At 35.8% G+C, this 72089-nt stretch overlaps 1 protein-coding gene across 1 annotated transcript; it reads right to left on the bottom strand.

The window, feature by feature from the left end:
• Positions 1-37869: 37869 nt before the first annotated feature.
• On the bottom strand, positions 37870-65299 carry LUM (lumican). Its single transcript, XM_053716907.1, has 3 exons — positions 65121-65299; positions 60328-61248; positions 37870-39766 (listed from the first exon to the last, which is right to left on the bottom strand). Exons 2-3 carry the CDS (start codon positions 61226-61228, stop codon positions 39612-39614), a joined length of 1056 nt encoding a protein of 351 aa, XP_053572882.1. The 5' UTR covers positions 61229-61248; positions 65121-65299; the 3' UTR covers positions 37870-39611.
• Positions 65300-72089: the final 6790 nt, after the last annotated feature.

Genomic DNA, 72089 nt, shown 5'->3' with positions numbered 1-72089 from the left:
TCTACCTTAATTCCGATTGGCTGATCTATCAGCCAATTGGAAATGAAGGGACACCATCTTGGATGACGTCCCTTAAAGGAACCTTCATTCGTTGTTAGTCCGTGGGGGAAGGAGGATGTTCCGCGTCGGCGGGATGAAGATGGATCCGGAAGATGCCGCTTGGAAGAAGACATCGCCCGGATGGAAGACCTCTTCTTTGCCAGTTGGATCAAGACTTCGTCTGGATGGAGGACATCTTCTTGCTCCGCTTGGATGAAAAATTTGGCTTGGCTGGGTGAAGATGACTCAAGGTAGGGAGATCTTCAGGGGGTTAGTGATAGGTTTTTTTAAGGGGGGTTTGGGTGGGTTAGAGTAGGGGTATGTGGGTGGTGGGTTATAATGTTGGGGGGATATTGTTGTTTTTTTTTAAGGCAAAAGAGCTGATTACTTTGGGGCAAGGCCCCCGCAAAAAGCCCTTTTAAGGGCTGGTAAAAGAGCTGATTACTTTTGTATTTTAGAATAAGGTAGGGAATTTTTTATTTTGGGGGGCTTTTTTATTTTATTAGGGGGCTTAGATTAGGTGTAATTAGTTTAAACTGCCTGTAATTTAGTGTTTGTTTTTTTTGTATTATAGAATAGTTTATTTTATTGTATTTTATTTTAGGTAATTGTAGGTAATTTATTTAATTAATTTAATGATAGTGTAGTGTTAGGTTTAATTATAACTTAGGTTAGGATTTATTTTACATGTAATTTTGCATTTATTTTAACTAGGTAGCTATTACATAGTTATTAACTATTTAATTGCTATTGTACCTAGTTAAAATAAATAAAAAGTTGCCTGTAAAATAAATATAAATCCTAAAATAGCTACAATGTAATTATTAATTATATTGTAGCTATATTAGGGTTTATTTTATAGGTAAGTATTTAGTTTTAAATAGGAATAATTTAGTTAATTTTAGGAATATTATTTTGTTTAATATAAATTATATTTATGTTAGGGGGATGTTAGGGTTAGAGTTAGGTTTAGGGGTTAATAATTTTATTATAGTAGCGGCAACGTTGCGGGCGGGATATTAGGGGTTAATAATTGTAGGTAGGTGACGGCAATGTTAGGGAGGGCAGATTAGGGGTTAATACTATTTATTCTAGTGTTTGCAAGGCGGGAGTGCGGCGGTTTAGGGGTTAATACATTTATTATAGTGGCGGCGAGGTCCGGTCGGCAGATTAGGGGTTAATAAGTGTAGGTAAGGTAGCGGCGACGTTGGGGGGGCAGATTAGGGGTTAATAAATATAATGTAGGTTGCGGCGGTGTCCGGAGCGGCAGATTAGGGGTTAATATTATAATGTAGGTGTCAGCGATAGCGGGGGCGGCAGATTAGGGGTTAATAAGTGTAAGGTTAGGGGTGTTTAGACTCAGGGTACATGTTAGGGTGTTAGGTGCAGACTTAGAGAGCGTTTCCCCATAGGAAACAATGGGGCTGCGTTAGGAGCTGAACGCTGCTTTTTTGCAGGTGTTAGGTTTTTTAAGCCCAAAATGCCCCATTGTTTCCTATGGGGATATCGTGCACGAGCACGTTTTCCCAGCTTACCGCTACCGTAAGCAATGCTGGTATTGAGGGTTGAAGTGGAGCTAAATTAGGCTCAACGCTCCCTTTTTTGAGCCTAACACAGCCCCTCAGACAACTCTAAATACCAGCGTTATTGGAAGGGTGGGTTGGGAAAAAAGCAGCGTTAGCTACATGGCTTTTTACCGACAAAACTCTAAATCTAGCGGTTAGTTTTTTAATTTGACAGGTAAGTTTAAATTAGTCTATTGCAATGTGGGTGGCTTTCGATTTAGGGGTTAATAGTTTAATTTATTATATTTCGCTGTGGGGGCTTTCGGTTTAGGGGTTAATAGGTTTATTATAGTGGCGGCGGTGTAGGGCTTAATAACTTTAGTATAGTGGGGGTGATGTGGGCGGATGGCAGATTAGGGATTAATAATATTTAAATAGTGTTTGCTATGTGGGAGGGTGGTGGTTTAGGGGTTAATAACTTTAGTATAGTGATGACGATGTCGGGGAGCAGCAGAATAGGGGTTAATACACTTTCTTAGTGGTGGGGATGTTGGGAGCGGCAGATTAGAGGTTAATAAATGAATTATAGTATTTGCAATGTGGGAGGGACTCAGTTTAGGGGTAATAGGTAGTTTATGGGTGTTTAGTGTACTTTTTTGCAGTTTAGTTATGAGTTTTATGTTACAGATTTGTAACGTAAAACTCATAACTACTGACTCTAGATGGCGTTACGGATCTTGTCGTTTTAGAGTGTAACGCTCGCTTTTTAGCCTCACTGCAAAACTCATAATACCAGCGCTATGGGAATCTTATGAAAAAACGTAATTTTTACGAGTGCGGTACTGACGTTGTGTTACAGGCTAAAAGGCTTGCTGTACACCTATACCGACAAGACTCATAATGGCTGCGGTGCTGTTTTAACTCTGAAAATACCATATATTCAGCATTAAAAGACAAACGCACAAACTTGTAATCTAGCTGTATGTGCGCTAAACACAACAATATTTATATTTTGTATGCTAGGTATATATATATTAAAAAATATTAAAAATTAGTAAACTTATCAAAAATATAATTAAATATTATAATGATTTATTATACATTTTTAGAACCTCTATAATAATGATGTATTTGTATTAATAATCTTTTTTATACATTTTATTAAAAAACAAAACATAATGCACACTTAACCTAACACCAGTTCTATTAGGGTGCATTATGTATTTATTTTATATAAAATATTGAAAAACATTATTGATACAAATAAATAATTATTATAACGGTGCTTAAAAATTATAATAAATCAATATAATATTTTATTATATTTTATAATAATTATAATAATTATCAATAATTAGAATAATATTTTTTCAATATTTTATATAAAATAAATACATTATGCACCTTAATATAACTCTTGTCAGGTTTAGCAAACAGGATTAAAAATATTCTTTATGTGTGCTAAAGACAATATTATATATTCTCCATTCCCTAGTTTTGCATAACCCACACTGTTATATTAATACACTTTTTACCTCTATGATTACCTTCTAATCTAATCTAAACTTTGCAGACTGCCCCCTTATCTAAATTCTTGTGACAGACTTGCATTTTAGCCAATCAGTGCTGACCTCTAAATAACTCCATGGGAGAGAGCACAATGTTATCTTTATGGCCCACATGGACTAAGACTGTCTAACTGTGAAAAACTGTCAAAATGCACTGAGATAAGAGGCGGTCATTCAATGGCTTAGAAATCAGTTTATGAGCCTATCTAGGTTTAGCTTTCAACAAAGAATACTAAGAGAACAAAGCAAATTTGATGATAAACGTAAAATAGAAAGTTGTTGAAAATTGCCTACCCTATTTGGATCATGAAAGTTTAATTTTGAGTTGACTGTCCCTTTAAGTGTAAGCTGCTGTATAGGTGCTCATCTGCTGCACAGAGGATGTTCCAATATAAAATAGCAGACAGATGGATTTTTGTTAAGAAACTCATTTCAAATGAGATGATGATTTCAAATTAGATGATGATGTATTATCAACATTTACAAAAATATTAAAGGGACACTGAACTCAAATTTTTTCTTTCGTGAATCAGATAGACCATGACATTTTAGGCAACTTTCTACTTTACTCCTATTATCAAATTTTCTTTATTCTCTTGGTGTCTTTATTTGAAATGCAAGAATGTAAGTTTAGATGCCGGCCCATTTTTGGTGAACAACCAAGGTTGTCCTTGCTGATTGGTGGATAAATTCATCCACCAATCAAAAACTGCTGTCCAGAGTTCTGAAACATGAAAAACGCTTAGATGCCTTTATTTTCAAATAAAGATAGCAAGAGAACGAAAAAAACATTGAAAATAGGAGTAAATAAGAAAGTTGCTTAAAATTGCATGCTCTATCTGAATAACGAAAGAAAAAAATGTGGTTCAGTGTCCCTTTAACTGTATGTACTGTGTAGTTGTTAATAAGCAAATAGCTTTATAGTATTTAAAAAAAAAACAACATTTTAGAAGTTACATTAAAATGAACAACATTTTCCTGATGCTCTGTTCAAAATCAAGATTCTAAGCCAAACAAATGTAAAATAAAGTTATCATAAATGAGAAAAAAAGATATTCATCTACTTCTCAGACACATCTTTGGAATTTACAAAAATCCATGCAGCTGGTTCTTTTAAAGTATTTTGGAGTGCTTAACAGAATATTTTTCCCCAAATACAGTAAAATCACTATAAAAAGTGTAAGCAATTTTGGTTTAATTTATTTAACAATAATATAACTGGGAGTCTTATGATTTAAGTAAAATTATAAAACTAGAAAAATGATAAGCTTTCATTTTATTTCTACATGAAATACTCTTCATACAGTAAATGTGATTGTTTCAACTTAGTTTGAACCTGGAGTTCTTGGAAATGTATGCGTTAGCTCTAACATTGGATCTTTTCTCTGTATAAAGTTTGTAAGATTACAGATACATTTGAATCATTACTTCTGTAATTTCATTGATAAACAACCACACTAACGATCACTAACTTATCATTTTTGTTTGGTATTCTACTTTACTCCTTGGAGATATGAAGTAGATTCCAGTAATTTTGTTAATTCCCTGAGATATCAACAAACAGTTTCTGCATTCATTTATTTTCCCTCCAGCAAAAATTCTGTGAACATCCACAGTGGTTTTGAATATTTTGAATGTTTTCTGGCAACTTTCCTTTCTTATATTCATGGTATTTTACATCAAAATCTGAACATTTTTAAAGAGAGTTGGTGGTGATGTGTATGGGCCTGTGAAGACTTTGTGTCATAGAAGCCGTATGCCACTAAAAAACTGTAATCATTTTTACTATGAGCATTTATGTTAATGGAAGTATATGGCGGAAATGCTTCTATTTAAAAATGTAATGCACCTATTCAGATTTCAGATTTTGATATTTTTATCCCTTTAAATTACTACAAGGAACTTTCATTTTTCATTAAAAACTTTTCAATTAAAATAATTAAAGAAACATTAAAGTCAAAATGAAGCATTAATGATTCAGATAGAGAATGCAATTTTAAGCAATTTTAAGCAATTTTCCACTTTTATACACAGAGAGAAGCACTCTACCAGGAATGAACATCAGCTAGTTCTAAGGGGATTTACTGCCAAGGAGCAGCCTTTTTTAGACCAGTGTGTTTTTACAGCAGAAGACTTTCCTGAAGTATATCAGTCTGATCCCACCAAGTAAGGTCAGTCTAGCCCCGAAATACCAGGCAATTCTCCTCTGAACAAGGAATATGACAACCCCAGATGATATTTTCAGCATTCTATGCGCCTCATCAGTGAGGTGCAGCCACATTCCTTTAAGCACATTGGGCAAGGAGTCCACGTCGGGTTTCGCCCATCACCCTTAGTGAGACCTCCCCAGGGTCATAATAAAAATGTATACACAGAGAGAAGCACTCTACCAGGAATGAACAACAGCTCATCAGCATGTTATATGGCAATTTACCACCTTCTTTCTGTGAAAAGCACAAATGGGCAGAAAGAAGCTACTCTCGGGTGGCATCTGGGCTTTAGAACAAGCTATTGAGAGTCTGTTTGTTCCTGGCAGACTATTTTTTTCTGTTTTTCATATCTAATATTACCCTGGGGATAGTCTCCCTAAAAGTGATGGGGGAAACCAGATGTGGACTCCTTGCCTAATGTGCTTACAGCGATATGGCTGCAGAAGAGAATTGCCTGGTATTTCGGGGCTGGAAGGACCATGTCAGAGGGATCAGACTGATATACTACAGGAAAGTTTTCCTCTGTGAAAAGCACAATTGGGCAGAAAGAAGCTACTCCCAGGTGGAAACCGGGCCATAAAACAAGCTATTGAGCAACTGTTCATTCCTGGCAGACTGCTTCTCTTTCTGTTTTGCATAAGTAATATGACCCTGGGGATAGTCTCCCAAAGGGTGATGGGTAGGGATGGGCGAATGTTTCTAACAATTCGAAATTTAAAACAAGTTTTGATACATTGTTTGTTCGAATCGAATTTCGAATGTTTATATAATATTCTAACATTCTATTTTCTAATTTTCATTTTCTACTTTTTCCATAAAATTTGAAAATATTCGTTCGAACAATAGAATGTTTCGCTATGTATTCATTTAATTTCCAAAATGTAATATTCTAATTTGAATGTAAGATTAAAATTTGAAATACTATTTCTAGTCTACAACTGTCTTTAATAAATGTAATATTTGAATTTGAATGCTACATTCGAATTTGAATGTCACATTCAAATTCAAAATACTATTTCTAGTCTAATACTGTGTTTTTTAAATGTAATATTCGAATTTGAATGTCACATTCGAATTCGAAATAGTATTTCTAGTCTAATACTGTGTTTTTAAATGTAATATTTGAATTTGAATGTCACATTCGAATTTGAAATAGTATATCTAGTTTACAGCTGTGTTTAATAAATGTAATATTCGAATTTGAATGCTACATTCAAATTCGAATGCTACCTTCGAATTCGAATGTAACATTTAAATTCAAAATAGTATTTCTAGTCTAATACTGTGTTTTATAAATGTAATATTCAAATTCGCATGGGACATTTGAATTCGAAAAATTGTATTTCTAGTCTAATACTGTGTTTTATAAATGTAATATTCAAATTTGAATGTGACATTCAAATTCAAATGTGATATTCAAATTCAATATAGTATTTCTAGTCTACAATTGTGTTCTATAAATGTAATATTTTAATTCAAATGTGACATTCGAATTCGAATGTGACAGTCAAATTCGAAAGTGACATTAGAAAACTGTAAATAACATTCAATAATTTTTAAGAATATTCATTCTTATCAACATTCTATTATGTAAATCGAATTTCTCAATAACATTTGTTCTAACATTCAAATTTGAATATAAACACATTCAGCCATCCCTAGTGATTGGGGAAACCAGACGTGGACTCCTTGCCCAATGTGCTTAGAGTGATATGGCTGCACCTTACTGACGAGACCCAGAGTAGGCTGAAATGATAATCTGGGGTTGCCGTTTTCTTTGTTCAGAGGATAATTGGCTGGTATTTTGGGGATGGACTGACCATGTCGACGGGATCAGACTGATGTACTACAGGATAGTTTTCCTCTGTGAAAAGCACAATTGGGCAGAAAGAAGCTACTGCCTGTTGACTGTGCCATAGAAGAAGCTATTGAGCTGCTGTTAGTTCCAGGCAGACTTCTTCTCTTTCTGTTATGCAATTTTCCACTTTACTTCTATTATCAAATTTGATGTGCATATACCTCTTGTCAGTGTCTAACTCATGGCCCGATGATCTAAATCTCTAAGAAGTCTCTATAGTATTATGAGATTCCTGAAATAATTTTACAAAGGCAAATCATAGCTGGTGAACTATTTATCTAGCTATACAGAGTTCTGAATGTGAAGGAGAGACATCTACATTCAGGGCCAGACTTTATAATAAGTCAGAGTAGGCATGTGCCTACAGACACCCTCCATATTGTAAATAACAGTCAGCCCACAATCTTAACTAAGATATTTGCAGAGATGGGGATTTTGTTGTTGTAAGTTGTGCAGTGCACATCCTACATCTTGTTGTGAGAGCCTCTCTCCCAAGCAATGGCGAAAATAGGATAGCTAACATCATAGAGCTGTGTTGTCAAAGATGCCACTGAAGACCTAAGTCAAAATAGGTAGCACCAATCTTTTATCATCTGATCAGCATAATGGACAGCACCCTTGATGGTAGTGAAGATCTATCTGTTGGCAGGCCCTATGCTGAGGTAGCCTCTTTAATGAAGAAGCTGAAGGGGAATTTAGGAAAACGATTGTGTGATTTGCTTGACATACCACATTACATGCTAGCTACCCTGTGCGATCTAAGGCTGAAAGGTACATTAGCAAACTGTAATAAGCTTGTGCAAATGTTACAAGAGCTTTTAAGAAAAAGAAGTATGTTGATAGAGGGAGAAGATGAGAAGCATGAGGTAGTTCCTTCTGGCAGCAGCAGTAACAGTGGTACACAACTTTCTTCATCCTCATTGTCCGTTGCTAATCCTCACATACATGTTGAGTCCCGACAGCCCAGAATAGCAACAAAATGTTGTGCCTGAGTCCTGGATAATCTGGTCAGGTGAGATGGTGAAAGCATACCTCAATGAACCTCCATTAACTTCTACTTCTTATCCATTAATATACTGGGATCAAACATCTACGGTCTTGAATACCATCTGTAGTTACCCAGAAGCTGCTTTCATGTCCACCGAGCTGAGTCCAAAGTGAGAGAATATTCTTTATAACCGGTGTTCTGTAATATTTTCCTACCTTGTTACGTTTTCCTACCTACATAACGCGTACGGCCACGCCTACAATAAACTTGCAAATACCCTTTTCATGCATGCGCTCACTGCCGCAGTCAGCAAATATTACAGAAAACCGGTACATTCACAATTTTGGGACTAGCTGGGGACATAAAAATACCATTCCTAAAAAAAAGGCTTCCTACAACTATGTTCTTTTATTCTGTATATTCAAGGAGTGAATGTATTTCAATAAAGCAGACATAAAATAAATAGTTACAAAATGTATTAGCATTTCATCATGAATGTATCTAACTTTTTATATTATGTCTGCTTTATTGAAATACATTCACTCCTTTAATCAAATAAATCATTTTAATAATATTGAATATAGAGAATAAAAGAACGTGTAGGAAGCCTTTTTTGGCACTGGTATTTTGATGTCCTCTAGTGCCAATTTAAAATTCTCAGTAATTGGCGCTGAGACTTTGTATCTATCATTTTTGTGGTAGGCAAAGGATATTAGTAGTACCACATAGCACACAACCCACACGCAAGTTGTATCACAACTGTGTGACATTTAGGGCTAGATTAAAAGTGGAGCACTAACTAGTGCTTTTGCTAGAATGCTAACTGTGCTAGCAGTATACCGTTTGCGTGGGTTGGGTTGCGCCGGTATTACTAGTTGAAAGTAAAAACGTATCTCTCCAGCACTAACCCAACTTGAGCAAAAAGCACAGTTACAATATCAATCAAACAATAACCTCCAGCCCAATAGAAGTCAATGGAGCAAAAAAAGTGAAAAATAAAAAACTAACACCCTTAGAAATTGTATGCTCCTGTGTTCACACATCTAATATGCTGAGTGCCTGCGTTTTACACCATGAGTTTATTAACTCTACACTCTTGGTGTGACTGTCTGTGTCTGTTTGCTAAACATGATAATATATTTAAATCCTTTGCCCACCGCCAGGTTGAAGGACCTAAAGTCTCAGCTTTAATTACTGAAACTTTGATTCTGCATTCTCCTGTGTCCACGCTCTGCCTTCCTTCCGAAACATAAGTTAATTGAATCTACATTCTTGGTGTGACCGTCTCTGTCTGTTTCCCAAACATGATATGATTTAATTCAATCCTTTTGGAACAGGGGGGTATGTTTATAGAGATACAACACTCTAACTCTCTATAGCCAATCACCAGATGGTACAAATGGATTAACCTCATAAAATCCACTTAAAAAAATCTAGAAAAAGGAAATGCATATTTTGGGATGGCGCTCGAAAAGGGGAGCTCAGAGGATAAAATGTAAAATAGAAATAAAAATAGAGGCTATTAGCAATAAACTGAATTAATGTCTGAAATAAATATAGGAGCAGTTTCTAAGATTAACGGATTCAAATGAATAGATAAAATCTAGTAACATTAAGTGATATTTATTGCATGAGTTTAATATAACAATTGATTAAAAATAATAGTGATGCCGGCATCTAAAACAAATAAACATATGTGTGCGAAAAATAATTGTGCTGTAAAATTAAAAGTGTGACTTCATCTAAAACAAATAGTAACAAAAATTTGATACATAAGCAATAATGAAAACCTGAGTCCTCCTGGTTATAGCGACAAAATGTCCAGAAAATAGTTAATCTGTGCAAACTTTGCAAAAGTGGACTCCGGGATGTGTACTGTATCCTCTTCTCTTCGGTGTATGAATTGTTCAGCGTTCTCTGTGACCGTTGGAGGGAGCAATGGTCCCCGTATGAACAAAAACAAATCCGGGTTGGAGTTCAAAGGTATTCCGGTATGAACACCCTAATGTTCCCAGGGATACAATTGTAGACCGGTCCTTTAGCCGGGATGTTTGCTGAACAGATGGATTAGTATGAGTAGGTCCCGGGACAGGAATTACACATATGGAGTCAGCTCAAACAAAGTTTTTATAGCTGCTCGATGTACCTGTCCTATCTACTTATGTATCCAATCTGGTTATGACAAAGTGTGTAAGTTCAGTGCACAGAAGCAATCGGCAAATCTACACGTTTCAGCCACCAGGGGCCTTTATCAAGATCCACTGACAGAATGCAGGTAGCACTCTATGCCTAGGCTGGAAGGCGTGCGATCCGGATATAGTTAAAACATAACTTTTATTAATAAATTGATTAAAATACGCACAAACATACAAACATATATTAAAATAACCACTCAGTTGTATGGTTCTATATAAGGGTGATGGCTATCTATTACTAATGTGGGCCTAAGGTGTGTAATGCCGTCACCTATAGAAATATAATAATGTAAATTTAGTAAATTGGGGGACTCTCACTGGCCACCTAAAATCAGGTAACTATGGTAGAGGGAGACAGAGTTTACCTACTAATGTTACATATATCAAATATATATTGTGATTGTGCTAAGTCTGAGCTCAGCTCCCCAACATGTAGATGCCTATTAGTAATGTGATATACACAATATCTCTCACAGTGGGTCTCACAGAAAAACCAATGCTTAGTATTGTAATAGATTAAGTATTTCTGACTGGTAATTCTGTGAGTTTAGGATACCCTGGTATCAGACACCTTAAGTAAATGGATGTATGTATTGGCACCTATACCATTCAGTAAAGAGTAAATATTGTGATCCACTGAAAATTGTCGTGTATATTAAGATTGTGTCAGCTTCCTAAGTTAATACATTCAATGGGTGACCATTTGGTTCACTTTAAATGGATAAAGAATGTTATTCCGGTTGTTAGGGGTTATCTGGGTTAGATTGATTCAATATATGTGGTGTTATGTGTGTGAGAATCTAAGAGGATTGTGTTTATGTTGTACCTTCTAGGTGAACGGTACTTAGTAATATGATGTCTCATCACATGCCAGAATTACAATACAAGTCTTTGTTGCACAGAGTTGATTCTGCTTAATACCCACTCTTTTTCTTCGATCATATAATATATTCCTGTTTATGTACACAGGTTATAGGTTTTAAATCTTTATTGCACAGAGTTAATTCTGTTTAACACCCACTCAGATTCTTCGATCATATCATATTTTCCTGTTTATGAACACAGGTTATAGGTTTTACATCAATGATTCATATCCACTGGCTTAGTTTGGTACTGACATGGGAAAAGTCCCTGTAATCTGTGTGCGCAGGTTATAGATTTTACATCAATAGTTCATATCTATTGACTGTGTTAGGTACCTACATAGGTTTTACATCAATGATTCATATCCACTGGCTTAGTTTGGTACTGACATGGGAAAAGTCCCTGTAATCTGTGTGCGCAGGTTATAGATTTTACATCAATAGTTCATATCTATTGACTGTGTTAGGTACCTACATAGGAGAGTCCCTGTTAATATGTTGGTTCTCAGAAACACGGAACTAATTGTGTGCCCAGTTTGGGCGAAACGCGTCAGCAGTAAGACGCTCTTTTAGAACCACTCCGTTAAAATTTAGTAAACTCATTGATAACTACAATTTTAAAATGTATTAGTTTAATATAACATGCGGGGGTAACTCGTTAAACTACTCGGTAACTACAGCCTGCTACTCATAACGCTGAACCGCAATCAGCGGTAACACATTGTTTAGCTTGGTAGAGAGACGTGATACTATATTTAATTCAAGGGGAGAACTACTAGTCTCTCAGCTACATAGAACGGTATTCTATATTACATTTACCTGATAGAATACCGTCAGATATCTGCAATACCCATTCAGAAATACCGACGCTCTTTAAAGTTAATCTATCTAATAACATAGTTGGACTTAAGTGATCCTAAATCGTAGTTGATTCAAAAGCAATATTTTTTTACTAAGAAGTTTATGACAATATTGTAAGCATTCTTATCTCACTACATAGAATTCGGATTATAGATGGCAATAGGTGAATATTTAGGCATTAATCGTACCATGAAGTTGTAGCGCTCTGACTGCCACTGATATATGATTCTATCTAGATATTGTAGAACTATAACAAACATATGATTATCTAGAAACCATCTGATAAGTTAATCCCATTCACATATAGCTATTTAGAAAGATTCAGTGCTTATAAAAATAAACCCTGAACTGTGATACAATATATCATTAAGGAGTTTGAATTATATGATAGAAACTGACAGATAGATACTGATAGATACTGTGATCACACAAAACAAGGCACACAATTAGTTCCGTGTTTCTGAGAACCAACATATTAACAGGGACTCTCCTATTTAGGTACCTAACACAGTCAATAGATATGAACTATTGATGTAAAATCTATAACCTGCGCACACAGATTACAGGGACTTTTCCCATGTCAGTACCAAACTAAGCCAGTGGATATGAATCATTGATGTAAAACCTATGTAGGTACCTAACACAGTCAATAGATATGAACTATTGATGTAAAATCTATAACCTGCGCACACAGATTACAGGGACTTTTCCCATGTCAGTACCAAACTAAGCCAGTGGATATGAATCATTGATGTAAAACCTATAACCTGTGTTCATAAACAGGAAAATATGATATGATCGAAGAATCTGAGTGGGTGTTAAACAGAATTAACTCTGTGCAATAAAGATTTAAAACCTATAACCTGTGTACATAAACAGGAATATATTATATGATCGAAGAAAAAGAGTGGGTATTAAGCAGAATCAACTCTGTGCAACAAAGACTTGTATTGTAATTCTGGCATGTGATGAGACATCATATTACTAAGTACCGTTCACCTAGAAGGTACAACATAAACACAATCCTCTTAGATTCTCACACACATAACACCACAGATATTGAATCAATCTAACCCAGATAACCCCTAACAACCGGAATAACATTCTTTATCCATTTAAAATGAACCAAATGGTCACCTATTGAATGTATTAACTTAGGAAGCTGACACAATCATAATATACACGACAATTTTCAGTGGATCATAATATTTACTCTTTACTGAATGGTATAGGTGCCAATACATACATCCATTTACTTAAGGTGTCTGATACCAGGGTATCCTAAACTCACAGAATTACCAGTCAGAAATACTTAATCTATTACAATACTAAGCATTGGTTTTTCTGTGAGACCCACTGTGAGAGATATTGTGTATATCACATTACTAATAGGCATCTACATGTTGGGGAGCTGAGCTCAGACTTAGCACAATCACATTATATATTTGATATATGTAACACTAGCAGGTAAACTCTGTCTCCCTATACCATAGTTACCTGATTTTAGGTGGCCAGTGCGAGTCCCCCAATTTACTAAATTTACATTATTATATTTCTATAGGTGACGGCATTACACACCTTAGGCCCACATTAGTAATAGATAGCCATCACCCTTATATAGAACCATACAACTGAGTGGTTATTTTAATATATGTTTGTATGTTTGTGCGTATTTTAATCAATTTATTAATAAAAGTTGTGTTTTAACTATATCCGGATCACACGCCTTCCAGCCCAGGCATAGAGTGCTACCTGCATTCTGTCAGTGGATCTCTATCCACTTCTTTTTTGCTATAGTTCTAGTCAATGCTGAGCACCAACCCACATTTTGTACATTGAATTTACTCCACTTGAGGCAGAATTAAAACGCAACAAGTAGGACGTTAATTGACCAAATATCTGTGGGGATTGCCACAGTAGTGCCATTGTAAACCTCTGTAGTTTAGAATAAGCCTTTATCAAGATGTCTGTTTGCTCCCAATTACATTTTTAAATAGCCGACGCTGTATCTTCATTGGACCAGGTAAGGCCTATCAGATCTTACACAAAGGTGGGTGTGATATCCTATACCACCTGTTCGAAATCCATGTTTATATACCAGTAATATCTGTAAAACCTATAATAAAAATCATGCACTTAAAATGTCATTTAAAATATCAGTGCTTATATCGCAACTCCTAAAAACAAGATTTCCATGATTGTATCTATATTACGAATTTCAGTGACTCTTGTAACAATATCTTTCTGAATTTCATTTAAAATAAAAACCGCTCATACCGGATTCAACTCATTGCTACATAGCCTCTATTTATAAAACATCTTTTAACAATGTTTAGAACAAACTAATTTATTTGTTCTGATAAAAAATGTGTTAAGCTTTTATCTAGAAGTCGGAATCAATCTAAAGTGCAACTCTCTGAAATAAAACCTAGGGCCTAGATTTAGAGTTTGGCGGTAAAAGGGCTGTTAACGCTCCGCGGGCTTTTTTCTGGCCGCACCATAAATTTAACTCTGGTATCGAGAGTTAAAACAAATGCTGCGTTAGGCTCCAAAAAAGGAGCGTAGGGCATTTTTACCGCAAAGGCAACTCTCGATACCAGAGTTGCTTACGGACGCGGCCGGCCTCAAAAACGTGCTCGTGCACGATTCCCCCATAGGAAACAATGGGGCTGTTTGAGCTGAAAAAAAACCTAACACCTGCAAAAAAGCAGCGTTCAGCTCCTAACGCAGCCCCATTGTTTCCTATGGGGAAACACTTCCTACGTCTGCACCTAACACTCTAACATGTACCCCGAGTCTAAACACCCCTAACCTTACACTTATTAACCCCTAATCTGCCGCCCCCGCTATCGCTGACCCCTGCATTACAGTTTTAACCCCTAATCTTCCGCTCCGTAAACCGCCGCAACCTACGTTATCCCTATGTACCCCTAATCTGCTGCCCTAACATCGCCGACCCCTATGTTATATTTATTAACCCCTAATCTGCCCCCCACAACGTCGCCGACACCTGCCTACACTTATTAACCCCTAATCTGCCGACCGGACCTGAGCGCTACTATAATAAAGTTATTAACCCCTAATCCGTCTCACTAACCCTATCATAAATAGTATTAACCCCTAATCTGCCCTCCCTAACATCGCCAACACCTACCTTCAATTATTAACCCCTAATCTTCCGATCGGAGCTCACCGCTATTCTAATAAATGTATTAACCCCTAAAGCTAAGTCTAACCCTAACACTAACACCCCCCTAACTTAAATATAATTTACATATAACGAAATAAATTAACTCTTATTAAATAAATTAATCCTATTTAAAGCTAAATACTTACCTGTAAAATAAACCCTAATATAGCTACAATATAAATTATAATTATATTTTAGCTATTTTAGGATTAATATTTATTTTACAGGCAACTTGGTATTTATTTTAACCAGGTACAATAGCTATTAAATAGTTAATACCTATTTAATAGTTACCTAGTTAAAATAAATACAAAATTACCTGTAAAATAAATCCTAACCTAAGATATAATTAAACCTAACACTACCCTATCAATAAAATAATTAAATAAACTACCTACAATTACCTACAATTAACCTAACACTACACTATCAATAAATAAATTAAACACAATTGCTACAAATAAATACAATTAAATAAACTAGCTAAAGTACAAAAAATAAAAAAGAACTAAGTTACAGAAAATAAAAAAATATTTACAAACATAAGAAAAATATTACAACAATTTTAAACTAATTACACCTACTCTAAGCCCCCTAATAAAATAACAAAGCCCCCCAAAATAAATAATTCCCTACCCTATTCTAAATTTAAAAAGTTACAAGCTCTTTTACCTTACCAGCCCTGAACAGGGCCCTTTGCGGGGCATGCCCCAAGAAGTTCAGCTCTTTTGCCTGTAAAAGAAAACATACAATACCCCCCCCCAACATTACAACCCACCACCCACATACCCCTAATCTAACCCAAACCACCCTTAAATAAACCTAACACTAAGCCCCTGAAGATCTTCCTACCTTGTCTTCACCATACCAGGTTCACCGATCCGTCCTGGCTCCGATATCTTCATCCAACCCAAGCGGGGGCTAGACATCCACTGAAGAAGTCCAGAAGAGGGTCCAAAGTCTTCCTCCTATCCGGCAAGAAGAGGACATCCGGACCGGCAAACATCTTCTCCAAGCGGCATCTTCTATCTTCTTCCATCCGGTGCGGAGCGGGTCCATCTTGAAGCAGGCGACGCGGATCCATCCTCTTCTTCCGATGTCTCCCGACGAATGACGGTTCCTTTAAGGGACGTCATCCAAGATGGCGTCCCTCGAATTCCGATTGGCTGATAGGATTCTATCAGCCAATCGGAATTAAGGTAGGAATTTTCTGATTGGCTGATGGAATCAGCCAATCAGAATCAAGTTCAATCCGATTGGCTGATCCAATCAGCCAATCAGATTGAGCTCGCATTCTATTGGCTGTTCCGATCAGCCAATAGAATGCGAGCTCAATCTGATTGGCTGATTGGATCGGCCAATCGGATTGAACTAGATTCTGATTGGCTGATTCCATCAGCCAATCAGAAAATTCCTACCTTAATTCCGATTGGCTGATAGAATCCTATCAGCCAATCGGAATTCGAGGGACGCCATCTTGGATGACGTCCCTTAAAGGAACCGTCATTCGTCGGGAGACATCGGAAGAAGAGGATGGATCCGCGTCGCCTGCTTCAAGATGGACCCGCTCCGCACCGGATGGAAGAAGATAGAAGATGCCGCTTGGAGAAGATGTTTGCCGGTCCGGATGTCCTCTTCTTGCCGGATAGGAGGAAGACTTTGGACCCTCTTCTGGACTTCTTCAGTGGATGTCTAGCCCCCGCTTGGGTTGGATGAAGATATCGGAGCCAGGACGGATCGGTGAACCTGGTATGGTGAAGACAAGGTAGGAAGATCTTCAGGGGCTTAGTGTTAGGTTTATTTAAGGGTGGTTTGGGTTAGATTAGGGGCATGTGGGTGGTGGGTTGTAATGTTGGGGGGGGGGTATTGTATGTTTTTTTTTACAGGCAAAAGAGCTGAACTTCTTGGGGCATGCCCCGCAAAGGGCCCTGTTCAGGGCTGGTAAGGTAAAAGAGCTTGTAACTTTTTTAATTTAGAATAGGGTAGGGAATTTATTATTTTGGGGGTCTTTGTTATTTTATTAGGGGGCTTAGAGTAGGTGTAATTAGTTTAAAATTGTTGTAATATTTTTCTTATGTTTGTAAATATTTTTTTATTTTCTGTAACTTAGTTCTTTTTTATTTTTTGTACTTTAGCTAGTTTATTTAATTGTATTTATTTGTAGCAATTGTGTTTATTTAATTTATTGATAGTGTAGTGTTAGGTTAATTGTAGGTAATTGTAGGTAGTTTATTTAATTATTTTATTGATAGGGTAGTGTTAGGTTTAATTATATCTTAGGTTAGGATTTATTTTACAGGTAAATTTGTTATTATTTTAACTAGGTAACTATTAAATAGTTCTTAACTATTTAATAGCTATTGTACCTAGTTAAAATAAATACCAAGTTGCCTGTAAAATAAATATTAATCCTAAAATAGCTATAATATAATTATAATTTATATTGTAGCTATATTAGGATTTATTTTACAGGTAAGTATTTAGCTTTAAATAGGATTAATTTATTTAATAAGAGTTAATTTATTTCGTTAGATTAAAATTATATTTAAGTTAGGGGGGTATTAGTGTTAGGGTTAGACTTAGCTTTAGGGGTTAATACATTTATTAGAATAGCGGTGAGCTCCGATCGGAAGATTAGGGGTTAATAATTGAAGGTAGGTGTCGGCGATGTTAGGGAGGGCAGATTAGGGGTTAATACTATTTATGATAGGGTTAGTGAGGCGGGTTAGGGGTTAATAACTTTATTATAGTAGCGGTGCGGTCCGCTCGGCAGATTAGGGGTTAATAAGTGTAGGCAGGTGTCGGCGACGTTGAGGGGGGCAGATTAGGGGTTAATAAATATAATATAGGGGTCGGCGGTGTTAGGGGTAGCAGATTAGGGGTACATAGGGATAACGTAGGTGGCGGCGCTTTGCGGTCGGAAGATTAGGGGTTAATTATTTTAAGTAGCTGGCGGCGATGTTGTGGGGGGCAGATTAGGGGTTAATAAATGTAATATAGGGGTCGGCGGGGTTAGGGGCAGCAGATTAGGGGTACATAAGTATAACGTAGGTGGCGGTCGGAAGATTAGGGGTTAAAATTTTTAATCGAGTGGCGGCAATGTGGGGGGACCTCGGTTTAGGGGTACATAGGTAGTTTATGGGTGTTAGTGTACTTTAGGGTACAGTAGTTAAGAGCTTTATAAACCGGCGTTAGCCAGAAAGCTCTTAACTCCTGCTATTTTCAGGCGGCTGGAATCTTGTCGTTAGAGCTCTAACGCTCACTGCAGAAACGACTCTAAATACCAGCGTTAGAAAGATCCCATTGAAAAGATAGGCTACGCAAATGGCGTAGGGGGATCTGCGGTATGGAAAAGTCGCGGCTGTAAAGTGAGCGTTAGACCCTTTAATCACTGACTCCAAATACCAGCGGGCGGCCAAAACCAGCGTTAGGAGCCTCTAATGCTGGTTTTGACGGCTACCGCCGAACTCTAAATCTAGGCCTAGGTATCTAAAGAATTATATATCATATGAACTATGATATGATTTAATTCAATCCTTTGCCTACTGCCAGGGTGAGGAACACATGGTCTCAGCCCCAATTACTGAGACTTTGATACTATATGCTTATGATTCCACACATCTAATATGCTGAGTGCCTGCCTTACACTCTTTGAGTCCATTGAATCTACATTATTGGTGTGACTGTCTGTGTCTGTTTACCAAATATGATAATATATTTAAATCCTTTGCCCATCACCATGGTGAGGAACCCAAAGTCTCAGTGCCAATAATTACTGAGACTTTATGTTCCTGCTGCTGCTCTGCAACATCAAAAACATAATGCTGCCTTTAACCCAATGGTGTGGATCCAAGGTCTCACTCAGCACCAATTTCTGAGACTTTGATACTGTATTCTCCTGCTAAGCTGCCTGCCTTCCACACTTTGAGTTCTTTGAAGCTACACTCTGGGTGTGACTGTCTGTGAATGTTAACCAAGCATGATGTTACTTAATTAAATCCTTTCCCCATCGACAGTATGAGGGACCCAAAGTCTCAGTGCAAAATAATTACTGAGACATTATGTTCCTGATGCTGCTCTGCAACATCAAAAACATTATGCTGCCTTTAATTCAACAGTGCACAGTTGTGTCCATGGGACAGACACAACACCAGTTACTACTACATTCAACTTATTATACTTTGCCCACCACCAGGGTAAGCAACATAAAATTTCATCACCAATTACTGAGACTTCATGTTCAGTTCCTACTCCCCTACACCCTCTGGGTGCTACTGCTTAAAATACAAAACACATATCCTATCCTTCACCCACCACCAGGGTGAGGGACCCAAAGTATTAGCACCAATTACTGAGACATGTTCCTGCTGCTTCCCTGCAACATCAAAAATATCATGCTGTCTTTAATCCAATGTTGTGGATATTTAGGGAAGAGAGCAAGGCTGTGTCCATGGGAAAGACACACCTTCAGATGATGATACATACAACTTTCCATCAACCACCGCCAAGGTGAGGGATTCAAAGTCTTAATGCAATTACTGAGACTCTAAAGGGACAGTATAAGGGGATATAGCATATCATATCCGCCAGACATCGCTGAATGCGGACAGCATACGCTGTCTGTATTCAGCATTGCACAAGCAGTTCTAGTGAACTGCTTGTGCAATACCGCCCCATGCAGATTTGCGGCCAATTGTCCGCTAGCAGGGGGTGTCAATCAGCCCGATCCTATAGGATCGGGCGGATTGCTTTACGCAGCCTCAGAGGTGGCATATGAGTTAAAGAGCAGGGTTCTATAGACTGCTGCTTCTTAACTCCTGTTTCCGGCGAGCCTAAAGGCTCGCGCAGCAACAGGGTGAATTGGCCCAATTTGGTCAATAATAAATCGACCCCTAGGACTTCATCTTTTTTTATCATATCATATTTTTATGTCCCATAGAAAGTATTTCCAATGAAAGCACAAACGGTTAATACACTGAGGCTATCAATACATTGAAAAAATTACACTCAGCTCAACTAGGTGTAAAAGAAAAAAAAAAGCTAGGTAGTTAGTAAATAGTTAATAACTATTTAGTAACTATTCTACCTAGTTAAAATAAATACAAACTTACCTGTGAAATAAAAATAAACCCTAAGCTACATACAATGTAACTATTAGTTATATTGTAGCTAGCTTAGGGTTTATTTTATAGGTAAGTATTTAGTTTTAAATAGGAATTATTTAGGTAATGATAGTAGGTTTTATTTAGATTTATTTTAATTATATGTAAGTTAGGAGGTGTTAGGGTTAGGGTTAGCCTTAGGTTTAGGGGTTAATAAATTTAGTATAGTGGCGGCGATGTTGGGGGCGGCATATTAGGGGTTAATAAATGTAGGTAGGTGGCAGCGATTTTAGGGGCGGCAGATTAGGGGTTAATAATATTTAACTAGTGTTTGCGATGCAGGAGTGCGGAGGTTTTAGGGTTTAATATGTTTATTATAGTGGCGGCGTTGTCCGGAGTGGCAGATTAGGGGTTAATAATTGTAAGATTAGGGGTGTTTAGACTCGGGGTTCATGTTAGGGTTTTAGGTGTAAACATAAATTTTGTTTCCCCATAGGAATCAATGGGGCTGCGTTACAGAGCTTTACGCTCCTTTATTGCAGGTGTTAGACTTTTTTTCAGCCGGCTCTCCCCATTGATGTCTATGGGGATATCGTGCATGAGCGCGTAAAACCAGCTCACCGCAGCTTTCAGCAGCGCTGGTATTGGAGTGCAGTATGGAGCTCAATTTTGCTCTACGCTCACATCTTGCCTGATAACGCAGGGTTTTTCTAAACCTGTAATACCAGCGCTGTAGGGAAGTGAGCAGTGACAATAACGTGCAAGTTAGCACCGCACCCCTTATAACGCAAAACTCGTAATCTAGCCGATAGTTAAGCCAATATGTGCATATATGTGCAACCACCAATCACACGCTAGCTCCCTTGCTGCCTCTGAGCCTTAGCCTACCTGTAGGTATGCTTTTCAACAAAAGAATACCAAATTATGCATGAATGAAATAAATTGTGTTTCATGCCCTTTTAAGTATAGACACTTTCTATATAGTATACTAGGTATTGTACCTTTAAGTAAACTTTAACCAAAAATACAGTGCACTAAAATTAAATATAAATACAAGAATAAGTTTAAGAATTATATAGAATGATACAATTAAATCTAATATAGCTGATATACAGCTTCAGATGAAGAAAAATAGCAAGAATCTGCACTACAGCTCAAAATGAAAATTTAAGTATAAAATAAAAATTTCAAATGACCATGAATGAAAATGAAATAAAGAAGGAATTTTAAATTTATCAAAAAGAAAGAGTCAGTCAAATATTTATATTTTAAAAAATCATATTAATATAGATAGATAAACACACACAAACATATATATATATATATATATATATATATATATATATATATATATATATATATATATATATATTATATGCATTCATTAATATTTCCATGTTTTTTGGAGCAATGCGCCAACAAGTTCTCTTGGGCTACTGTGGTTTTTTCATCATCACATAGATTGCACTCACATAGGAGGATTTGAGAGACAGGCTTGTCTATATTTGCAGGATCTTAGGAGGCTAACGGCTAGATTTAGAGTTTGGTGGCCAAAGGGGTGCGTTAGCTACCCATACTTTTTTTCCCCCGCACCTTTTAAATACCGCTGGTATTTAGAGTTCACAGAATGGCTGGGTTTTCAGTGCGTTAGGCTCCAAAAAGGGAGCGTAGAGCATAATTTACCGCCACTGCAACTCTAAATTCCAGCGGTGCTTACAGACGCGGCCAGCTTCAAAAACGTGCTTGTGCACGATTCCCCCATAGAAAACAATGGGGCCATTTGAACTGAAAAAAAAACTAACACCTGCAAAAAAGCAGCGTTCAGCTCCTAACGCAGCCCCATTGTTTTCTATGGGGAAACACTTCCTAAGTCTGCACCTAACACCCTAACATGTACCCCGAGTCTAAACACCCCTAACCTTACACTTATTAACCCCTATTCTGCCGCCCCCGCTATCGCTGACACCTGCATATTTTTTTAACCCCTAATCTGCCGCTCCGTAAACCGCCGCTACCTACATTATCCCTATGTACCCCTAATCTGCTGCCCCTAACACCGCCGACCCCTATATTATATTTATTAACCCCTAATCTGCCCCCCACAACGTCGCCTCCACCTACCTACAATAATTAACCCCTAATCTGCCAATCGGATCTTGCCGCTAGTCTAATAAATGGATTAACCCCTAAAGCTAAGTCTAACCCTAACACTAACACCCCCCTAAGTTAAATATAATTTAAATCTAACGAAACAAATTAACTATTATTAAATAACTTATTCCTATTTAAAGCTAAATACTTACCTGTAAAATAAACCCTAATATAGCTACAATATAAATTATAATTATATTGTAGCTATTTTAGGATTAATATTTATTTTACAGGCAACTTTGTAATTATATTAACCAGGTACAATAGCTATTAAATAGTTAATAACTATTTAATAGTTACCTAGTTAAAATAATTACAAAATTACCTGGAAAATAAATCCTAACCTAAGTTACAATTAAACCTAACACTACACTATCAATAAATTAATTAAATAAAATACCTACAATTATCTACAATTAAACCTAACACTACACTATCAATAAATTAATTAAATACAATACCTACAAATAAATACAATGAAATAAACTAACTAAAGTACAAAAAAATAAAAAAGAACTAAGTTACAAAAAATAAAAACATATTTACAAACATTAGAAAAATATTACAACAATTTTAAACTAATTACACCTACTCTAAGCCCCCTAATAAAATAACAAAGCCCTCCAAAATAAAAAAATGCCCTACCCTATTCTAATATTAAAAAAGTTCAAAGCTCTTTTACCTTACCAGCCCTTAAAAGGACCTTTTGTGGGGCATGCCCCAAATAATTCAGCTCTTTTGCCTGTAAAAAAAAACATACAATACCCCCCCAACATTACAACCCACCACCCACATACCCCTAATCTAACCCAAACCCCCCTTAAATAAACCTAACACTAAGCCCCTGAAGATCTCCCTACCTTGTCTTCACCTCACCGGGTTCACCGATCAGTCCAGAAGAGGGTCCGAAGTCTTGATCCAATCGGCGGCTGAAGCACTCCATCATCGGGCTGAAGTCGGAAGTCCATCATCGGGATGAAGTCTTCTATCAAGCCGCATCTTCAATCTTCTTTCTTCCGGAGCGGAGCGGAGCCATCTTCTTCCCAGCCGACGCGGATCCAACCTCTTCAAGCGACTCCTACTCGCCGAATTACGGTTCCTTTAAATGACGTCATCCAAGATGGGGTCCTTCGAATTCGGATTGGCTGATAGGATTCTATCAGCCAATCGGAATTAAGGTAGGAAAATTCTGATTGGCTGATGGAATCAGCCAATCAGATTGAGCTCGCATTCTATTGGCTGATCGGAACAGCCAATCGGATTGAACTTGAATCTGATTGGCTGATTCCATCAGCCAATCAGAATATTCCTACCTTAATTCTGATTGGCTGATAGAATCCTATCAGCCAATCGGAATTCGAGGGACGCCATCTTGGATGACGTCATTTAAAGGAACCATCATTCGGCGAGTAGGCGTCGCTTGAAGAGGTTGGATCCGCGTCGGCTGGGAAGAAGATGGCTCCGCTCCGGAAGAAAGAAGATTGAAGATGCGGCTTGATAGAAGACTTCATCCCGATGATGGACTTCCGACTTCAGCCCGATGATGGAGTTCTTCAGTCGCCGCTTGGATCAAGACTTCGGACCCTCTTGTGGACCGATCTGTGAACCCGGTGAGGTGAAGATAAGGTAGGGAGATCTTCAGGGGCTTAGTGTTAGGTTTATTTAAGGGGGGTTTGGGTTAGATTAGGGGTATGTGGGTGGTGGGTTGTAATGTTGGGGGGGTATTGTATGTTTTTTTTTTACAGGCAAAAGAGCTGAATTCTTTGGGGCATGCCCCGCAAAGGGCCCTTTTCAGGGCTGGTAAGGTAAAAGAGCTTCAAACTTTTTTAATTAAGAGTAGGGTAGGGCATTTTTTTATTTTGGGAGTCTTTGTTATTTTATTAGAGGGCTTAGAGTAGGTGTAATTAGTTTAAAATTGTTGTAATATTTTTCTAATGTTTTTAAATATTTTTTTATTTTTTGTAACTTAGTTCTTTTTTATTTTTTGTACTTTAGTTAGTTTATTTAATTGTATTTATTTGTAGGTATTGTATTTAATTAATTTATTGATAGTGTAGTGTTAGGTTTAATTGTAGATACTTGTAGGTAGTTTATTTAATTTATTTATTGATAGTGTAGTGTTAGGTTTAATTGTAACTTAGGTTAGGATTTATTTTACAGGTAATTTTGTAATTATTTTAACTAGGTAACTATTAAATAGTTATTAACTATTTAATAGCTATTGTACCTGGTTAATATAATTACAAAGTTGCCTGTAAAATAAATATTAATCCTAAAATAGCTACAATATAATTATAATTTATATTGTAGCTATATTAGGGTTTATTTTAAAGGTAAGTATTTAGCTTTAAATAGGAATAATTTATTTAATAAGAGTTAATTTATTTCGTTAGATTTAAATTATATTTAACTTAGGGGGGTGTTAGGGTTAGAATTAGCTTTAGGGGTTAAAACATTTATTAGAATAGCGGTGAGCTCCGGTCGGCAGATTAGGGGTTAATGTTTGAAGTTAGGTGTCGGTGATGTTAGGGAGGGCAGATTAGGGGTTAATACTATTTATTATAGGGTTATTGAGGCGGGAGTGAGGCGGATTAGGGGTTAATAACTTTATTATAGTAGCGGTGCGGTCCGCTCGGCAGTTTAGGGGTTAATAAGTGTAGGTAGGTGGCGGTGATGTTGGGGGGGCAGATTAGGGGTTAATAAATATAATATAGGGGTCAGCGGTATTAGGGGCAGCAGATTAGGGGTACATAGGGATAATTTAGCTGGCGGCGGTGTACGGAGCGGCAGATTAGGGGTTAAAAAATTTAATAGAGTGGCGGCGATGTGGGGGTACCTTGGTTTAGGGGTACATAGGTAGTTTATGGGTGTTAGTGTACTTTAGAGCACAGTAGTTAAGAGCTTTATAAACCGGCGTTAGCCCAGAAAGCTCTTAACTCCTGTTTTTTTTCTGCGGCTGGAGTTTTGTCGTTAGATTTCTAATGCTCACTTCAGCCACGACTCTAAATACCGGCGTTAGAAAGATCCCATTGAAAAGATAGGATACGCAATTGACGTAAGGGGATCTGCGGTATGGAAAAGTCGCGGCTGCAAAGTGAGCGTTAGACCCTTTCCTGACTGACTCCAAATACCAGAGGGCGGTAAAAACCAGCGTTAGGAGCCTCTAACGCTGGTTTTCACGGCTACCACCCAACTCTAAATCTAGGCCATAGAAAGTGAAACAATCATTTCAAAACACTTGTTAGGTACTGTTAGCTCAATTAAACGATGGATTGCTTACTTTGTATAGCTTTTACAAACAACCTAATGCTAAATGAGGTGTTGCTACAAAAATGGTCTAACAAATAAAAAGGTAAGTCTTCATCTTATATAATTAAGAGGAGAGAAGAGTATATAAAGAGGTGATATGATGGAAATCTATGTATATGATAGGATTTCATAAAGCTGAAGTTGAAAGGATTTGTCATAAAACAGCCATTCCAGAACAAGGGGTCAAGATCTCAACTTGAAGGGTTACATTTTCAAGAGTAAAAAACAAAAAGGACAGAGGCGCCACATGTGTAGATCAATCAACAACCAAATGATCCAATCATAGAGATACAGGGTACTCACAAGTAAGGCAGCACTCTGTTGTGCCAGTGGAAGCAGGCTGGTATTCTGCAGCAAACCAGCTGGCTGGTATAAGGCCTTCCTCCCCACGATCGAATGCCGAACGATACAGCTATGTCACTGGAACTGTGATGGAAGGAGAAGTGGAGAGAAGGGCAGTCTTGCCCCTTGGTAGCTGAAAGGGAGTCTTAACACCAACCAAACCGAATATATGTATATAAAAACATATATATATATTTATTAAAAGCATTAAAAAAAGTAAAATATATACCAAAGGTATATCACATAAATATCGGCAAGGTGTGAAAAAAATCTCCCCTGTGAGATACAAGGAATATAGTAGCAACGCGTTTCTCGGGGGCTCTCCGTTTGCTCAGGCGTGTATATCCTAGTCTAACAAATGCCCTTTAAATTGAGCCATACTACCACATGGTACAATGACCCCTCCCCTTCCTTCATAAAAATACAACCAAAAGGACCCTTCCTCTCCATACACACCCCATTTTAAATGAGAGAATATATGATTAATTTAAGTGTTAATGTGTAATTTATTAACATAGATATCCAATAATATAGTCAATGAGACCTACGCATAAATGTAAATACAATTATACTCTTATTTTTATCAAGTGATAAATATGATAAATGTTAAGTGCGTAAATAGACGGGGAACATAGTGAGTGATCGTAAAGTGATGTAACTTACATTTTTATACCAAGATCGTTCTGAAAAGTCATTTGTTTGTTTTGCATATAATGTTACCGTCTATAATAGGTGTGTTTGAATGTGGTGACCAATCCCATGACTTAATCTGAAAGGCCCGGCACTGGAAGTATGTATAATAGGTTGATCACCAATAACGTGATGACATATAGGTTGATCGCAAATAACGTAATGACATATAGTGTCTGTCTATTAGGTTAATCGCAAGTAACGTGATGACGTATGAAGTAAAACTAATGAGGGGCATATCAATAGCCGGCCAATCCCTTAGAAATGATAAGGACCAGTAATAAGTGGACAAAAAATGGGATGGGCACACGAGTACCATCTGATTGGTCCAAATTAATAATGGTCAACAAACGACCCAAAATATACACTGACAGACATAGATATATGAGTCTAATATATATATGGATCTCTAAACATTGTAACTGAAGTCACCTTGTAGCATATATGACACGAAGTGTAACTAATAACAATATGACTACATGATAAAAACGAAGGGTGACTAATGATGAATGTGCCTAAATTAAAAATAATGTTTATGTGGCGAATGAACTGATACAAAACACCATATAAACAACATGGGGATGCCTACCGTCCCTGTGAGACACATCAGTATCATAGAGATGCTTACCGTCCCCGTGAGACACAGTATCATAATAGTAGGGATAATTCCTACACAGGACATTTTCGTGATAGGCCCACACATTCTGATAGAGACTATAGGGGAACATCACATCATTATGATTAAAATAATCCTAATCACATTCCTATCCAGAATAGATTTCAAATTTTGAACTCTGTACAGGAGGGAGAACAAAGCCATACATATGTAGAAGGAACCGTTTCCCATAGAGCAGATAATATTCCATCCACATCTAATGAGGTTTTTTTAGAGACTCCCAACCTGGCCCCTTTATGGAGGAGACCCAACCAGGTAACAACAAATCAAAAGAAAAGACCTTACCCAAATGGGGAAGGAGAGGGAGAGGGGAAACCCACAAAAAAGAAAAACTCTCACACACTCAACAATGACGAAATTAGAGTATTGGGAAGGGGATAATTTTACTGCTCTCCCAATCCCCATAATTTATTTGATCTATTCATAGATCTGAATAAATATACTCGCAATCTTTCCCTCCAAAGATACTTCGCCATTAAAGCTTTAACAAATAAGAATATTGAAGGATCCCCCATATTACTTAACACCCATTGTGCGAGAAATCCTTCCACTGTTTTTATGTATGATCCTGCTCAGATAGTTGAAGATCTATTTGAGGGGGTGATACATATATCTTTGGCCCCTACATCCACTTTTAATCCTCCTAAGGAGGATGTCTCTTACATAGATCTGTACCAACAGCTAGTTTTGGAAGATTGGGAATCCATCCCACATCGATTACTAGGGAAAAAGAGAACCTGGCCCAATGAAGCAAGAGCCTTGAAAAGCCTGATGGATGACCAAAATTTGGTCATCCGTCAGGCTGACAAAGGTGGTGGCATTGTCCTACAAAATTATTCTGACTACATTAATGAAGCCCAGCGGATTTTGGGAGATAAAAACTATTACATTAAGCTCACTTATGATCCAACTTCTGAATTTTCTAAGACTCTTAAAACTCTATTAGAGCAAGGTATCACTTCATATATTCTCACTAAAAAGGAAAGAAGGTATCTAACCCCTGACCATCCAAGTACACCATATTATTACCACCTTCCCAAAGTACATAAGAATGAGAAAGTACCTCTAGGTAGGCCAATCATAGCAGGTATGAACAGCATTACAGATAGATTGTCCGAATATATAGATACCTACTTACAGAGATATGTAGTGAACTTACCTTCTTATATTAAAGACACTAAAGATCTGTTACACAAACTATCCAATATCAAATATGACTACAATAAAAATTATATTTGGCTTTCCTGTGATGTAGGTTCTCTATATTCGAACATATCGCATGACCTAGGCATTTATACCACCCAGATTCACCTAAATAGAGACCTTTATATGCCAACAATTCAAAAAGAATATTTATTAACTCTGATTAACTATATCTTAAAACACAATTATTTTCAGTTTTTAGATGAATTCTTTTTGCAAATCAAGGGAACGGCCATGATGGCTAACCAACAGAATTAACTGAATTTGTTTCTCATCTCATTGATAATACTATGGGCATAGGATTTACTCATAACTTGCAAGAAAAAACTATAGAATTTTTAGATGTGGTGCTTACCTGGGACACAAGAGGTAATGTTTCTACTTCTACCTATTTTAAACAGGTAAACTGTAATAATTTTCTTCACTTCTCCAGCAACCACTTGACTAAATGGAAGACAAACATCCGCTATAGCCAGTTCTGTAGGTTGAGAAGAAACTGTAGTACAATTGAACAATACAATATACAATCTGAAATCCTTGTATCCAGATTCATGGAGAAAGGCTATCCATCAGAACTGGTTTATACGGGTTGTGAGAGAGCTAAGACGCTAGACAGAGATTATCTTTTGAGTGCTTCTACAACTAAAATGACACATATATTAATAAAAAGTCACTTTTAGTCACTCAGTACAATTCAAATCATAAAGTGGTCACCAAAGTTCTGAAGAAACATTGGCCCATTCTTTTAAAAGATCCTGTTCTGAAAAAAATCTTACCATCTCAGCCTAAACTTGTATATAGGAGGGCGCCAACGTTTAAACAAAAATTAGCGCCTAGTAAGTTAGTGATGTCTAAGAGAAAACAACATAACAAAATCAAATCTAGCTCTGCACTATATCCCTTGTCAAGTAGGACAGGAACTTTTAGATGTGGAAAGAAATCCTGCTATATGTGTAAATATATAACTCATGGATCTGTTAATATAACATCCCACAGTACAGGCGAATGTTTCACTATACAAAATCGAATGTCATGTGACTCCAATTATGTCATTTATGCACTCACCTGTGAATGTGGAATGCAGTACATAGATAGGACGTGTAGAAAAGTTAGAACTAGATGGAGTGAACATCTGAGAAATGTTAAATCTAAATCACTCAAACATAGTGTTTCCAGACACATCTGTAATGAACACACCCCTGGTCTATGAAATATGAACATTACACCCATAGAGAGCATCCCTCGTGATAACCAGTCCAATAGATTCTCCAAGCGTAGGCAAAGAGAAACCTATTGGATCTATAAATTCAATAGTCTGTTCCCTTTGGGTCTCAATGAGGTCATAGATTCCGCTGCATTTTTTTTAATGATATGTTATATATTCAGGGTTAATATGTTATAGTTTTATTTTCCATCTAATATCATCATATACCATTACATATATATAGATATATATTATTTGTATGACTTTAGTTATTATTGGTGTGTGTTGACTATCTGTATACCGGACTCTCCATCCCCCTATTGTTTTTAAATACCTAATTTTACTACATAGTTACACACACGTTATAACCTTAACATTTATTTCACTTTATTATAGTTATCTTGTTAGGTCCATTTGATATCTCCACTTGCTAGTACATTATATGTACACTCATCATACGTTTTGCTATCAATTTTACTGGTTTAGGGTTGCACTACACAATTTTGGTGTACATTAATATGTATATTTATGTTCTTAATCTTAATTATGTTTCACACGATCACGTATCATAACACTATATATCACGTATTTATATGGCGTTTTGTATCAGCTCATTCGCCACATAAACATTATTTTTAATTTAGGCACATTCATCATTAGTCACCCTTTGTTTTTATCATGTAGTCATATTGTTATTAGTTACACTTCGTGTCATATCAGGTAGTCATATATGCTACAAGTTGACTTCAGTTACAATGTTTAGAGATCCATATATATATTAGACTCAGATATCTATGTCTGTCAGTGTATATTTTGGGTCGTTTGTTGACCATTATTAATTTGGACCAATCAGATGGTACTCGTGTGCCCATCCCATTTTTTGTCCACTTATTACTGGTCCTTATCATTTCCAAGGGATTGGCCGGCTGTTGATATGCCCCTCATTATTTTTACTTCATACGTCATCACGTTACTTGCGATTAACCTAATAGACAGACACTATACTGTATGTCACTACGTTATTTACGACCAAGCTTTACGTCATCACGTTATTGGTGATCAACCTATTATACATACTTCCAGCTCTGGGCCTTTTAGATTAAGCCATGGGATTGGTCACCACATTCAAACATGCCTATTATAGATGGTAACATTATATGCAAAACAAACAAATGACTCTTTGCTTACAAGTTACTTTTCAGAACGATCTTGGTATAAAAATGTAAGTTACATCACTTCACGATCACTCACTATGTTCCCCGTCTATTTACGCACTTAACATTTATCATATTTATCACTTGATATAAATAAGAGTATGATTGTATTTACATTTATGCGTAGGTCTCATTGACTATATTATTGGATATCTATGTTAATAAATTACACATTAACAGTTAAATTAATCATATATTCTCTAATTTACAATGGGGTGTGTATGGAGAGGAAGGGTCCTATTGTTTGTATTTTTATGAAGGAAGGGGAGGGGTCATTGTACCATGCGGTAGTATAACTGTATTTAAAGGGCATTTGTTAGACTAGGATATACAAGCCTGAGGAAACGGGCAGCCCCCCGAGAAACGCGTTGCTACTATATTCCTTGTACCTCACAGGGGAGATTTTTTAATACCTTGCCAATATTTATGTGATATACCTTTGGTATATATTTTACTTTTTTGAATTCTTTTAATAAATATATATATATATGTTTTATATACATATATTCGGTTTGGTTGGTGTTAAGACTCCCTTTCAGCTACCAAGGGGCAAGACTGCCCTTCTCTCCACTTCTCCTACCATCACAGTTCCAGTGACATAACTGTATCGTACGGCATTCGATAGTGGTGAGGACGGCCTTATACCAGCCAGCTGATTTGCTGCAGAATACTTACTTGTGAGTACCCTGTATCTCTATGATTGGATCATTTGGTTGTTGATTGATCTATACATGTGGCGTCTCTGTCTTTCTTTTTGTTTTCTGCTGTAGAGTCACATCATCTGATTGGGTGAAGTCAGAGTGCAGCCTGCCACGTCTTCCACACTTTGAGGACTCCCATTGGACTTTTTGTCTTTTGCATCCAAGGACTGGTTCTATCTTTGTTCCCTTTCGTATTCATTTACACCTCGTTTTTTACCTGGTATTACTGTATATATTAATTTATGTACATATCTATCTCTATTGTGACATTTATAGATTAATCTTGTCATGGTTATGTATATCATCAGCGCCTCCTATAAGAAATAGTGGTTTAGAGGGTTTGTACTATAACCGTCATATTCCATCGTATTCCTGCATTCTATTTTCAAGAGTAATATGTGGAATTTATTCATTACAAAAAAGATGGTTCAAGGAATACACTTCTTATTGTGATTACTGAAAGGGAATTAGGAATAGGCTTTCAGATCTTATTTTCTATAGTTTCCAATAATTTACATATTAGATGAAGAAACTAATACTTTAATACTATTAAAAAACTATTTTTGTTATTTCTGTATATGCTGTGATGTCACTTCCTATAATGCCCCTCCCCATGATATCATGGACAATGCAAATGAGTCAACACTATGAAATAGATACGAAAGTTGTAAGGTTTGGAAGCAACAGATTGCATACCTTGTATATTTCATGTAAAACAGGATGTAGCATGAGATTAGGATTTTTAGCAGAATGAGACTCCTTGTGCAATCAGATACATCATTCTGATATCATAATTTACCTTAAAATTCAATAAAGATCATACACAGTGGTTATGTATAACATCTTGTAAAGCTCTCCAATATAATTGGCATTTCAGGTAACACAAGATCCATCTTATTGGTAATTTAACTAATTAAGGATCTTTAAACACATGGGCCTATGTACAGCATTAATTTCTTAGAGTTTAAAGGATGAATTATGTGGTACTGACAGGGACACTTAAACATAACTTGTGTTTATTTTATGTTCTAATATCATGCAAGCAATTAAAGAATACGAGCAGATACATACATTTTGCCTTATAAAAATGATCTTTTCAAGCCTTGCTGGGTAAGGCGGTTAAATATGTACAATGTAGTCAGACAGGTTTCTAAAATGGAAAGATTAATAGATTTTGAGCATTATTTTTTTTCTTTTACAACTCCTTTATTTAACCATGGGGATCATATATTACACATAAAAGTCATAATGTAATTATTTTGAAAAAGAGGTAATATTAAATCTGCATGTAAAATATGATTTATAGTTTAAAATAACCAGACAAATATTGTTATATCAATATTTACTTAAAAAAATATCATAAACACCACTAAACCAGACTGTTCACAGTTCTTATACCATGAAAAACTACAAAGCTATAATATATAGATCTAAAAGGGAAGCAGGTATCTTAAATGTGGTAACTAAAATGAATATGTAGTTAAAAAAGGTTCATATTGATAATTATTATACTAAAGTATTGTTTACCTACACAGAGTTGTACACCTGTAAATGGCATAATTATATTTTTGAACTACATAAAAACAACAAAAACATTTACTAAAAGGTGCAATACACACATAAAAAGTATGGCCTAGATTTAGAGTTCGGCGGTAAAAGGGCTGTTAACGCTCCGCGGGTTTTTTTCTGGCCGCACCATAAATTTAACTCTGGTATCGAGAGTTCAAACAAATGCTGCGTTAGGCTCCAAAAAAGGAGCGTAGAGCATTTTTACCGCAAATGCAACTCTCGATACCAGAGTTGCTTACGGACGCGGCCGGCATCAAAAACGTGCTCGTGCACGATTCTCCCATAGGAAACAATGGGGCTGTTTGAGCTGAAAAAAAACCTAACACCTGCAAAAAAGCAGCGTTCAGCTCCTAACGCAGCCCCATTGTTTCCTATGGGGAAACACCTCCTAAGTCTGCACCTAACACCCTAACATGTACCCCGAGTCTAAACACCCCTAACCTTACACTTATTAACCCCTAATCTGCCGCCCCCGCTATCGCTGACCCCTGCATTACACTTTTAACCCCTAATCTGCCGCTCCGTAAACCGCCGCCACCTACGTTATCCCTATGTACCCCTAATCTGCTGCCCTAACATCGCCGACCCCTATGTTATATTTATTAACCCCTAATCTGCCCCCCACAACGTCGCCGACACCTACCTACACTTATTAACCCCTAATCTGCCGAGCGGACCTGAGCGCTACTATAATAAAGTTATTAACCCCTAAAGCTAAGTCTAACCCTAACACTAACACCCCCCTAAGTTAAATATAATTTTTATCTAACGAAATAAATTAACTCTTATTAAATAAATAATTCCTATTTAAAGCTAAATACTTACCTGTAAAATAAATCCTAATATAGCTACAATATAAATTATAATTATATTATACCTATTTTAGGATTAATATTTATTTTACAGGCAACTTTGTAATTATTTTAACCAGGTACAATAGCTATTAAATAGTTAAGAACTATTTAATAGTTACCTAGTTAAAATAATTACAAATTTACCTGTAAAATAAATCCTAACCTAAGATATAATTAAACCTAACACTACCCTATCAATAAAATAATTAAATAAACTACCTACAATTACCTACAATTAACCTAACACTACACTATCAATAAATTAATTAAACACAATTGCTACAAATAAATAACATTAAATAAACTATCTAAAGTACAAAAAATAAAAAAGAACTAAGTTACAGAAAATAATAAAATATTTACAAACATAAGAAAAATATTACAACAATTTTAAACTAATTACACCTACTCTAAGCCCCCTAATAAAATAACAAAGCCCCCCAAAATAAAAAATTCCCTACCCTATTCGAAAATACAAATATTACAAGCTCTTTTACCTTACCAGCCCTGAACAGGGCCCGTTGCGGGGCATGCCCCAAGAATTTCAGCTCTTTTGCCTGTAAAAAAAAACATACAATACCCCCCCCCCAACATTACAACCCACCACCCACATACCCCTAATCTAACCCAAACCCCCCTTAAATAAACCTAACACTACCCCCCTGATGATCTTCCTACCTTGTCTTCACCATGCCAGGTTCACCGATCCGTCCTGGCTCCAAGATCTTCATCCAACCCAAGCGGGGGCTAGACATCCACTGAAGAAGTCCAGAAGAGGGTCCAAAGTCTTCCTCCTATCCGGCAGGAAGAGGACATCCGGACCGGCAAACATCTTCTCCAAGCGGCATCTTCTATCTTCTTCCATCCGATGACGACCGGCTCCATCTTGAAGACCTCCAGCGCGGATCCATCCTCTTCTTCCGACGACTAGACGACGAATGACGGTTCCTTTAAGGGACGTCATCCAAGATGGCGTCCCTCGAATTCCGATTGGCTGATAGGATTCTATCAGCCAATCGGAATTAAGGTAGGAATTTTCTGATTGGCTGATGGAATCAGCCAATCAGAATATAGTTCAATCCGATTGGCTGATCCAATCAGCCAATCAGATTGAGCTCGCATTCTATTGGCTGTTCCGATCAGCCAATAGAATGCGAGCTCAATCTGATTGGCTGATTGGATCAGCCAATCGGATTGAACTATATTCTGATTGGCTGATTCCATCAGCCAATCAGAAAATTCCTACCTTAATTCCGATTGGCTGATAGAATCCTATCAGCCAATCGGAATTCGAGGGACGCCATCTTGGATGACGTCCCTTAAAGGAACCGTCATTCGTCGTCTAGTCGTCGGAAGAAGAGGATGGATCCGCGCTGGAGGTCTTCAAGATGGAGCCGGTCGTCATCGGATGGAAGAAGATAGAAGATGCCGCTTGGAGAAGATGTTTGCCGGTCCGGATGTCCTCTTCTTGCCGGATAGGAGGAAGACTTTGGACCCTCTTCTGGACTTCTTCAGTGGATGTCTAGCCCCCGCTTGGGTTGGATGAAGATCTTGGAGCCAGGACGGATCGGTGAACCTGGCATGGTGAAGACAAGGTAGGAAGATCATCAGGGGGGTAGTGTTAGGTTTATTTAAGGGGGGTTTGGGTTAGATTAGGGGTATGTGGGTGGTGGGTTGTAATGTTGGGGGGGGGGTATTGTATGTTTTTTTTTACAGGCAAAAGAGCTGAAATTCTTGGGGCATGCCCCGCAAAGGGCCCTGTTCAGGGCTGGTAAGGTAAAAGAGCTTGTAATATTTGTATTTTAGAATAGGGTAGGGAATTTTTTATTTTGGGGGGCTTTGTTATTTTATTAGGGGGCTTAGAGTAGGTGTAATTAGTTTAAAATTGTTGTAATATTTTTCTTATGTTTGTAAATATTTTATTATTTTCTGTAACTTAGTTCTTTTTTATTTTTTGTACTTTAGATAGTTTATTTAATGTTATTTATTTGTAGCAATTGTGTTTAATTAATTTATTGATAGTGTAGTGTTAGGTTAATTGTAGGTAATTGTAGGTAGTTTATTTAATTATTTTATTGATAGGGTAGTGTTAGGTTTAATTATATCTTAGGTTAGGATTTATTTTACAGGTAAATTTGTAATTATTTTAACTAGGTAACTATTAAATAGTTCTTAACTATTTAATAGCTATTGTACCTGGTTAAAATAATTACAAAGTTGCCTGTAAAATAAATATTAATCCTAAAATAGGTATAATATAATTATAATTTATATTGTAGCTATATTAGGATTTATTTTACAGGTAAGTATTTAGCTTTAAATAGGAATTATTTATTTAATAAGAGTTAATTTATTTCGTTAGATAAAAATTATATTTAACTTAGGGGGGTGTTAGTGTTAGGGTTAGACTTAGCTTTAGGGGTTAATACATTTATTAGAATAGCGGTGAGCTCCGGTCGGCAGATTAGGGGTTAATAATTGAAGGTAGGTGTCGGCGATGTTAGGGAGGGCAGATTAGGGGTTAATACTATTTATGATAGGGTTAGTGAGGCGGATTAGGGGTTAATAACTTTATTATAGTAGCGCTCAGGTCCGCTCGGCAGATTAGGGGTTAATAAGTGTAGGTAGGTGTCGGCGACGTTGTGGGGGGCAGATTAGGGGTTAATAAATATAACATAGGGGTCGGCGATGTTAGGGGTAGCAGATTAGGGGTACATAGGGATAACGTAGGTGGCGGCGATTTGCGGTCGGAAGATTAGGGGTTAATTATTTTAAGTAGCTTGCGGCGACGTTGTGGGGGGCAAGTTAGGGGTTAATAGATATAATACAGGGGTCGGCGGTGTTAGGGGCAGCAGATTAGGGGTACATAAGTATAACGTAGGTGGCGGTCGGCAGATTAGGGGTTAAAAATTTTAATCGAGTGGCGGCGATGTGGGGGGACCTCGGTTTAGGGGTACATAGGTAGTTTATGGGTGTTAGTGTACTTTAGGGTACAGTAGTTAAGAGCTTTATAAACCGGCGTTAGCCAGAAAGCTCTTAACTCCTGCTATTTTCAGGCGGCTGGAATCTTGTCGTTAGAGCTCTAACGCTCACTGCAGAAACGACTCTAAATACCAGCGTTAGAAAGATCCCATTGAAAAGATAGGCTACGCAAATGGCGTAGGGGGATCTGCGGTATGGAAAAGTCGCGGCTGAAAAGTGAGCGTTAGACCCTTTAATCACTGACTCCAAATACCAGCGGGCGCCCAAAACCAGCGTTAGGAGCCTCTAACGCTGGTTTTGACGGCTACCGCCGAACTCTAAATCTAGGCCTATGGGTTTACAGCTTTAAAAAAGTAAAAAAACAATTTTGTGTAAAAATAAACACACAATCTAAGGTTGCAATTATTATGTGCTAGCAAGCGATCCAGTAAAATATGTTCATCCATCTATAGCTCCATCCTTGTAAAATACCACCACAGGTGATTGGCTATTCCAAATCATAGAAAGCATTCTTATTTCCTCCCTGGTTGGACAAAGTTACGATGGTTGGCAAAATAAAATAATTGTGTTTTGAAACAGATGAAATACATCTAAATTTTAGAGCAAATATTTTATTCAACAAATATATTTTGTAATATCTAAAATTCTCTTTAATATGAATAATATTACACTGGGGAGTTTAAATTTAAATTATAAATGCTATTTTGTTCTTGCTCACCGATGTTATTAGCCTTTATTTAAAAATATACATAGAAGACATTTGTAGAAATATACTGTCTGAACTAATGTGGACACTAATGTGGACACCAAAATCATGCTATTTGTTAGTAAGGAGATGTGTTAGTATGCACACCCATGTATCCTGAGATATTTTTCCATTAAGCATAAAGAAGTTTATTTAAGATAAGTGGTACCCAGACCTCTTTCTTTCAGGTTGGCTATTTAATTCTTGCTTATTTGTCCATTTGAATTCAATATTAGAAAAAATATTATTAACCTGTAATATCTTTCATATTTCCTGTTAAATAAAATGAAGACCTGATTTCTTTTAAACACAATAATTGATGTATATTAAGATGAATATAAAATAAGCAATTTATCCAATAAGTGATTGGTCAAACTTATACCTAAGATTAGTTACATTTTAATGTAATGTATGTTAGCGTACATTTAAACCAATTTAACTTTTGCATGCTTGATTAATTTGATAAAGTATATGTTTGCCAGGTTACTAAAACTCTCAGCATAATCTTTAAAGACTTCTATCACGTCCATCTATGAAAAAAAACCCACTATATAGTTCAATATCTAAAACTAGACATTGATCAAGCTATTAACAACAGGTTCATATTACCTCATAAACCTAACTGACTGCTTTTTGTAATTGACTGAGCTTATGCTGAAAAGTCAGTCAATTGTTGTGTATCTAACACTTACTAAATAACTCAAGACTAAGGGGCCAATTTATCAATGTCTGTCCAACATGATACTCTGAATGCCGACAGCATACACTGCCGGCATTTATCATTACATAAACAGTTCACCAGAACTGCTTGTGCAATGCCGCCCCCTGCAGATTCACGGCCAATCGGCCGCTAGCAGTGTGTGTCAATCAGCCCGATCATATAGGATCGGGCGGAATGAAGACCACAGCCTCAGAGGCAGCGGATCAGTTACGGAACAGTGGTCTTTAGAACGCTGCTTCATAACTGGTGTTTTCAGCCATGCGGAAACAGGGGCATCAAGCTCCATTTGGAGGTTGATAATTCGGCCCCTAAAACTGTAATTAAAATATATTATCATAATCAATACTTTTCACTCTTTTACAAAAGGACCTATACCTGAATAAACCATTCTCCAGAAAGTAATGTTATGCCAATAATTTGAAAACTAGCATAATTCAAAATCAAGAGCTTTTTCCTTACATGCCCATTGTACTATGAACTGAACTTAATCTTCAGTAGAAAGTTATCATTATATCCAGTGGATGAGTTTTACTAGCCTGCTAGACTCATTAGAGTTCAGTAAATAGTAATAATAAGTAAATTAAGTAAATTAAATTATTCTGTTCAGTTTATATTTTTTATTTTTCAGCTCATTATTATTTTGACTTGAAATGTAGTCTGTTTATTCTGGTTTTGTATATTGAAGTTTGATTACACCTAATATAATATTTGCATGCATTTATATTGGCACACAGGAGTGCATATTTGAAATGTAATTTATTTCTCTTTTTTATATATATTTTTTACATGTTTTTTTTTTTCTTATTCTATGACCTGAAAGAAAGTCTGGATTAACAGGTTGGGAACCACATTTTAGAAATATGAAAATTCATTATTCTAGTTCAATCTCCGAAGCTATACGAAGGCAGCTGTACATCTCTTGGGGAAGCTCAGATCTGGTAATATTGTTTCCATCCAAACGCAGATGTCTAATCCTAGAGTATTCCAGTGGTCCAATAACCTTACAAAAGCTGTTCAGGGTGAATTCTGTAAAACAAAGACAAATAGTTAGCAAAAATAATATTCACTATATACTGTTTAAATTCTACCCCCCCCCCCCCCCCCCCAAAAAAAAGAAAAAATAATAATAACAATAATAATAATAATATATATGTTATGGGTAAAGTCAGAATTCCCGGTAGTCCTAGGATTACCCGGGTAGAACCTGACATTACCCAAGCAGCTGTGGGTAAAGCCTGATGTAATGTAATTCCACCATCTACACTATTTATTTTGCCTCTGCCAGGGGGTTCAAGGAAGGTGCCCCGCCTAATTCTCTAGCATCCACCCCAAGTGAACCTTGGGGAATAGGTTTTACAAGAGGGGCTTCACCCCCATTGAACCCCCCAGGAAGAGGAAAAAACATAGTGATGATGTGTGAATTGCAACGCATTGTATCTATGTTTAGATGTTACATCGGGCTTACCCAGGTAATGCTAGGATTGCCCAATTTCTTAATTTACCCGCAACATATATATATATATATATATATAATAACTTAACTTTTGTCCTGACTTGACAAATAATACAAATTTAAACTACTTCACTGAGAATGGTCGCAAGGACCAATAGATACCATTATTTTTCAAGCATTTACTAGTATATAATTTCTGTGTTTGACAATGAAGTATAAAAATGCAAGGTATAGACTTAAATTATTATTTAATATTAACTAGTACACTACAGAAAGATTATTATTTCCTCACAAGCAAATAAATGTGTCATCAGTGGCAGTGTAAATCAATTATAAGGGAATTATGTAGGGCTAGATTACAAATGGCAGGAAAATGATTTTGCAAGGGTTTTCGCAAGCGTTTTCCGTCCCCTTTCCATTGCGCTGATATTATAAGTTGAGTGAAATTGCAATTTTGCTAGAGGCATTTCAGAGCTGTGTTTAACTTTTTTCCGAAAATAAAGAGTTGCACAAAACACTTCAAAAATACATTGCAAAGTACAGTTACACTCATAGTAACACTGTCTAATAAACATTATTCACAAAAATATTGCACACAAATGTTTTAAGATATGAGATCTCAGGTGATAGGGAAAAAAAAGCAGCCAAAGGGCTTTAACATTGAGATACATACATACAGTATATACATGTCTAAAGATGGAAATGCATGTGTATAGATATGTCTATATATGTGTACATATATATTTATGTATTTATATTTATATATATGTATTTTCAGACAGATATACACATAGAAACACATAAATATATATGTACCCACATATAGAAATATATATAGAAGTACATTAGAGTCTTTTACCGTAAATGAAAACATGAAAAAACCTATTTATGCAATATTCATATTTAATAAAGGTTTTAACTGTGCAATTACTGTAAATACTTTACATTTGCAAATATGCTATGTTGTTTGCTTTGATTTCTATGGGGGAAAACATGCACTCACATGCGATATTCTAAGTTCGGATTTTTGCGCTAGTTGGGTTAATTCTTGTGCAAAATAAGTTTTTTTTTAACTTGTAATATGAGCGCAACCAGACCAGCACAAAAATATTAACTCTAGCGGAGTTTTCGTGATTGTGAAAACGAAATATACCACACGACTTATAATCTAGCCCTTAATGAAGTAACAGAAAAAAGTAGCCAATTCAATTAAAGGAATTTGTGACAAAAATATTTTCCTTCTACTTTGTTTAAAATATTACCTATAATGTTTAATGTGTTCAAAATCTTATATTTTTAATAATGTTGAAATATACAATCATCTTTACTTTAGTGTTTAAGGAGATTGTTGAACTGAAGCTGATAATTTGCATACCATGGGGCATATTTATCAAGCTCTGTATAGGGCTTGATTAGGGATGGGCGAATGTTTCGCAACATTCGAAAAACTGCACGAATTTTAACACATTCGTTCGTTCGAATCGAATTTCGAATGTTTAAATAACATTCTAACATTCGATTTTCGAATGTTCGGTTTCTAATTTTACGATTACATTCGAAAATATTCTTTTTGAAAAATTCGAATTTAGATTGTAGTAGTATTTCTAATGCTTTTTCTTTAAATGTAATATTCGAATTATGCAATATTCGAATTCGAAAACTTCGAATTTAGATTTTAATAGTATTTCTAATGCTTTTTCTTTAAATGTAATATTCAAATTATGCAATACGTGTATTTGAATTCGAAAAATTCGAATTTAGATTGTAATAGTATTTCTAATGCTTTTTCTTTAAATGTAATATTCGAATTATGCAATATTCGAATTCGAAAAATTCAAATTTATATTCGAATTCGAAAAATTCGAATTTATATGTTTGTAATAGTATTTCTAATGCTTTCTTTAAATGTAATATTCAAATTATGCAATATTCTATATGGAAACATTCAAAATGATATATTTGTATCTATTATGTATCAATTTACTAGATTCCCGCCCTACCACATGAACTATTGAACTTCTGAATTGTATTTGTTAAATAGAATGTTAAATTCGAAATTTCGAATGTGGACATTCAATATAATTATAAAAATTTGAATTCGAAAGTGACATTCGAAAACTGTAAATAACATTTGATTTTCGAATTTTTAAGAATATTCGTTCTTATCGACATTCGGATGTAGAATTCGAATTTCGGTAATAACATTCGTTCTACATTCGAAATTCGAAAATGTACACATTCGCCCATCCCTAGGCTTGATGCCCTGTGTTTCTGGCGAGCCTTCAGGCTTGCCAGAAACACAAGTTATGAAGCAGTGGTCTAAAGACCGCTGCTGCATAACCTGTCCGCCTGCTCTGAGGCGGCGGACAGACATCACCAGAAATCAACCCGATCGAATACGATCGGATTGATTGACACCCCCTACTAGCGGCCTATTGGCTGCAAATCTGCAGGGGGCGGCATTTCACCAGCAGTTCACAAGAACTGCTTGTGCAATGATAAATGCTGACAGCATTTATTGATGTGCAGCTGACATGATTCGCAATATCGAATCATGTCTGCTCGCTCAATGATAATTCGGCCTCCATGTGTGGCATCAAGCTGCAAAGGTCTAAATATCTGCATTGAAATGTCAAAAATGCATTTGAATACAAAAATATTAAATCGTGTTCAGTGACACAGAAATTTGAACAGTAGGAAACGTTGATGTGTACTCAACGTCTATTATAATGACTACATCTGACAACAAAACAGGCATATTCAAAGATCTCATTGATTGCAATCATCACTCACATTGGGCCAGATTACAAGCGGAGCATTAACTGCGCTAGAAGTAAGCTTTTTGTGATTGTATTATGTGTTGAAAGTAAACTGTTTTCACTCTCACGCTAACCTGACGAGTGCAAAAAGCCGAACTTACAATAAAGAGTGTGTGTTCACGTAATCCCCAATAGAAGTCTATAGAGAAAAAAGTGGTACTAAAACACCCAACTCTCGCGCAAACCCAATTGCATATTCTCATGTGTGCTAACCAGACATGAATATGTTCTATTAATTCTTAAATAAATATTTCTACATATTTTATTTATTTTTTTGGTACAATATATCTATACCTATATCTATACATGATTATATATAGGTATAAATATATATATATATATATATATATATATAGGAATATCTATTTATAAATACATATTTTTCTGTGTGCAGAAACATTGGAATGTGAAATATCCACACTAAATACATAGTTAAAACATTAAAGGGACACTCAAGTCAAAATTAAACTTTAACGATTCAGATGGAGCATGCAATTTTAAACAACTTTCCAATTTACTTCCATTAACAAAATGTGCACAGTCTTTTTATATTTAGACTTTTTGAGTCACCAGCTCCTACTGAGCATGTGTAAGAATTCACAGAATATACGTATATGCATTTGTGATTGGCTGATGACTGTCACATGATACAGGGGTTGTGGAAATACACATACCTGCTGTTTGTCAGAAAAAAAACTCATTTAAATTTCAGTGATATTGCATTGTCTTGTTATCATGCATTTGTTGATTATTAAATATTAATATTGCATAAATATGTTTTTACATGTTTTCATCTACTTAACTTCAATGGGCCCCAATGCACGCAACTAGAGCTCTAAAGTCGCTGTAATCATTCTAGCATAAATCGCTATTGCGCTCAAGCATTCGTGTTTATCTTCAACTCGTAATACCAACGGTAAGTCCAATGATTGCAAACACCCACGATAAAACCCCTTTCGCTTGCGCACAAACATTTTCACACTACTCATAATTTGTCCATCATCGGTAACCTTACATGTAAGCCAGTTGAATAGCATTGTGATTTGTTGCTGGAAATATACATATTATCTACCTTAACCTTTTCCCAATGTTGGGATGTTCCATGCCATCCTAAATGCACTGTGCTTTAGCGCCGTTAGGGCAGCATGGAACATCTTAGCTGTTTGGCTGTACAGAAGCCAACAGTGCTTCCTGAATGGGATTAGATCGTGGTGGGCATGCCTAACGTTGTAGGCTTAGCCCCCTGACCGGATCCCATCATTGAAATCTCACAATCGTTGTTCCGATGTAGACAAATTTAACCTGGCATAAAAAGGTTAAGGCAATGTATAGACATATTTAGGGTGTTGCATTAATGTTTCTGGACTATATGGTCCTACATGAGGAGAGTAATGCTTTTCTAAATCCCTGGTCCTTGTTAATTGATTATCTTGTCAGTTATGTTACATGCATACATGTTTATTTGATACAGAGTTACCAGTTTTCTTTACTCAATCTTGTGGCTAATGGATAAGGTAATTAGAGGGACGGTATGCACCAATTTTCATAGACACTAATATAAAGAAGACTATGCACAGATACTGATCTAAAAATCCAGTATAAAACCTTTTAAAAAATGACTTAGAAGCTCCCAGTTTAGCAGTGTTGATGAGGTTAGGCTGGGACACCCACTGAAAGGGACTAAGAAAGCAGGAAGAGCAGAGCCTCCCCTGCATATGAAAAGACCTTTAAACAAACAGGAGAGAGCAGGAATCTGCAGATTGAATCTGATACTTTGGGGCTTGGTAAGGAGTCTGAAAATCAGCACAATGCTATTAAAAATAAGCAAACCTATACTTTGTTACAAAGACACTCCCAGATGGGCTATAAACATGGATCATCTACAAAACATTTCTGCAAAGAAAAATCTAGTGTACAATGTCCCTTTAATATTAGCTAGAGTTTGGTGATTCTTGTTTTAGATGAAGAGGAATAAAGCTGTTACTACAATGTGTTTGCACATTGAGTTTCTGTTAAAGGGTCATAAAACCCCAATATTTTCTTTCATAAATTAGAACTTACTTCTATTAAATTTACTTCTACTATCAAATTTTCTTTGTTTTCTTGTTATTCTTTGTTGAAAAGCGGAAGGTAGGCTTATAAGTGTGCATGTGTCTGCAGCACTATATTTCAGCATTTTTGCAACAATGTTATACATTAGCAAGAGCACTATATAGCAGCACTATTTCATGTCATGTAGTGCCTTGGGCTACCTACCTAGTTATCTATTCAATAAAGAATAACATGAGTATGAAGCAAATTTGATAATAGAAGTAAATTAGAAACTTTTTTTTAAATTGTATACTTTATCAGAATAATGAAAGAATTTTTGGGGTTCATGTCCCTTTAAGTAAAATGAAGGTCACATGTTAGTGCAGTATACTGATGTGTGGCACTTTATTGGTGATGTCTATAAAATTATTTTGCAGTATTTTGAAACAAGGTGCAGACTAAATGCCTGTAAGACATTGCACTGTGCTAGATTAGAAGTTTTGCAGTAAGAGAAATATTATTATCACATACCTGATTAACTTGTGTTTTGGGGAATGTGTGGGTTTGGCTTATATTAGTATTCAGAGGAAATTTAAAAAAAGAAAATAATTTAAAAGAAATAAAGAGAAAAACATAGAATAAGAAAGTTAGGGAAAAGGAAGTGTTAGTAGAAATTTAAAGGGACATAAAAGCCAATATTAAACTTTCATAGCTCAGACAGAGCATGTAATTTTCAAACACTTTTCATACTATTATCAAACTGACTTTGCTTTGTTATTATCTTTGTTATTATCCTAGCTGGTTATTGGTGGCTATATACATATGCCTCATGTCATTGTCTCACTGATTGTGTTCAGCTAGCTCCCAGTAGTGCACCTCTGCCTTGGAGATGACTTCATCCCATTTGCAGGAGTGTAAAACATAATTCTATGCAATCAATAGTGCAATAATGAAATGCTCTAACATATCAGAGCAATTTTGTTTTAAACTTGTATGTCCCTTTTCAATTACACAAGAGAACACGGAAAGGTGGTTCTTTTTTACATAACATATATTGAAAAGATAAAGCACAGTCACAGGGCAGGAATACATTATTATCACTTACTTGTATCGCTCAAAGAAATTCTGTAGCATTAAAAATATAGGTATAATATTCAAAAGGTAAAAATGATAATAGGTAAATATGGACCAGATGAATGGATAGAGGGCCCTGCCAAGAGTTTTCAGCTGTTGTAGATCACCTTACATTAAGGATGATCTAAGGGACAACTTGGCTCTTAAAGGGATACTGAACCCAAATTTGTTCTGGCGTGATTCAGATAGAGCATGCAATTTTAAGCAATTTTCTTATTTACTCCTATTATCAATTTCTCTTTGTTCTCTTGCTATTTTTATTTGAAAAATAAAGTCCAGAACCCTGGACAGCACTTGTTTATTGGTGGATGAATTTATCCACCAATCATCAAGAACAACCCCGGTTGTTCACAAAAAAATGGTCCGGCATCTAAACTTACATTCTTGCTTTTCAAATAAATATACCAAGAGAATGAATAACATTTGCTAATAGGAGTAAATTAGAAAGTTGCTTACAAATGCATGCTCTATCTGAATTACAAAAGAAAACATTTGGGTTCAGTGTCCCTTTTTATCTTACATGTTATCCCAGAGAGATGGCAAATCTATAGAGTCATTAAAGATATATAAAACAGTTTGTTTCATTGTTGTAAAAAAAAGCACTACACAGTGGGTTATACATAATAGACATAAATGCAATATGTATTATTAATAATTTCTTTCTCTTTTTTACTTCATGTGCAGGGTCCATTTCTTTCTGTCACAGCCCTGCAAGGGGGGGGGGGGTGATCTCTATAGCAGGGGTCAGCAACCTTGGGCACCCAGATCTTTTAGAACTATATTTTCCATGATGCTCAAACAGCCTAAAGAGTGTCTCAGCATCATGGGAAATGTAGTTACAAAAAATCTGGGGGGTCAAGGTTGCTGACCCCTGCTCTATAGGAAGGCAATGGTCAAGTTTCCCCTTAGTAAGTGGTTACTGACAGATACATGCAGTTGCTCCAATCAGTTTCTTTCCATTGCTCAGTAGAGGCATTTTGAGGCAAAAATCATTCAACAGTATAACTTAAGTTATATAATGGCAGCTTCCTTATCTCTATACAGGCAGTAGCTACACTGAGAATTTCTATGTGCTCATTTTGCAAGAAAACAAGTAAGATGCTTGCTTTTAGAAAAATCAAAAACTTTTATTATTATTATCGGTTATTTGTAGAGCATCAACAGATTCTGCAGCGCTATAAACAAAGGGGGAGTACAACAAAACAATTATAGGGAACAAGTGGGTAGAGGGCCCTGCCAAGAGTTGCACTGTTATAGTCAGCTCTTAAGAAGGCAATCTACAAACAGCTGGACTCTTAGGCTTACATGATAAGGGGGTTCAGGGGATAGCAATGGAGGAGTGGAACTGGTGTAAAGTAAGGTTAGCATAGGTTGTATGCATCCCTGAACATTAGAGTCTTTAGGGAGCGCTTGAAGCTTTCAAAACTAGGGGAGGGTCTTGTGGAGCGAGGCAGAGAGTTTTACAAGATGGGAGCCAGTCTAGAGAAGTCCTGTAAACGGGAGTGCGATGAGGTAACCAGAGAGGAGAACAGTAGGAGGTCATTAACAGAGCGAAGGGGACGGGAGGGAGAGTATCTGGAGACAAGGTCTAAGATATAGCGAGAACAGTACAGTTGAGGGCTTTGTATGTCAGAGTGAGAATTTTGTGTTTGATCCTAAGAGGAAGCCAGTGAAGGGATTGTAAGAGAGGTGCAGCAGATGAAGAGCGACGTGTAAGGAAGATGAGTCTGGCAGAGGCATTCATTATGGAGTGTAAAAGAGCTAGGCAGCAGGTGGGGAGACCAGAGAGGACAGTGTTGCAGTAATCGAGGCGGGAAAGAATGAGAGAGTGGATTAAATTCTTAGTTGTGTCTTGTGTAAGGAAGTGTCTAATTTTAGAGATGTTTTTAAGGTGGAAGAAGCAGGCTTTAACCAAGGACTGAATGTGAGGAGTGAAAGAAAGATCTGAGTCAAATGTGACCCAGAGACATCAGGCATGCGGGGTAGGGGTAATGATGGCGTTGTCGACAGTTATAGAGAGATTAGGGGTGGAGATTTTGGAAGAAGGGGGGAAAATGAGGAGCTCAGTTTTGGAGAGATTTAGCTTGAGGTAGTGAGAGGACATCCAGGAAGAGATGTGAGAAAGACAGTTAGTGACACGGGTTAACAAGGATGGAGATAGGTCTGGTGCAGAGAAGTAGATTTGGGTGTCGTCGGCATACAAATGATAATGGAAACCGGGGGACTTTATTAGGGAACCTAGTGATGACGTGTAGATTGAGAAGAGAAGGGTACCGAGGACAGAGCCTTTCGGTACTCCGACAGAAAGTGGTGACGGGGCAGAGGAGACCCCAGAAAAGGCTGCACTAAAGGTACGGTTTGACAGGTAGGAAGAGAGCCACGGAAGAGCTGTGTCACAGATGCCGAAGGATTGGAGGGTTTGGAGCAAAAGAGGGTGGTAACAGTGTCAAAGGCTGCGGACAGATCAAGGAGGATAAGCAGAGAGAAGTGGACTTTTGACGTAAGTAGGTCATTGGTAACCTTAACAATAGCTGTCTCTGTGGCGTGATGGGGACAAAATCCAAATTGCAGTGGGTCAAGAAGGGAGTTTAACGTAAGGAAATAGGATAGGTATGCATATAGTAGTTTTTCTAGAAGCTTTGAGGCAAGAGGGAGGAGGGAAATAGGGTGGTATTTGGATGGGGAGGTAGGATCAAGGGAAGGTTTTTTGAGGATAGGTGTGACCAGTGCATGTTTCAGTGATGAGGGAAATATACTGGTGCTGAGGGAGAGGTTGAAAATGTGTGTTAGTATAGGGGTAAGGGTAGCAGAGGGAGGGGAGTAGCTGTGAGGGGATAGGGTCAAGGGGACAGGTAGTGATGTGAGAGCGCAGTATCAGTGCCGAAACTTCTTCCTCAGTAACAGTTGAGAATGAGCTAAGTTTAAGATTATGTGGGTTGTGGTTGAGTGAGAGCATTTGAGGGGGGGAGAGAATGGAATTATGTTGAGAGCTGATTTAATTTCTGATGGAGACGATTTTGTTAATGAAGTGGCTGGCAAAGTCTTGAGCTGACAGAGAAGTTGTATTAGGAGGTGGGGAGGGCAGAGGAGAGTATTGAAAGTGGAGAACAGACGTTTTGGGTTTGAAGAAAGATTAGAGATAAGTAGTGTTGCTTATGGAGATTAAGGGCAGAGTAGTTCAAGATGAGTTCAAAAACAAACAAAAAACCCCACCAGTTTCTTTTTGTGTTTAACACTTATTATTATTTATTTTATTTAATAAATGAGCAATGTTTCGTATCCCTTTAATTTATAACCATTTATTAAAACGAATAATAGTTTACATTTTTATGCTTATTTTAAAGATAAAGGGATATAATACCCAAATGTTGAAGCACTTGAAAGTAATACAGCATAGCTGTAAATAGCTTTCAAGAAAATATCACTTCAACATCTCTAGTTAAGAAGGAAGATATTTTACCTCAAAATTTGCTAAGTATCCACACCCACTGTAAAGAGACTTTAAGCAGCCACTCAGGATGCTAGTTCCCGAATTTGCAAGAAAGTGTGCATCTGGCATGTGCAGGCATAGTCATCTTAGTTTCTGTTTCAATTTAAAGTGAATGTAAAGTTAGCATTCATTATATTTTTTATATTTATTTATTTTCTTAAAATTTAAACATTTTTACCGATCCGCCGATAAGCGCAGCTCTCCCACCCACCATATTGTCTAAATTGATTGATAGCTGATGATTCTTCAAACAACTAATCCTTGTTTCCCCCTTGGGCCATGACATTTATGCAAAGGGACTGAACGCCCCAGGGGGAAACAAGGATTAGTTGTTTAAAGAATCGTCAGCTGTCAATCAATTAGACAATATGGCGGGCGGGAAAGCTGTCTTATCGGCGTTTCAGTAAAAATGTAAACATTTAAGAAAATAAATAAATATAAAAAAATTTAATGAAATAAACTCAGGCTAATTTTTAAAAGTCTATACGATGCCGTGAGGCATCCGTGTTAACTGTACATTAACTTTAAGGAAGTTTACTATGAAATCTCATGAGATCACAGCAAAGCAATGCATTAACTCAACACTGTTAATGCTGATTGGCTATTATTATTTTTTCCAACTTGCAGCTGGACAGAAGCTGAAGTATTTGTGCAAAGCAGAAAAAATAACGGCAGTGCACTACCTGGGAGTTCCCCCTATATGGTATATCTCTAAGTAATATTACAAAGTACTCATCGTGGAAAAGGTGTTGTACACTGAAGACACTAGAACAGAAATAGTAGTGTTAATTTCACCCTACAAAAAGAGTGTACTTCACAGAACACTTACTATTGTGAGCTGAAGAAATTGTGAGGTAAAATATTTTCCCTTTTTACATAGAGATGCTCAGGTGATATTTTCTTGTCAACTTTGAACAGTTTGATGCATCACTTTTAGGTGATTTAGCATATGGGTATTATGTCCCTTTAACTGTATATCTAGCCAATAGCAGGATGCCGGATACTAAGGCATTCTGCTAGTTGACAGTTCACCTTATATTACATTATTTGTGTTCAAATGTATTGCTGTTCTTTATATAATCTGTAGTCTATAAGACACAAGGGGGAGATACACCTAGTAATACCAGAGACATAAGGTGGCAAATAGCCTTCATATTAGCTGAAAATGTTTTCACACTGGACAGAACACAACAGAAACTCACTACTCTATTTGAAGAGATGGAATATCTTATGAATAAAGAGAACAAATATAAGTGGGACATTTGGACTATGGAAAATTATTTAAAGCTCAAACTTATACCTAGGGGACTTAGAATCAATAAGTATCCTACATTCACTACGGATGATAGGGCATTTATTAATGAATGGAATGATACTATCTCTGATTGTTCCTGGAATCTCATGCGCTTATTGATCATATATAAAAATAAGCAGGTCCAGGAAATTACAATTAAGATTACCCAAGTACAAGATGAACTGAACAGACGGTGTGATGATGTTGATTTTACCCGATTTGATAAATTATTACAAGATGCTGTGGCAGAGGCCAAGAATTTGTTGTTAGAAATTAAACATTCAAAATATATAAGGGACCAAACTGATTTTAACAACAATACTATCTATGTCTGGAATAGAAAGGAGCGAACACAGAAGCATAGAGAGTACAATCACACCTTAGGTTCCAACAATAGGGGCAGAGGATTCAGGGGTAGGTGCAGGGGGAGAGGCAGAGGCAGACAGCAGAGGAGAATCCGCTTCTGAGAAAGTGAAGCTGAACCATCATCAGGAGGTGAAAGTTCGGCCTCAGGAGAGGAGGATACACCTCCTTTTGATCCCAATACACAGATTAGATCTGCCCTTCCATTACATATGAATGAGGTGGTAAGGCCAAAAGAGAAACCTAATGCCTTAACACCCTCTATTCTGAAGAATGCACAACCTACATCCAGATATGTAGTACAGACACAGGAGAGAGAGAGTATTCAAGATAGTTACCCAACAATGGAGAATGTAGAATTGAAACAGGTTTTTTCTCTCCCCCCCCCCCCCCAGCAAAGAGACGGGGGGGAGAAGATCAAAAGGGAACAAACAAAGGGGGTTATGCGCTCAGGAGAAATCAGAGGCAAACAAGGTAAGATAAACTTATCCTCTTACAAATTGAATACTGTGGAAACCAAGATTTTAAGTCTGGGGTTGGGAATAGATCTGACTTCATCAATGAAGCTTATAGACAGCTACATAACACCAAGGATTATAGGGTTCTGAATTCAGACCCTACTGGTCTTTTCAAAAGGAAGTTTGAAAGCTTAATAGACGATGGCATGGAAGCTGGTTACATTGATGAAGAAACTGGCAATTATTTATTGGTAAGTAAGCCCATGACCCCTATTTTCAATCTTTTGCCGAAAGTCCACAAGTCACTCGACAATGTGGTTGGCAGACCCATTGTGATCAGCATCGGCTCGCTCCTGGAGCATACTTCGGAGTGGCTGGATCAGATATTGCAGCCAATGGTTCCTGAGCTGTGGAGCTTTGTAAGAGACACGATGCATATCTTAAAGCTTCTTGAAAATATTGAGTGGAAGAGAGACTATATTTGGCTTACAGTAGATGTGAAAGCACTCTACTCCTCCATTCCACATGCCAAAGGCTTGCTTGCTCTCTCTTATTTTCTCAACAAATATCATGGAGAAGATAGAGACTATTGTGAGTTTGTTATCCAAATGGCCGAATTCTTGTTGTCACACAACTAATTTGAGTTTGAGGGGGTGTACTACCTCCAGACATGTGGGACTGCGATGGGGGCCAAGTTTGCCCCCTCGTACGCCAACCTCTACATGGGTTGGTGGGAAAAGGACCACATCTATGGAGGTGGAAACCCCCTCAGCTCAAAGATAGTGTTTTATAGGAGGTTCATTGACGACCTATTTATATGGAAGGGTGATGAGATTGAACTCACCACCTTCGTGGGTTCTCTTAACAACAATGACCTTAGCTTGGGCTTTACCTTTGAATTTAGTTTTTATAACATTAACTATCTGGATGTTACACTTTGGGGGGTGGCTGGTGAGAAAATTCGGACCACAGCATACAGGAAACCTATATCAGGTAATACACTGTTGCACTCTAAGAGTAGCCACCCCAAAAGTGTTTTCAAGGGCATTGTCAAGGGACAATTCACCCGTTTGAAATGGAATTGCTCTATGAGTTCTGATTTTGAGAATGAAGCAATGCAACTATCAAAGAGGTTGCAGGATAGGGGTTACCACAAAGATCTGGTGAACCGGGCCCTGGAAGAGGTCAGGCAAATGGATAGAAAAAATCTCCTGTGTCCCAAGGCAAAAAACACCAAGAAGGTGGGTAGCACTGGGGATGACCTCTTCTTTGTAACAGACCATTCGGAACAATACACGCAGATTTGTAATGTAATCAGAAAGCATTTAACCATGCTCAAGGCTGACGAGGGTTTGGTGGACCTGTCTATCAGGTCTTGCCATTTCTCATACAGGCGAAATAAAACAATAGGCAACTTAGTGGCACCTACGAAAATCATTAAAAGCAAAGTACAAGAGTCATCCTGGCTTACACAAAAAGGGATGTTCAAATGCCACAATAGGGAGTGTGTTGCCTATGAAAAGGTCCAGTTAGGAAGTCAGTTCAGCTCATCGGTCACAGGGGAGGTGTTCACAAAAATATATGTGTTTGAACTGCAGATCAACATATACTATATACCTCGCCTCCTGTGAGACCTGCAAAATGCAATACATAGGCCTTACCACAAGGGAGATCAGGTCTCGTATTAGGGAGCACCTCTGCAATATCAGGATTGGAAAAGCAAGCACGCCCTTGGTCCAGCATTTTGCTAACATTCACGGGAAAAGTGCAGACACTTTCCGTTGGACGTGTATAGAGAGAGTACTTTCTCCGCCGAGAGGGGGTGATAGAGACAAGCTGTTAGCTAAACGTGAGATCTTTTGGATCTTTACACTAAAAACGAGACACCCCCAAGGTCTTAATTCTATGTATGACCTAATTAACTATTGGGAGTAGTAGGCGGGGTCAAGTAACTTAAATTATTTTATATACTTTTTCCTATCCTTCACATGCTCTTCCACTCCTTTACCATACAGTGAGATTAAGAGCTAAGACTCCTTGGCACCCCTCTAAATCTAAATATAAATATACATATATATATATTTTTTTTTAACATATCTGTATATCTTTGGTGACGAATACCTAGTATCAGTTCAACTGAGTGATACTTTTTTACAAGCTTGGGTCCACATAAGGGTACTCTCCATTAGCCAACATTAAAAGTCCACATTAGTACCTATGAATTAGTTTAATCCTGTGAGCAGCTACTTTGGTTATTTTCCAAATAAAATTAAGCAGTCAATGTGTCCAGCTCACTGCTAGTTCATTGTTCCATTATTTGTTCTCTTGAAATTTGCTCCTGCAGCTCCCTTTGTTTGGATTAATTGCACTGCCATAATATTAGAGAATAACCACTTGGCATAGGAAAATATCTTAAGTAACTATATAATGCTTTTAATTCCAAAAAATAGGCTTATATTTACGTTATAGATTGGTCAGATTCTGCAAGATATTACATGCCAAGGGTGGCACTATCTAACTATACAAATTTTACTGTTGTCCAGTGTAGCAGGGTTTATGACTATTTCAGTTGAATTGTGACATCCTGTTAAGTACAGCAAAATTTAACAAGCCTACTAGTAATAATACAATTAGAACATAAAGGAAATACTACACACAATATATGTATAGTCTAGGCAGCCATAACCAAACATTAGACTAGGGAGGAGTAACAATAAGCACTATACCAAAAAGGTTTTTACCACAGGGAATAGCTCTTAGCAAAATGTATCAATTCAGCTTAATATAGTGTTTACTAAGTTAGATGACCTTTTATCCACCCGGCCAAATAGGGAGTGTTGAGGAGCCCATAAGTACCATGTTTATAACACTAGACAGATCCACATTATCCTCTATTTTTAATTTAATATGAATCACTTAAGGGTTAATGTGCACTGAACATGTTAATCAGTGCTCAATACTATTGCCCAATAGGAGTCTATTACTCTGTTTTTAAGGGCGCAACTTAGCAGCTTTGATAACGGCATCCAGCCGAAACATGTCAGCTGTATGAGCTGACTCTTGCTAGGACAACACCAACCTGTTACCATTTTAATTCCTCTATGTTTTAAAGGATTATCAATAAAGTATTGACTTTTTAAACGCTGGTGCTCCATCCAATTCTCTTTTTTTGCTGTACTGTTAAATCACATAAAATTTGTAATAAAATTGTTCTGCAAAAATCATATTTTCTGGAAAATTTAAATTCATATTAAATTATGCAGGCAATAATATGTAAGGCACATAGTAGAAATCATAATAAAATGACACAGAACATGCACAACATGCTGGAAAGCTCATATTCATAATACAAAATTCAAAGCATATTATTTTCTTTTCTATGGAAATAACTGAAATTTCTTCTCTAGTTCTGACATATTCTCTAAGCATCAGTACCCCCCCCCCCCCGTAAAAAAAATTATTTTATTTCTCATAAACTTAAAGGGATATGAAACCAAACATTTTTCTTCCATGATTTAGATACAACATGCAATTTTAAAGAACTTTCTATATTACTTCTATTGTAAAGTTTTCCCTTGGTATCTTTAGTTAAAAAAAGCATGACATGGTATATTGCGTTTTAGTAATTGCAAAAACTCAACTAGAGTTCAGATTTTTGCAGCTTACCGCTTGCGCAAAATAAGGCTTAACATCTAATATTGCGTGGAGAAAAAAAAGTGTACATACAAATACTTATTTAGCAATGTATCTGTTTGTATCTCTATGTTAATGTACTTTGGCGGCTTTTTTTTTTTCTTCAACATCTGAGATCTCATATCTTTGAGCCCTTATATCTTTTTTGTGCAATAATTTTTAAACATATTTTTTATTAAATGGTGTTAATATGAGTGTAACTGTATTTGTAATCTATTTTTGAAGTGTTTTATGCAACTTTTTATTTCAGAAAACAGTTAACCACAGCTCTGATATTGTGGTAAGAATTGTTGCTTAAATCGCAATTGCACTAACACAATCACGATTTCACTCAACTTATAATATAAGCGCAATTAAAACTGTCAAAAAGCACTGAGATAAAAGGCGGCCTTCAAGAGCTTAGAAATTAGCACATGAGTCTACCTAGGTTTAGCTTTCAACAAAGAATACCAAGAAAACAAAGCAAATTTGATACTAAAAATAAATTGGAAAATTGTTTTAAATTGCATGCCCTATCTGAATCATGAGTTTAATTTGCATTGGGTGTTACATACACCTGGAAAAGTCTCTTAAGTTTGGATCTTTTCACCTTTGCTCTCACCTTTGTGGCTAGTTTCTTAGCCTTAAGAGTTGTAACACACATGAAGCACAGTTATCACCTCTGGACTAAGCAATGTGTGCATTCCATTCATTTTAAATGTCCTCTAACCTTGTATTCACTTCATTTAATCAGAAACACTTTTAGCATTGAAGCAGCCCTAGAGCATTAATGTAGTTGACACCTAGTCCAATTTCACTCAACTTCCCCATCTCAAAGGCAGCCTTAAATCTTATAGCTGATTCCAAGGCATTACTGCACATACTACACACTCATTATAATTACTGCAACCCTTGCTAGATCAATTAGAAGCAGGTATATTTTTGAGTCCTTGCACAGAGAATCACTCAAGCAATTTTGTAAGGTAGCTATATTAGATTTAATACTTAAAAACAATGCTTTAGTATTAATGTTTAGGTACTGTCCACCGACAATAAAAAAAAAGTTTTAGATTTTAGAAGGCTGATTTTGCATACACAGGATAATAATACAAAACAACTCTTTAAAAGGGCAAAAAAATAATTATTACGTAGTATTGCAGCGAGTAAAGTCAGTAGAATGCTTGGTTTTATAGGTAGAGGTATTTGCAGCAGAAATAGTAAGGTTCTTACTTTATGCCACTTTAGAGATCAATAGTTAGGCCCCATCTTGAGTATTGTGTGCAGTTTTGGAGGCCATATTTCCTGAAGGATATACATAAATTGCAATCTGTTCAAAGGAGTGCTACTACAATGGTATATAGTCTAAAAAAATAAAACTTAGTAGGAAACTTTCAATGACCTATATATGTATAGCTTAGAGGAGAGAAGGGAAAGAGGGGATACGAAAGAAACTTTGAAGTATATTAAAGGGCTTAGTAAAGCTGAAGCTGTAATTATTCTTCACAAAAAGAGCATTTCCAGAACAAGGGTCATGATCTCAAGTGGTAGTAGGTTCAGGAGTCATTTTCAGAAGCACTTCTTCACAGTGGTTGGTTCATGAAATAAAATTTCATTATAAGTGGTAAGGACAAACACTGTGGGGATATCAAGAATGTCTGGGATAATGGTTATCCTACAAACTAAATAAGTTTACACTTTTAGAAAATTCTATTAAAACTTGTTGGTCAAAATTTATGTTTCTATCTCAATGTACCATCACTGTCACCGCACACACAGCACCTTAATCTTCACTACATGCACAGCATTCTTATTGTAAAAGCTCACAGAGCGGCCTCTATTTACCAAAGTCTGGCGGACCTGATCCGACAGTGTGGATCAGGTCCACCAGACTTTGCTGAATAAGGAGAGCAATACGCTCTCCATATTCAGCATTGCACCAGCAGCTCACAAGAGCTGCTGGTGCAACGCCAGCAGGGGGTGTCAATCAACCAGATCGCACTCGATCGGGTTGAATTCCGGCGGTGTCAGTCCGCCTGCTCTGAGCAGGCAGACAGGTTATGGAGCAGCGGTCTTTGTGACTGCTGCTTCATAACTGCTCTCCTCTCGGAGCTTGATAGATAGGCCCCAATATCTTCACTTCCCTGCATACACAGCAACTTTTTATTAGAAAACTGGATAATTCTATAGCAAATACATGTTAAACGGACAGTACACTAAAATTGTTTTTATATTAATGTATTTTCAATGACTTGTTATACCAGCTGCAGAGTATATAATGTATGAGAAATTGCATTTTCAGGTTTATTTGTGTATATGAAGTAGCTGGTTTTGTGTTTTTAAACCACAGCCTATTTCAATGAGTTTAGTTTCAGGTAATATCAGATCTCATTATGTTATCACTTGTTTTCTTATCTTATATTTTGTCTTATATTTATCTAGCCTGCACACCACTGGGAGTGTTATTTCTTCTGCTGGCTGTGTTTACTTAGGCTATTCAATAGCTGAGACTCCAGTATCAAAACTTTCATTATAGGTTGGGATACCACAAGCTAAATCAGCTATTTCAAATGCCAAAATAGGGGTAAAGGAGCTACTTGTAAACAATTTAATACACTCCAGCAATTAAAATGGATCATTTGGGAACAATTTAAAGGGACATAATACTCATATGCTAAATCACTTGAAACTGATGCAGTATAACTGTAAAAAGATGACAGGAAAATATCACCTGAGCATCTCTATGTAAAAAAGGAAGATATTTTACCTCACAATTTCCTCAGCTCAGCAGAGTAAGTTCTGTGTAAAAAGTTATACTCAGCTGCACCCAGCTGCAGGTAAAAAAAATTAAAAAAATGAAGAAATGAACAGCAGCCAATCAGCATCAGCAGTGCTGAGGTCATGAACTCTTACTGTGATCTCATGAGATTTGACTTAACTCTCATGAGATTTCATAGTAAGCTTCCTTTACCTGATTGGTGAAATAATATGAGAGTGCACGATGCTAGTCCCTTCAGATGTCCCAGGACAGACACACTAAAATGCTGCTTAGAAATCCTTTACAATGGGAGGTGGCTACTGAGGAACTTTTGAGGTAAAATATCTTTCTTTTTTACATAGAGTTGTTCAGGTGATATTTTCTAATCAGCTTTTTACAGATATGCTGCATCACTTTCAAGTGTTTAAACATTTGGGTATTATGGCTCTTTAAATGGGAGAATATTTTTGGGTGAACGGTCCCTTTAATAAAAAAGTATCCAATCAAATGTTGAAAAGCATGGAAATTCTAAAATCCCCCCCCCCCCCCCTTAACACACACACACATAATTTAGTAAAATTATAAATATACACACATACACACACTTACTGTACATACACTAACTCTTGTTTGGAAAGGGATATCCCTGTATTAACTTGTTTGTTACTGATCATATACTAATACTTGTTTGGGAAACAAATATCCCCGTATTAACTTGTTTGTTACTGATCACATGTAAATGTATTTTTAATTAAAGGGACATTACAGCCATATTATACATACACATAAAACATATCAGCTATTATGCAATGCAGTGTAAAAGACTAGCACACATAAAAAGCAAGATTTTTTTTTCAACAAATAGCATATCAGATAATCACTTCTTGAAAAGCTTGTTAAAATACATGATTATGGTCTTGTTTACTGTGGTCATTTAGGTATGTTCCAATCTAATTTGTGTAGAATATTGAAGGTTTCAAGATATTTCACCATAATTAAAGGGACATAATGAAAACGTTCTTTGTTGTATCTAACTTCTGTTCCTATACTGATTTTTTTCTGTTGTTTTGATGTTTGTATGTCATAGTGATCAGTAGACCTGTGGGAGTTTTCTGGTTATTAATTAGTAAGCTTCCATCCCACAGCTAAGTTACACACTTCCTCTTAGTTTAATACAATGAAAGCTCTTCCATGTTTTCTTGAAAAAATAAAACAATGTAACATGTTTATACATTGTTTTTTATGCATGATAACATATTTTAAGTTTAATGAACCTTTAAGTATGATGGCGGCAATTTAGACATCCTGAGGGAGTTGAATAGTGACAATTGCCAGAGATATTTTACAGAAAAAGCAAGCACCATAATATATATATATTATATGTATTATTTATAATATAAGTTGTAACAGTGTTCCAATTTCTCATTTTGTGACATTTTAAATTTAATGTCATTTAATGTATTGAACTGATGTCCCAATTACTGGTAATATTTATCATATAGTGTGATTTTTTATACAGTATATATATATATATATATATATATATATATATATATATATATATATATCTTTGATTATAAAAGTTAACCACTACAAAGCATATTTTTTTGTTATTTAATGTACATTGGAAGCACTAGGTTTTGTATCAGAAATAGAAAGAAAAGGGGTTGGATGAACAAGTAAAATATATTTAAATTGCATCTAGCAGTGAATGCATGTTTCATGGTGCAATCTCACTGGTTGAAATATCTCCCACCGAAATATATGTGGACAGGAACAAGTTTCCACAAGTGTGACAAAAAATGGGTGTTTTTTTACCAAAAGAAGTACCATTAAAATACAATTAAATATATTCATTTTAGTCAAAACAAGGTGCATATAATGTCTCTTAACTCAAAAACAACATTCCCTAAAATACTATAGATCAAACAGTTTAAAATCATCTAACTTTATCTAACGTGTTAATTAGATTTCAACATCTTTTCACACTTTAACATTTATGTATATGAATACTTGATAGGAAGATATCCATAAAACTAGCATTTGCCCTTTATATTATGAATAATTAGTAACTAAGGAAAAATTAGGAATTTTTGTTAAATCTGCAGATCAACTCACTTTGGATTTTGTTTACTTGCAGGTAGAGATTTTCTAGGCCTTCATTGACAGCTGGAATGCTCCCAAGTGAATTAAAGGAAAGGTCCAGCTCAACAAGGGTTGATATGTTAAAGGCATTGCCAGGTACACCAGCATCTGATAGCTGATTGTTGGACAGGCGAAGGTACTGCAGGGCTTTAAAACCTTGGAAATACTCATCAGGTATATTGGTAATTTTATTGTTGTCAAAATACAGCATGTTTAGACTTGGTGGAAGTCCTATGGGAAGTTTTGTCATCTCATTAAAACTCAGATCAAGGTATACCAGAGATTTCAAACCTTTAAATGCACTCGAAATAGAATTTTCTTTCAGTGCATTATGTTGTAGATGAATAACGGTTAAGTTTTCCAGACCTTCCAAAATGTTAGGTGTAATCTTTGAAATTTTATTATTTGTCAAACGCAGGTCATCCATGGTTTTTGGAAGGGGTCCCACAAGTTCAGTAAGGTTGTTAAAATTGATGTAAAGCTTTTGTAGTTCCTTTAATTTGGCAAAGGCATTTTTCTTAATGTTAGCATTGGTTAAATGATTATGGTCTAGGATTAGCCATTTAAGGTCTGTTACATTGGCAAATGCGTCATCCTCTATTCCCTCAATCATATTATTTTGCAAATACAAATATTGTATCCCAGAGGGAACGATTGGAATTTTCTTTAATTTTAGGTTGTCACAATACATGGCAGAGGGATAGTTTGCTGGACAATTACACTCTGGGGCGCAGTTTGCAGTTGATCCAGAAGATAAGTATCCAATGTAATCTCCCTCTGGTGAAGAGTGTCCTCCTCCATAATCATAGTAATCATAGGTACATGAGATGCCACTAATCAGCAGCGCAAATAATGGGATGTAATGAAGATGCATCACGTCAATGAACAGTAACCCTGGAGAATATCAAAAAGCCAAAGTTTTAACAACAATATAATTTAAATAATGTTTTATGTATCATTCATATTAATATTTTTTCTATATATTGTATATGTAAATCGTATATATGGAGCTATTACCTTTAAATTTACTAATAATTGTTTAAATATACCTTTTGTCCTTTCCTTTTATGACCAAACCTACAATACACACCTATAAATAAAAAAAACAGGCTGAAATTAATTATAATGTGAAAGTGACTTTATTTAAGACGTAAAAAAATCTTTTGATTTTGTTATACTTCTTAATGTATATATGTTCTTTTGATTTTGTTATACTTCTTAATGTATATATGTTCTTTTGATTTTGTTATACTTCTTAATGTATATATGTGCTAACTCTCCCTAAAAGGCATAATGCATATTATTTCTAATTTAGTGCATGGCAGAATCCCACATCCAGTGCTAGAGATGGGTAATAAATATAATTCAAGGCCATATGTGTATTACCTGAGCTCTCAGCTTAGAGCCATAATTATTCATCTACACTTATAGGTAAAATTGATGACTTGCTTTCTGACATTTTTACAGCCAATATCATCTTAAGAGGGACCTATACATTTCATCTTTACAGTATACGGATGGCTGTACTAGGCAACCAAGTGTGAAACACTCAGACTAACATAGTAGGAAGTGCACTGACCAACAGGAACCCCCTCCTGACAGACTACACCCCTAGGAAGTTACCTGTATTCTCTTATGTGTATTGTATCTGTGGCTTACCAGTAGATAGCAGATATGTCACATTTATTCATTATTAAAATGCTTACAAGATTATCTTTTGATGTAAAGTTGCTTGAATGTTTTACTAAATGACCATATATTTATATATTATGCTTCAATATATATATATATATATATATATATATATATATAAAACAATAAAATCCGGAAGGCATTCTCCGTTTTGAAAATAATACTTTAATTAAGTTAACGTTTTCGGGGTCTTCTCTGTCCTCAAAACAGAGAGTGCCTTCTGGATTTCATTGGATTATATGCTACTTTTTACCCCGGCAGCTGTGAATAAGGATTAAAGTGAGTGCTGGATCCCATATCTCTGCATTGTGTGTATGTATATATATATATGGAAAATGCAATAACTATAGAAGATCAAATATACTTTTTAAGGTATATGCATTCTTTATATTTACAAGGATCCTATAGTCATTTTTATTTTTATATATAAATGAAAGGCATATCATTCAAAATAAACAATAGAAGTAAAGCCCCAACTGTATTATTATTTTTTTTAATAATAAAGCATTTTATGTGGAATAATAAGTAAATTAGGTTTATACAGCTCCACTGCAACTTCAGCCTTCCAATAGCCTTCAAAAGATGACAATGGAAGTCATTGAGTAATAATGTATAATAGATACGCATGAGGTATTGTTACCAGCAATGCTAAAATAGTTTTAGTAGAATTTGAATAGACCATAAATGAACTGATTAAGGATTTTCTAGACTCTCCCCCAGACACACTGGCTTTAAAGCATCCAAACCTCACTTTGTAATACACATCTTTGCAGTTCTTTACCTTGAACATCAATGCATTCAATGTTTATGTTTTAAAAACATGTTTTTAGTGTAAGACAAATCTTTTCAGTTTTCATTTTACCTTATGTTGTTTTGCATCTACCCAGCAGACAAGACACACACATACAATCAATGAATCATATAAAACAAATTTGAAATTACAAATTATTTTATTCCCTACATTTTCCTACAATTTTTTTTGAGAGATTTTTGAATTTGTTGTCTTTTGTCTACAATTATTTGATTTTCTTAAGAATTCCTCTTTGCAGATTCCATAAACTATGCAAAACTATAGATAACATTTGTCTTTAATTATTAGTTAAACTAAATTGTAAGTACCTATAAAACATTTAAAATAGTATTCCATTAAAGGGACAGTCAAGCCCAAGAAACTTTCATGATTTAAATAGGGCATGTAATTTTAAACAACTTTCCAATTTACTTTTATCACCAATTTTGCTTTGTTCTCTTGGTATTCTTAGTTGAAAGCTACATCTAGGAGGTTCATATGCTAATTTCTTAGACCTTGAAGACTACCTGTAATGAATTTTGACCACTAGAAGGCATTAGTTCATGTGTTTCATTTATATAACATTGAGCTCATGCACGTGAAATTATCCTGGAGTGAGCACTGATTGGCTAAAATGCAAGTCTGTCAAATAACTGAAATAAGGAGGCAGTTTGAAGAAGCATAGATACAAGGTAAACACAGAGGTAAAACATGTATTTCTATAACAGTGTTGGTTATGGAAAACTGTTGAGTGTGTAATAAAGGGATTATCCTTCTTTTTAAACAACAAAAAGTATGGTGTGGACTGTCCCTTTAAATAAAAATGATATTGTATATAATGTGATGTATAGCATTGCTAAGTCAAATAATATTTTTATGAGGTTTATCAATTAATTTGTAAAACAGCAGACATTGCTGAGTCAGGTGGGAGGCTGAAACAAAAGTATGTATAAGTTCCCACCTATTTCTGGGAGTGGTGCCAGAACTATTAGATGCAGGCATCTTTAACTTTATTAAAGTGTAAGAACCATTTGCCTGTTGCCAAAGATCTTTAGCTCAAAGATTTTAAACTAAAATGTTGGGGAAAAAAACCCATAAAATAAAATGCATTAAAAAAGAATGTAACAGACTTTTACACCTGGATTAACATTTGTGTCGTTTATCAATAAACATCAATATTATTTGACTATTATATAACAAAGAAATCAAAGTTAATCTAATGGACAAGTCAAAAATAATTTGTAAGTGTCTGATTTTCACATTAGTCTATATGAGCTATGAAATCACAAGCTACTTGGAGAGAAATCAATAAAAGTCATGTTGGGACACTGGAAAATAATATGTATGTGTAGACCATGACTTTGTATTTAAAATGCATTAAAAGTTGCATTTCATTCTAGTAATGTGTACTTCCATCAAACTGTTTATAATATCTGAAATTCTGTTTTAATCTTTTAAAATTATAAGAATGGGAGTCTGGTAAATACACAAGCCAAATATATACAGCTAAACAGAACTAAAGTTTCATAAGGACAACTTTCATTGATTTTTTTTCTCTAATGTACATTATCAAACATGCATATAATATAATCGTTTCAATAAATTCCTAAAATGTCAGCATGCCATTAAATGATTAGAATGATTTTCTTGTTTTAGTTATCATTTGCCTGCTTGCTAACAAATACTTTATCAAAAATTGAATTTAAAAAATAAAATAAAATATATATTTTAACTTTACTGCACAAAAAGGGAATACAGGCCATATAATTTGTGTTAATTAACTGTTTGATCTGCTATCATTACATAGTTATATGGTATACTTCTTAAACAAGCCTCGGGCAACATTTCTTTTTAACAGTAATTTGCTTTACAATGTAGAAAATAAAATGACTACTAGTTTTCTTGTGCATGCAACAGATATATTGAAAGATAAATACAAATTTTAAATCACAATTCAAATTTAACATTTTTTTAATACAGAGTGAAATGTTACAGAATTTTAAATCTTATCAATTAAAACTATATTTTTTAGGAAATATATCTTTAAATAAAAATAACTAGTCTACTATGAACTTTATCATTTGATATGCATATGTTATTCATATATTTTTTTGTAGTATAGCAGTAAAATAATATAAAAAGAGCATGCATAGTACATACATGGTGAAACCTCTAATGGATTAAGAGATTAAGCATGGTTATTGCATAATTGGCACAGTAAACCTAAACTAATTGACATAACGAAAACAATGCATTCTTAAACATGATCTTTAACATTGCTTACCTGTATGCCTGATGTTGAGCTCTTTAATTCCCTGTGCAGATTAAAAGAGAGTGAATCAAGTATCATGTGCTGTAAACAGTGTCAGGAGCAATCTGCCTGCCAGAACCACTGTAATACAGAACTAGAAAACAGTAGAGGGGGGAAAAAAACTAGTCACTGCTCTTATGTCATCATAGTGAACTTGTGGTGTGGCATGTAAAGTTATTGCAGGTGGATATGTATGAAAGCACAGCCCATCTGCTATTGCTTTGTAACACAGAAATCAGCATAGTAAGGGAGTTAGAATGTAGTTTCATTAACAATTAAAAGTACATCACAACCATTTCTATGCATGCAAAGTAGATATCAGCAATTAAGCACCGTATTGGAAAGAATCTGAATAAAAAGTAATAACATCTAAACTGTAGTTTTGTTAGCAATACATGAATCGTGCTGCAGTTCAGGGAAATACTCCTTGAAAAGATTATTGGGTACTGTTTATCTTGTCTCCTTTGCAGAAAATTAAGGACAGATATAAATGGGTTCCTGCACTAAATAATCTATCAATGTGTAATATGTAGTTTGGTCAGGCTTCTTACTCCTGCAAAATTCTATTTAGCAAAATAGTTCATGAAGGTGTATTACAAAGACTTCACTATAAGTAAACATTTTAGGCTAGATTACAAGTGGAGCGTCATCATTTGCGCACAAGCAATATCAGGTTTTCACTTCTGTTTGCTCACAAGTTCAATTCCGCTTGTATTACAAGTTGAAAGTAAAAGCAAGCGTGTGTGTGCAATCGTGATTTACGCTAGAATGATTACTGCAACCTTAGAATCTGGTTCTGTTTCGCAAAAAAGTAGCACAAAAAATTCATTAAAAAGTACAGTTACACTCATAATAACACTGTCTAATAAAAATTATTTTAAAATATATTACATAAAAAAGTAGTAAGGGCTTTCAGGCGTTATAAAACAATTTACTGGAAAAGGCTTTAACATAGAGATACATACATACACATGTCTAATATATATTTATATATATATATATATATATGTATGTGTGTGTGTGTGTGTGTTTATATGTGTGTACATATGTATTTATGTATTTATGTATTTATATTTGTATATGTATTTACAGACATATATACACATACATACATGATGTAGATGTATGTATAGGTGCAATCAAATAGATGAAATCATGAAAAATAATATTTATGCAATATTCATATTTAATAAAATGTTATACTATGTGTTTACTGTATATATTTTCCATTCCAATGTTCTGCACATAGCAGAATATGTTCTATGTTATTTTAAATAGAAATTCATATATATATATATATATATATATATATATATATATATATATACAGTTGGCCCTCGTTTTACAACGGTTCAATTTACACCGTTTCAGAATAACAACCTTTTTTTCCAGTCATGGGACTGCTATTGAAAAGCATTGAGAAGCAGTACATTTATTAAAATAGCCAGTAGGTGGAGCTGTCCGCTTGTGTTGCAGCAAAGCCAAGCAAGCTGAAATTAATCAGTCTAACCAGACCTGAGCTACTGAGCAGATTTCAAAGGAACAAGATCTTCCTGTCTATAAATCAGTCCAGATTGGAATGCATAGAAAGAACTGTTTGCAGAAAAATGCAAGTGAAGTCTGTGTTGTGTGATTATTTTATTAGGTTTATAATGCTGTTTAGCTAATTATTTTGTTCATTTAACTTTGTTAAATTATATATTCTGTGTTGTGTGATTATTTTATTAGGTTTATAATGCTGTTTAGCATTTAAAGTCTTCATTTCAAAGCTTTAAAAATAATTATTTATGACAATTTTGAGAGGGGCCTGGAACCTATCTCCCTCACTTCCCATTGATCTACATTATAAACTGGGTTTCAATTTACAACGGTTTCGATTTACAACCATTCCTTCTGGAACCTAACCCCGGCATAAACTGAGGGCTACCTGTATATATATATATATATATATATATATATATATATATATATATATATATACAGTAAAGTAGAACTGAATCCAACGGACGGCCTCCGTTGTTGAAAGTGATCCAAGAACAGCCGGCACACAGGAAATTTTTCAAACTCCGATTTATTCAACAAAAGAGAAACCAGACGTTTCGGCTCTATCGTGAGCCTTTCTCAATGGTATACAAACCGGTCTGTATACCATTGAGAAAGGCTCACGATAGAGCCAAAACGTCTGGTTTCTCTTTTGTTGAATAAATCGGAGTTTGAAAAATTTCCTGTGTGCCGGCTGTTCTTGGATCACTTTCAACAACGGAGGCCGTCCATTGGATTCAGTTCTACTTTACTGTATGTATTTACTCTGCCGAGCACCTGGTGGATGAATATCTGGCAAGTGCCGTTTCCCACGAACGATTTATATATATATATATATATATATATATATATTAGTATATATCTATGCGTATATATCTATGCGCCTATATATAATCATCTATCGATCTATCTATCTATCTATCCATATATATATATATATATATATATGTATAAAATAGGTAAATATATACATTTGTGCAAAAAGACATCAGATATCTATAGAAATATCTCTGAGAGTAAAAAGAACATATTTTGCTATGTGCTGAACATTGGGTTATGAAATATGCCATATTATCTTCTTATGTTGAGCTTTTAAATAACTGTGTTTTTTCCCCAACTTTTATGGCTCTGTGAAGTCTATGGGGGAATGCCATTTTTCGTTTACGACTTCTCAAAGTCTATTTGTTACTGCTACTTTATGAACGCAAGATCGCAAACTTGTTACTTTTAACTCGTAATACGAGTGTGAATCTCTGAGCACAAAAAAAAGACTTCTATCGGCTTTGACACTCAAACGCGAGCACAAACTACCGCTCCACTCATAATCTGGATCTAACTTTAGAGTTAACCATTATTTTTTATTGCATATTATTTACTAATTGAAAAGTAAAACAAAAATAGATTTCCTAATTTTAAATCCATGCTTAGAATACATTTTAAATCTCAAAGGCCATCTTTTTATACAAAGGATTGAATAGCAGTTAGCCCTCTATGGTGTTATTCTGTGCTCTGCTCCTGATTGGCTTATAATAGTTGCCATTTGACTGTTTGCCCAAAAATTCTACACTGATATGCCAATGACTCCAACAGTATTAGCATTACACTTATAAAATAGGTAGTAATGACGTTTAAGAATAAAAAGGTTTATATATATATATATATATATATATATATATATATATATATATATATCATGCATATACCAAAGGAGACTTACAATCAGCAAATATGTTTAATTAATTAATTAGTTACATTTGCCATAAAAATCTTATTAGTTTTGCAAATTACATTCATATGGGTACAACAGAATCTAAAATACGTTTCTGTAATTTAAATTCTAGTATATTGATTTAAAATGATTGTTGTTTGGAAACACATCTACAAGGTATTTCTAGGACTCTTTGGTCCCCACACCAACAATTCTAAAGCACACTAATGTTATGCATGCCATGCAAATCCCATGTCTACTTCATTCTCACATGTTTTAATTATTGTATTGCTTAGGTAAAATATTAAGAAATTAGAAAACAATTTATGTAGTAGGGATTTATGTTATCCATGTGTTCTGATTTAAAACTGTTTCTTGCTTTCAAAAGTCTGAACTTAATCAAAAGTGTGCTGACTGAAGCGATTTTCATGGAAGCCAGTCAAGAATGTTTTGCTGTACTTTGATGTGGAGCCGATTTCCTTCAAAGATTATTCCAAAAATTCTAACTCTTAAGTTCTTTATTTGGCTCAAGTTGAAGAAGAAAAAAAAAATAATAGGTGAAGAATCAATTGTCCATACATGTTGTGGCTAGAAAAGTGTTGACCTCATTTGAGTTCCACAGCCTTTGACTTTACCTGTCAATCAGACAATTACTTTCAAATGATAAAGGGTGTCGTAGATAGCTTGAAAGACATAAAAGTGGAGGCTAGAACTTGGAGATAGTGAAATTGTCTCTTATACTCTGTAACTGTTTTGTACAGTGTATTGATCCAACAAATACTGATATGGCAGTCAAAATGTTAATGTTTCAGACTAAGTGCACAGTTTGTTTGATTTTCTTTTAAATCTTCTTGTTTTTTCTGTTAATATGCATTTTCAGATATTGTCTATATCCACATGCAATTACATGCTGTGCTAGAGGCTTTTGTGCTAGCAATATAAATTTAGTTTCTCACATGCTGTTGCATGTGCTTTGTGACATTGCAATGAGAGATATTCATTAAAACATGTATTTCACAAATACCAAATGATTCTATAGTAAATAATAGATACAGTTTTAGACCATAGCCATCCAAACTTTTAGCCGGAGGGGACACAATAATTTTTATTTATTTTTACAGCCCTTGAGCAAGTTTAATAAATCAAACCATGTTTATATGTAAATGCATACTGTACATAAATATACAGTCATGCCTACTAGTGAATTCATTTTGTGTTTAGCTGTTAATGTTATTTAGTTGATTAAATAAGACAATTAAAATACTTTTAATCAATGGTCTTCAACCCAACTAAGTTTCATCATACATAAAAAATTAAGATATCTATATGTATATGAGAATAACTAGAGGTCTTTAGTCTTTGCACCTTTTTAAACATTAACTTCATATTAAGAGGACAAGGATTGCAGGGATGTCCCTGAAAAAAACGATGTCTGAATGGCAGCATATGTTGCTCAAAAATGTATATATATATTTCTGCATTAATGGTGCCCTCAGAGATGTGCACGTTACCAATGCCATGTGCACTGACAAATCCCCATACCATGACAAACACTGGCTTTTGGACCTGACGCTGATAACAGCTTGAATGGTCCTTTTCCACTTTGGCCTGGAGAACATGACGGCTATTTTTTACAAAAACTATTTGAAATGTTGACTCGTCTTACCACAAAACATGATTCCACTGTGCTTCTGTCCATCTCAGATGAGACCGAGCCCAGAGAAGTTGGTGGCGCTTCTGGACAGTGTTGATGTATGGCTTCTGCTTTGCATTGTAAAGCCTTAACTTGCATCTAGGTTTACTAAAGTATTCCCAATCCCATGTCACGATATCCATTACAGACTCATGAAGTTTTTTGAGACAGTAACGTCTGAGGGATCAGAAATCATGGGCATTTAGAGGTGGTTTTCGGCCTTGACCTTTACGCACCAAGATTTGACCGGATTCCTTGAATTTTTTAATTTTATTGTGAACTGTAGAAGGTGAAATGCCCCAAATCCTACCAAGTTGTCTTTGGGCAATGTTGTTCTCAAAATGTTGGATTATTCGCTGGTGCATCTGTTGGCAGATTGGCGAGCCTCGACCCATACTTGCTCTTAAAGGAATAGGCCATTTTTGGAGGCTCCTTATATACTATGATTACACGATTGCCTCAACTGTTTCACATCACCTTCTTATTTCAACTTGTCACATCACTATTAGTCAGTCCTATATTGCCGCTGTCCCAACTTTTTTGGAATGTGTTGCAGTCATCAGATTTGAAATGACTGTATATTTTCAAAAATACATTAAATTTACAAATTAAAACAAATAATGTGTTAATAATGTGTTTTCAATATAGTACAGGGCAAATTGAATTTTCAAATTATTCTTTTTGTTAGTTTTTTTGCATTTTCCATACTGTCCCAACTTTTTCGGAATTGGGGTTATAGTGTCCAGTCTTCCATGGGTTAATAGTATAATTTAAAAGTAAATTGATTTCAGCAGTTTCAAACATTTTACATTCAATTATTGATTTTGTTTGTGTTTTTTTCTTTTGCTTAATCATGATATTCAGTGATATAACCATTAGTAATAACAGTATAGTATCTATTTGATCTAAGAATATATTTGATTGCCAATAAGTAATTTTTTTTCCTTTCAACCATAATTAGAAATCACTTCAATGTGACTATTTTAAAAAAAAAAAAAAAAAATTATTTTGAAACAATAATACTAACAAGAATCTGTGAAAGGTTGAACTTTATGAACTTGAGTCTTTTTGTTCAACCAATATTATTATGTAACTATGTAACAAGTATGTCCAAATCATATTTAACTATGGTTTGCAAATATCATACTCACATAACTATAATGTAGTTTAGGATATTACAAACATTTACCCAGATTACAAATTTTGCGGTTTGGTGCGGTAAGGCTATACCGCTGAAAAATTGGCCATTGCGCATGGAAAAGCAGGTTTCCCGTATTACAAGTCGCTGCGCTATATCTCAAGCATTTTGACCTGTAACTGCCATGACCCATTCCGCGATCTGAGACCAGTAGCTATGGATTTTGCGAAACAAAAGTGTTTCACAAAACTCATAACTAAAATGTTACAAAGTACACTAACACCCATAAACTACCTATTAACCCCTAAACTGCCCCCCTGCATCACAAATATTATATTAAACTTATTAACCCCTTATCCGCAGACCCCTCACATTGCCAACACTATATAAAGCTATTAACCCCTAAACCGCCGGCCCTCCACATCGCTACTACTATAATAAACCTATTAACCCCTAAACCGCCGGCACCCACATTGCTACTACTATAATAAACCTATTAACCCCTAAACCTCCGGCCCCCACATCGCTAATACTAAACTAAACATATTAACCCCTAAACTGCTGGCCCCCAACATCGTAAATCACTAAATTAAACTATTAACCCCTAAACCTAACACCCCCCTAACTTTAGATTAAATTTACTATATAACTATCTTAAAATAAATAAAATCCTGTAAAATAAAAAAAAAATAAGATTAAAGGGACAGTCTAGTCCAAAAAAAACTTTCATGTTTCAGATAGGGCATGTAATTTTAAACAATTTTCCAATTATCACCAATGTTTCTTTGTTCTCTTGTTTTCTTAGTTGAAAGCTTAACCCAGGAGGTTCATATGCTAATTTCTTAGACCTTGAAGGCCGCC

This window comes from Bombina bombina, chromosome 6, assembly GCF_027579735.1.
Source record: "Bombina bombina isolate aBomBom1 chromosome 6, aBomBom1.pri, whole genome shotgun sequence".
NCBI classification, from domain to species: Eukaryota; Metazoa; Chordata; class Amphibia; order Anura; family Bombinatoridae; genus Bombina; species Bombina bombina.
The sequence above is the reverse complement of the archived record's forward strand: the minus strand, read 5'-3'. Positions and strand labels throughout refer to the sequence as shown.

Bases quoted from the DNA above. Each gene is read 5' to 3' on its own strand.
- LUM (XM_053716907.1), bottom strand. From the start codon at position 61,228: ATGCATCTTCATTACATCCCATTATTTGCGCTGCTGATTAGTGGCATC. The intron at 39,767-60,327 runs GTGAGTTGATCT...TTTGTTTTACAG, and splicing joins GCAAGTAAACAAAATCCAAA to AATTCACCCTGAACAGCTTT.